Genomic DNA, 72,089 nt, shown 5'->3' with positions numbered 1-72,089 from the left:
TTAGTCTCACTGTAGTTTGCAGGATTTACCATGACTACTTATAATCACTGGTTGAAAAATTGACAGGCAAGGTATTTTTCCCAAGAAAAGTGCTTTATAGAGCTTAAGAAATAGCTATCTTGGTAATCGAATTTAGAAAGGGAATGCACATACATGTAAAGAAAGGTCATTGTTAGCTGAAGTGTGACAGATCTAGTCCGTATTAATCTATACTGACTTGATGAAAATCCATGACTTCACTGAATTTTGGACTGACTCCTAACAATCGCAGATCCCAGCCAAATACAACAAGCTCTTACTATGGCGATTTTCAGATTGACCCGTTTGGGATAATACGCTTCATAAAAACCTAGACTGTAAAACTTAGGAGTTCTTTCTAGCTTAAACAGCTCCAAGGAACTAGACCAACTGCAATTTGAACTCTGGTTTCCATAAGCCTTTATGATATCTTGAAGTATCATCATAAATCCTCAATTTTTTAATCACTGTACATTAAATACCCTAAGTCTCCCTTAGAAAGAAATGTCCAGCAAACCCAAATAATAAAGTCTATTTCAAAAGGAGATTTGTTATTTTCTTTTCATTTTGCTTTCTTTGTGTGAAAATATTGCGCCTTTCTGAACCACGAGGTTTGCTGCAGTCCAGTGACTTGGGATTTCAAATGTAAGTTACAAGTCACAGCCTAAGTCTGTATCAGCTTACTTTATGGGAGTTGGGAGGGGTTAAATAATGATAAATGCATGCTAAAATGTGAGGATTTAAACTAATTTCTGGTTTGTGAGCACCAGTACTGTGGCCGAATCCCACTCTTTTAAACAAAGATAAAATGCTTTTTACTTATTTTGATTCAATATTAAGAAAATTATGATTTTGCTTGTACAGAAATCAGAGCACAGTTCATGCCCTTCTTGTGCTTGGTTTCTGTCTCTCCCCATTTAGCTTTTGTTGTGCTCTTCTGGTTTCAGCTTCAGCAGACTTTCGACTGGACTCTAAGAAGAAGTCTCAAGCAGCTGGGCTAGGTGTTTTACCTTTCACATTCTTTGTTTTGTTTTCCACTTACCCACTATAAATGGGTGTGACTAACAGAAACAATTACAAAAAGCTAGATTTTTAAAAAATCTTTCAAAAATAACTGCATTTCAATAAATTCACAATAACTTTTGTTATTTCTAATCTTACTATAATCTATTCAACTACTTAAAATTTAGAAATATTTATACAAGTTTTCTCTAAATTTTGAAGAAAGCCAAGTTACTGAGCTAGCTGAAGTCCTGGCTAAACATCTGTAGCAGGTTGCTGAAGTCCTAAACCAGGTTTTGACAACACTATCCTTTTCTATTGTACAAGAATACTTTTTTTTCCTCAGTTTATTCCACTAGTTCTGATTAGTAATTATTTCATCCATAGCTGAAAAAAAATCAAACAGGAATCGAAAAAGGGAAGAGATATTATTGCCTTCTTTCTGTCTGTGCATAACAATACAGTGTAAGAGGAAGAGATCTATCATCTCTAAAATTATGAAGGATAAGGATGAATGTAAGTAAATTCATTCAATTTAATAATTCAATTAAATACAATATTCCTTTTGTTTAAGAATTGAATTTAGATTAATTTATATTGTTTTCTTATATATCTAGCCTACTTAGGGTAATTTATTTCAGTAGCATCAACAAGATTAATTCCTAGATTTTTGTATCCATTGGAATTATAATTTCTACACAAATGAGGATACAATCATTATCCAACCCATAATAGATGCAAATATAAAAAAAACTATACAAGTGGTTAAATAATATATACTAGATATGTTGTGCCATACATAACAGCAAACTTAATACAAAGTTATAGCAGCCTTAAAGGTGTTCTGTTTGCTTATTAATATTATTTAAGTTGCTTTTTTACTATTTTGGTTTAAATCAACTCAACTTGGCTCACAGAAACATTTTTTTTTCCCTGCGGTTTGCAGCTTTGGTCTAATCTTATGGTAGGTATTTGTTGACCTTTAGGTAAAAAAGATGAATTTCATAGAATTTTCCTTTTTTAAAAAACCAAACAAGTATTGCTTCATCCTGGATAAGTTTTCCCTTACTGCTACCACAATCAAAACAGTTGTTTGTAAAAGGTTTATCTTTCCTTGGATCTGTTCACTCCATTAAAAAAAACCCAAAACCCCAACCATGTGTTTTCGACCTTGGTACTCACTGAATAGATCCATTTACTTTTATCTATACTTCACCCCTGCCTGTATTAAACTTTAATTTGCGTTTAGAGCTGCTCACTCGTGGAGGTCTCAGTAAGCTGTCATGAGACAGGTTGTTTCTTGAAGTGGTGACCATGCATAGAAAAAGGTGCTTTCTTCTAACACTGAACTGACAGCTGTACAGAATAAGAAAAGACAGATTGTCTTTGAACTGCTTGCTTGGTCTTTATATGTTTTTTTGCAAGCCTCTAACAGCACATCACCATTCTTAGCAGAAGACTGGGCTAGAGAAACCTTGGTCCTCTCAGTGTGCTAAGCTCTTGATTTTGCTTCCACTCCAGTTGCAATAACTTCCATTTTTACCTCCTGAATCTCATTAGCTGTCATACCTTTACTATGCTGTATAGACTTTGTTATTACTTGGTACATGAAATTTGGGGTTTGGTTCATAAAAGTTCAGTAATATGATTTTGACATAAATTTTATATGACTACGATTTTTCCCAGTTTAAGGAATACATTGCTTAACTTACATAACATCCAGAGTTTACTGGATACCAGAATATGATTGTCCAACTTGGTTCCTGAATTTACTTATTCACTTATGTTCACATAGATGTTGTCTCAGTTCTGTCAACCCAGCTCATTTTACCTCCTCTGACTTTTGGGTAAATACACATTTAATGGTAACATCACAACGTTTTAAATTCTTTGGCAAGTACTTTATGGTATTCTAGATTATCATAATTTTTCTCTCTCTAATATCAGTAGATGAACCAATAGACTGAATACTCCATGTTTTATTCTACATCTGTTTATAGGTCCTAAGTGATTTTTAATTTTTTCTCCCTCATTGTCAATGTGAACTTTATTTGACATTATACTTAGCTACAGTGTTATCCTTTTTACAAGCTAGCACTTTCTAACATGACCCTTAGAGAATATGTAATCATATAGTAACGTAATGATTTTAAAAAAGCCTTGTGGTTGTTCTTATTGTTTCAGTAATATTTTGCCACTCATATAGCTTGAATAGTATTGATTTTATCAGAGTAACAACATAAATTTTAATATTACCTGTTACTATAGTCCATATTAGCTTGAATAAAAGGTTTCTCTTGGATTCCTAGTAGTAGTACTCACTTTTAATGTCAGCAGAGAGACAATACTTACCTTTCCACATCTCTGGGGAGTTTTGTAACGTCAGTCTGAATTCATTATTATCAGACCCTTCAGCTGACTAGAAGATGACCTAATCCCATACCTACTACTCACAAATGTAGTCCTGTTAAGATAAATAGGACAACATAGAGGAATAATGGATTGCAAGGGGTCTTGTTTTTGTTTTGTTTTTACATCTTAAAAGATGTTACCTAGTTCAATTCTGCATTTCGAGATACAAAGAGTTGGTTACACTCCTGTGAAGAAACTATTTAATAACCACAAATTTCCTGGAATTGTGAGTTGCCCAGAAGCTGGACTCGATGATCCAATCTGAGGCTCCTTCCAACCTGAGTTATTCTATGATAAAAATCTCCCTAGAGCACTTGGTGAAATGAGATGTCCCATCCCAGTGAGTCATTGGATATTTTTTAAAAATGACTGGGAATTCCTTTCCTGCTAGTGCTTTTGTTGGGAAGAAAAAATTCGGCCTTCTTGGTTAGACTTGCTAGCGGCCTTATCGCACAGACTGTTTCTTCTAGTTTGGACATAAAGAAGATAGATGTTTAAATTCAACTTTTTCTTCTCAGTGGTGGCTTTTCCTAATGCCTCACCAGATGGTCTCCTGACTGACTCCACACGGATACTGCCTGCCGAGCAGGTAGCAGAGGTAAGTGCTTTCAATGCGGCAGGGCGTGGAGGGGGAGGAAAAGCTACTGACGTGAGGAAGAGCTTAAAACAGGATTTCACCTGCAAGCTGTGGAAGGCAGAAGAGATGTCTTGGGGGCTAAACAACATCAAAGGACGGGAGCAGATCCCGGAGGGTGACAGAAGTAGTTAGGGTTTAGAATTTACTTCCTTTGTCAATGACTCAATGGAATTTGAGTAGTATTTACAAATACATATACTTTCCTCGCATAAGAAAACAAAAGGCTGTTTGGCTCAGTAGAAATGTTACAGATTTAATTGGACAGCAAATTCCCACGTACTTGGCTAATTACACAGAGAGACGCACAAGACTCCTTCCAGGTGCCTTAGCCCTGCCTAGTAGGAAGCGTCACTCTGTCAAAAACATTTGAACAATTATCGTAGTAAATTTGTCAGTTTAAGAAACTCAATTTCTGGGCTGCTTGAAAGAGAAATGCTTTGCAAAACCAACACATGTTTTTTTCCTCCTATTACAAGAAGATATTTACAATAACTTAACATTTGTTCAAATGGTGAAAATCCCTTTTAATTATATAAATTTTCTGAAAAGCTTCATAGCTACAATAGTTTCATGAGTCATTTATTAGAAGATTGAGGTTTGTAAGAGGATCCAGCTGTAACTTGCCCTGAGCACTGTACAAATTCTTCAGTAAGTACTGATGACTTTTTGTCTACGTGATTGAAAAAAATACCCAGTTTTGTTTATCAATGCAAAAACTTGTTTAAACATATTCAGAACTGTGTTTCTGTTTTTTCTTGAACATAATCTGTTTCTCTTATTAAGAATGCTTTCATACAAATGATCAAAATTATGAAACCATATACTTCAGATTCACACAGAAGTTGGTAAAATGTAATGGTGGTAAGTTTTGATGTTTTCTGAAGTAGGAAGACTACAGTGTTTTGGCTTGGGGATAAGTACTTTAAAAGCATAGCACATGATGTTTTCCTTTCACCCAGAGAAGTAAAATAGATTTTTTTAGCAAATTAATTATCCTAACTTCCACACCAATCATCCAAGTAAACTGAGTCTGACCTCTCCATTCCAGACTTTCTGGGAGCCACCGTTTGGCACCACTGCATGCTTGGGCTTTCCAATTATCTCAAGGGAAAGATAAACTAAGGATAAGGAAAAGTCCAGATCTTGGGAAAAAAACACTTAGACGTGACAGCATTTGGTTTAACTGTTAAGAATATAATCAGCAAAATCCGCTCTGCCTTAGTGGGTCACTTGCTGTGCCCCAACTGATTTATTTCTGGATTCAGAGGTGTTGCCTGAGCGTTCTACCTGTGCAAACCAATAAAACGCAACAAGGTGCCAAATGCCTCCGAAGTCTCGTGCTGGGTCTGCTGCCTTCACCAAAGCGATGTGCCTACTACATGTTCCTGGAATAAGAGTCTTCCTTTTGAGTTACTGATTTAAAAATGATGAGCACTGCCAGAATTGCATCATTCTCTGTCAAGATTAAGGGAGAAACGAAAGAAAAACCCTCCTGAAGTTCCTCTGATATTTTTACCCAGGCAACCTCACATATCCCAGTGGAGACTTGAGGCTGTAACTCAACACATGATTTTGCATAATTGGACGCATCTTAAATTGCAGTCTTCCAGTGTTGCTAACACTGGAGTCTGACCTTGGCTTTAATTTTTAAAAGTTTACTTTGCTGAAGCTTCTCCTTTTCAACTTCAGTGAGATTCAAAACAATGGCAGAGCAGCTAATAACTACAAAGCGGCAAACAACAGAGTGCTCATCAAACTTTTTTGTACTCGGATACCATTTTAAACACGAGTGATATTAGGAACAGAGCATGATTTAAATGTGCTTTGACATGGGAGATGATACCGGGAAGATAAATGTTTTAAATCAAACTCTATTTAAGATAAGCGCGGCATACAAAGTAGCTACTTGACTCTCAAATTTAAAAGTGCAGTTATTCAGATACATACTTAAATATACAGAACTGTATCTGGAAAATACGTTCAATGAGCAATTATATTAGTAAAGAAAATACAACGTGCTCAGGCAGTATGCCACTTTATTTATCATTATTCCTCAACTTATTTTTACAACTTGCCAAAGTGCATGCTCTATACCAATTTGAAGCCAAATTGAAATTACAGGTGCACCAACATGTGAGAAAGTATTTCAGTAGCTGAAGAAAAAGCTTATATTCAGAACTGAAGCTGTGTAAATCAACGTCTTCAACTGCTTAGCTGTGTGCCAGAGGAAGAAAAGGGTCTCAGAAAGAAACAGACTGATGCTACTGCCATCTCACAAAAATCCTGGGCTACAAACACATTATTTTTTGTGTAACTTTACCGTAAGACAAGCCAAAATATTTCCTTACTAGGGAGCAGGATTTATATTCAGCCCTAAATTGTCAGCAAAGCTAATTGCTACTTTGAAAACAGGTGGGGTAAGGGTCTGCTGCCCTGGATCTAAGATAGTCATTAAAACCAGTGCAAAGTGGGAAAAACTGTTAATATTGAAATTTAGTGGCCTTTTAAGCTCATTTTGACCTGGTATAATGCCAAAATTTGGCATTAATGTCAAAGTTTGAAAAAAAGAAAATTCCACTTATTCAGAATTCCACAACTTTCTACTTAGTAAGGGCCTAGAGACAAAAAAAGGAAAAAAAAGTTTTAAAAAGGAGCGAGCCTCCTGAGTTTTGCTGCTCACAAGAAGTGGTCTGAGAACAAAAGATTTATGGTTTTTTAGCAGGTATGCTGCCAGCTTTTCTCACAGGCAGCAACAGACGGTGCAAACTCCAGGGCCACATCTAAAATAAACACATTTTACACCTGTGGGAAGCCGGGGAGGTTCACTTTTCCAGTGGTCTAAATAATTAATACCCAGCAGTTGAGAGATACAAGCTGATATAATACACGGTGGTTCCATCGGGTACCGCAGCAAAAGGACAACAATAACCCAAATGTCAGGTTGGGATCTGCCACCGTGCAAACTGCAAGGGCTCCAACCAACTTGCTCAAAGGTTTTCAGACGCTGACTCAGGTGTGCGAGTACCAGTGCTAGGTTAGCAATGAGAAAAACGTGAAATGCTGGGAATTTTATAATCAGTGACGATCTTTTTTAAGTGCTCTAAAGGGAAAGCATTGCCTTCTAAAATACTTCAGAAAACGTATCACTTTGTATCTGGGATTGCAGTGAGTGGTTATTTCAACTGGCCAGTATTATGCCAGTAATTCTTCTTAAGCTAGAATCACGGCTACTGTGTATGGGGATTTATCGAGGGAAGGATGTTTCCCAGGACATCGCAACAAGTGCTCCTGCCAGAAGACCACCATTTCACTGAAAGATTTTTTTCCTAAAAAGAACTTTACTAGCCTAATATATCTCCTTTATAACTGCCTCACTCCTTGTTTATATGTCAGTCTTTGAACAAAGCATCGAGTCCATTAGCCTTTTGTCAGACTAAAAGCCGTAATTTTTCTTTCAAAGACGAATCAAAGGAGGAATCAAATAAAGCAGTGAAAGATTTAGTATTTTGTGTATCTGCTAATTGTCCTTTGGGTAATAAATAAATAAATACCTAAATAAAATCAGAGACTTGTAATTCAAGCAATTTACTTTGGGGGAAAATTTCTGTACTTTTTTCCAGGCACTAGGAAAATCTGAGAAATCTGTTACTATTTGTGTTCACAGCACCTAGCACACTCCTGAAGTGTGATGCTTACTGTAGCTAGCCAGTTATTGCCTCCTGTAAGGAATCAGTTATTGCTTCTCAGGCCTACCACAGGAAAACCGAACAACTCATTCGCCACCTTTTATATTCTGAGTGAGATGCTGTTCCCTTCTACAGCTACCTTATACATTAGCATTTGATCAATCTTCAGTACAGTGACTATCTAAAAGCCATCTGGCTCTCGTTCTAAAATGAACGTTTCACTTTTTACCTAAATGCACAACTCCCAATTGCTAAAGACCATCATTGCTGAATGGTTTTCTCCTACTTCTTTAATTTCTGAACACCTTAAAATATTGGGGCTTTGAGAGATACTGTGATTGTGAAAGGGGCTTTGGGTAGGTTTTTCACAGAACAACTCTCTTCTCTCCAATGCTAGCTTTTTTTAACACACATAATTCAACTGCAAAGCACAGCTATCTACTTAGTTACAGCAGCTGTCTTTTGCAACTCTACATGTTTCTTAGAGGGATACAGGGACAAATGTGGGCTCCTCTTTATTCAGATAATCTGGCTGTAACTAATGAATTGAAGCTGAATATTCCCCTATTTTTAAGTTAGATGAGAAAGACACTGAATGTATTTATCAAAAACCATCTCCAAAGTTGGCAACTTTTCAGACAAGCTAATGATGTCCCATAGGACATCATCAACAAATGCTACCTTTTATTTTGAATGCTCTTTGGCCAACACTTTTGTGTAGTAAGCCCAAACAGGAACCACAAAGCTTTGCGGGCTTGCAGATGAAAAACACCCTGACCAGTCCATCCTGACTGATATGCATTTGGAATTTGTCTGCTTATTTGCTTCCTTTCCCCTAAGACTAAAGTGACTATCTAGTCTGAGGGGGACCCCCCCCGCCCCCCCATGTTCAAGAACTCTCTTCCCACCTTGACATTGCTTTCACTATGTTTTGCTCTGTTTAGACTGTGGCTTTGAGTCATCCTTCCAAAGTTCAAGATAGTTTTCCAATGAGCCCTTCAGAAACTTGCTTTGAACCCAGTTTTGGCAGTCATCTCTCGTCACATATTTCATTTGTTACTTTACACGTAAGTCCCCATCCAAAACAGTCCAAGAGCAAAGAAGAGGAACAGCCTCCAAATATGGTGAGAGCTAAGCTGGTTTCTGGAGTAGTTTAGTACATCGGCGCGCGTAAGAATCAAGAGAACTGGAATGAGTTTTAAATAATGCTCTAAATAGACTGTGGTGAAATGTTCAGAACTTAAAACTACACGGAAAATCATGAAACAGATAAAAGAATAGCTAAGACCCCATTAGTAAATATAACTCTGTCATGATCAACTCCAGCAATAAAATGTTGCTTCAACTCTCTGAAATTATGTCTGATGAAACAAAGGTTAAGCACAAGTCCTTAATTTAATATTTGGTTTATAAAGAGCTAGTAAAGTTTACACCATCAAATATGAAGGATGAGGTTTTTTCCAAAGCAATTATACTAGGCAGTTATAATAAAAATACTTTCCAGAAAAAATACTCTTCAGTATCCACCAACTGAATCTTAATTCAGATCACACAATTCTTTTGCTTTTAATTAGGATTATTTTATTCTGCTGTTGGATGTTCCTTTCATTTACTGTCTCAACTTAAAATTCACACTATTTCACAGTATTCTATGCGTGGATTATGAGGAGGCCAATTACGAGAGGGTCTCAAATGGCAGTAACGTTAATCAAGTGAACTGTTAACATATATTGTAGCCAATATATGGCCCTTAACAATAAAGAAATAGTTATACAAGTTTTTAAATGTGAAAATGTAAGAAACAGGAAGTTTTCTATATCTGCTCCTGGAAACACATAAATGCTTCTCACAAACATAAACACTACACACAAAAAAGTCAGGACCACATCACACAAAGCATCAGCATTTTTTCCCTTGGTCCCTAAGAGCAGTACCTAGCACCTGTTGTAATCTGATTCCTATTCTCTTGTCGTCCGCTTTATAAAGAAAAGAAAGCAAATCTGATGCTAGTCTGCTGGATAAAGGAGTGCCTGCGGCTACATACCCAAATTTAGTTGCACTGCAGTTCAACACATAGGCTTGTACAATTTTTTAGGAAAACCTTAATTCTCCCAGAGCTCATTTTTAACTTCTACAGGACACAAAAGAGTGTATCAGATAAGTTGGCTCTGTATATTTTGGTAAAAAATAATGTGGGATATCACAATATTAACTTAAAATTTAAAATATGTAATTGTGGTAGCTTTTGAATTATAACTATATAATATTGGAGCACATATCTATAAAGAAATTAAAAGTATAAATTGCATGAACACTTTAAATCGTTTCTTGTTATACACGTTTAATGATTCGGTTTAAAACAGCGCGTAAAAACTCCTTAAAAATAGCATATTGAAAAATGCTTATCCAAATGCAATTGCTATGCACAAGGCAAGACTTTTCTCTTAAAAAAACCCTGACATTTTGCATCTTGTGCTTCAGTGTTCCTGAAAAATAAAGTCCTAAGTAATCTACAATTAGCAAAATATAAGCATATTTAAGCAGTGAATTACAAGTTAATGAAATAAGCTACTTCTATGGGGAAAACATTTTATTAGGAAATAGAAAACACTCATTGCTGGAGAGTCATGAGCTGCTTTTAAAGGATGCCATTAAGCTGCCATTATTTTGACAAAGGCCTGGCCTCAGAGAGGCAGACTTACTTAATGCATTGTAGAATTCCTTGGCAAATTACATAATATTCATTAAATTTAAATGGAGACCCTTGATGTCTCCTGTAAAGATGTCCCAGGGAGTCAATTTTCAAGGAATTCATAATGTAAGCAGCAAGTTATCGGAGAAGGAGACATTCACCACCTAAAGCGGCCCTGAATGAATCATTTAGAGAAGGAGGCGATAAGCCAAATTTTGCTGGTTTATTTGCTAGGCTCCACGAGACCCTGAGCCAGACCCCTACTTCAAGTACCAACAGAGGCAACCTGGCCAGCCACGTGCTGCATGCACCAAATTTCCGCAGACACTTCCTAACTTTCAGAGGAAAGTGGTTCATTTAATCCCTAAAGTTAATACTACCATGTGAGAGGGACTAAAAGAGCAGAGGCGACAGCTGGCTAAAGCCCTGTGCTTCTGCCTGACATCTGCCTCGCACCCAACACCTGGGGGACTAATCCTTCTGTTAAACTCCCACTTTTTTGGGGGGGGGTTCACCCCGACACTGACCGTGCTACTGAAGGATGCTGTGTGAACTCTTCCTGTTACAAAAAGAACCTGTCACATGCTGGGCAAATAGATCCCTTAAAATCTGAATCCTAGTCCTACTAACTTTTTGTTGGTTTTTTTGGATACCAACAGTGGAACATCCCCAATGCTGCTTTCACTCATTCCCTCTATGCCACACAGCAGATACTGTTAAGGCTGAAACAAAACACCATCCCAGGAAGTTTTCCCCCCTTTTAATATTTCGGCTTCATTTAAATGCTGCATGTCCTGAAAACCTTTTTAAACTGCTTACTCTTGAGGTACAAACATGTCAGTATTTAGCCACGGAGAGTTCCTTCCTGTCCTAAATCACCATCCATTTATCAAAGACTGATCTATGTTGCTAAATGCTGTAAAAACACATTATAAATACATTGCAATAATCTCCACATAATAGCCATTGGCTTCCAGCATTGAATATACTGATATTTATATAAACATTACACAGACAATGCCACACAGTTTTCAAATTGGGCTGTACTTAGCGTGGTAGCCTATCATCATCACTCAACAAGTAGCACAGACAAGACAAAACAGCTCAGTAAGTAGTACAGACAAGAGAAAACAGCTTCCTTTAGCAGATAGTCATATTCCTATCTCTCATAAAATGGCACTATTACAAAATAATCCAACGAAATAATCCAACATTTAATTTATTAATGCAGAATAAGAGATGGGATTTGTTTTTCATCATCATTATTTATAACTTTACTAACGTGCCCAGTGTTACACAAAAGGGCAAAGTATCCCAAGTGAGCTGCAGCCAGAGCTTGCACAACACTCCCCTAAAAACATACTAAACAACTTAAAATATGGAAATGAAATCCTGATTTTTCCTCTGTATGGTTCCATAAAGAATTAACTTCAATAAATGTAACTGGACAGAGAATTGTCCTTAATGATCCTTCTAGTTTACATCCAAATATTTCAAGAGCTCTTTAACTGCTAAGCTGTATTTAAAATATCCTTGAAAACCTTTATTAGGGGGTTGAGATGTTAAATAATGAAAACTCAAAAACCAACTCCATGCTGGGGAAACTGGAAGCTATTTAGTCAATCTGGGCTCTTACACTGTCAATAGAATTACGGTTGGTATCAGCTAACAAACATTATGCCTCTGAGGTAGGGAAACTGCGCTGGCTCCATTTTCAATGGGCATAGGAACTGAGATTAGTTACCAGATGTGAATTACAGATGAAAACTGGTATTTAATATGCAGCACGGTGCTTTCAGAAACCTGCCTTCCTCCTCTGTCCTCATTCCTCATCCACTCACCCATCGGGACAGTTGCAAAGTCAGTGAGACACAGGGTGAAACAGCTGACGGAAACCTGTGTAACAAAGCATGTGTAAGTACATGCACATCTCAAAAATTGGCTATGATTTCCCATAACCACCACACATCCACTTCATGGATACCTCGAAGAGAAGAACCCTTTCTAAACCTTGTAAGACCACAGTCGTACGATGAAGGACCTACTCATGGAGCAAGTTAACCACAAGGAAAGGAATCGCGCCCCAGCGAAATTCAAGCCTCCAAGGAACTGGGTGAACTACTCACAACATTCTTCTCCTGAGCCAGGACCACTCTTCGTATCTCCTTAGCATCCAGAAAACCTACTATTGCCAGGGGACAGACTTTGCTGTCTTGCTGCCACAAGGAAGAGGAAAAGATGACAGGCAAAAGCATTATTTTTTTTTCTAAGAAGCGTGTGTTGAAAAACTTGTGGGAGCACTGAAAAAAATACCTATGGGGCAGGAAGGTGGGGGAGAATGCTCCGGTTTTCTGTCATTCTGGCTGGGTTTTATTCTGTCAAGCAGGAAGAGAAATATGTATCATGTCTTCCACATCAACATTTGCACAGGTTTGTCCTCATGCTAAATGCAGTTCTGGCCTGCAGTGCCAGAGATCTCCTAGTAGTATTTACACAAACACAGGATCAGAGGAACGGTGCATTTAAAGGGACTGCAGCTGGCATATAAAAAAAAAGACATACATATCAGCACATTTGAGAACATGCCATTTTCTTCACTAATTATCAGTTCTGGACATCACTGAAGAGGCTTCCCTGAATGACTACCTTGCACACAGCTGGGGTATTCATTTAGAGCTGTCCTTAAGGAAACACACCTCTCTGTGGTCTGAGAATCTTAACAGAATGGCTCTTACAACCACATACTCAAGCAGAGCTTAGGAGCTACCTGCTTGGCATAACACAGATTAATATCACAATTCAAGAAATATTGTGGTAGTGCATTGTGGTGCTTTATTAGTGTTAGACATGCAATATTTATTTAATGAACAGAAATTAAAATATTAAGATAACATTTTAATCAAATTAAAGGAGCTGAAGTTGCAATAATGAAAAAAATAAAGTTTTTCATGCATTCTAACTTTATAGTTCTCACATGTGCATATAGTTATGATTCTGCACCATTATTAAATGTAGACAAACTACCATTGATTGCACGAGACGAAATCAACCCTTAAGTTATAAGTAATGTTCGTATCTTTTACAGACTTCCTATATAACCTGGATCTTCAGCTTTGTATAGTACATTGTAATACAAGACATCTGGAAGCTTCTAAGATGAATAGGAAAGGCTCTACCATTTGTAACATACAGTGGCTTCTTCAATGTACAAATTACAAAAGATAAAGCAAATGCCCACCATGCTTTAGGAGACCATGACTTTTTCAACAGAAACAAATCTCAAAACCCTTCATAAACAGATTAAAGTGCTACCTATTGCATATTAAATACTTCCAGTGACTGTATCTACATTTAGAAGTTATAAATCCCTGAAAATAGGGTTTCATACCAAAAGTGCTGACAGACCCTTAAATCTAGCATCATCAACACAGCAGCGCTATAATCCTTCACCATGTACTTCAAAGAGAGGAAGTTAGTCAACATGCTTTAAATATCACCATTTTAAAAGCCCACAGCTGACGCCTCTATCACATCTACAACAGTAATGGATACATAAAAAGCAAAAAAGCATGAGCTTACTTTACATACTTGACGTAGGACAATCATTTTTCTTTAAAGCTGGAAGTGCAACTAAACCTCCAGTGCAGCAGTAAACATATTAAGACAGCAGTTCTGTTTAAGATGCATCTAAGAAAGGGCATCCTGTACAGAAAGAAATGCAGACCAGTACCTAACGAGCCTGAGTTTCATTAGGTCCCCAAATCATGAAACCCTTCTAAATGCAAGGCAACATTTTCACAGCTGGAAAATTACAAACAGTTCTTGATACAGAGCCAACAGCAATAAATGTAGTTATGTATAATCTAGGCAGAATGCTACATTCATTAGTAGGTGGAAAACCAAGCTAAATGTAAAATACAGCAGCAAGAGGTAACGTATATAAATATTAAACATCCTTCTTGAATGGCAGAAAGCTTAAATTTGTTACTTGCAACATTAAAGTATGGCCTTAACATTTGTTCTTTAAAGTGAGTAAAGTACATGGCTATGAGCAGAGCTCTTTCAAAGGATAATTTTGAAGTATAGTGTGTGCATGGATGAATTCTTACACTAATTTTTGAGAGAAAAAATCAAAATAATGTGGAGATGTCCAAAATTTTCTTCCCTACATTTTAAAGAGCAAGAAAGACTGACCGTCAGTGGCAGGTTATTATGGTTTTAAAATGATCTGCAAGAAAGTTTACAGTTTTATCCTATGGGAGAAACACAACTTTCTTTGTTTTCAACATATAAATTATTCTGTATGAAATGTTTTCATTCAAAAGCTGCATGGTTCAAAAAATACATGTGGGGTGAAGATGCTTTCCAAAAATAATCTCAAAATACAGAATAATATTAAAATTTTCTTTCTAAGCAGAAAATGACTTGCATGTAATCTTTCCAGACTTGCTCCAAAAGTGGCCTGTATCTTTAGCTATAAGAACTTTATAAAAATATTTTCATAGTTGTACATGTCCCATTCTGCCTCTCTTCGTAACTTTACCTTTTCCTAAACTGCATTTGTCGTTCTCCCTTCTTTCTTGACAAACTGTTAGAAACAAAAGGTGCTTTTATTCACTTACACATCAGATAAAGACCAGATAGCACATTCAAAGCTTCACTAAATTTCTTCACTAATGCACAAAAATTGATCTTTTCGCTACCTTTAATCTGCTTATCGTTCTTGGTATGCAAATATGTCAAACGATCTGCTTTTAGTCAATTATGCAGTTTGATATTCTACATTTACATTCTAAAAGAAGTGATTTCAGAGGTGCTAAATATAGTAGAGTTTCATTTTAATAATTATAAGTTGGCTTGCAAGTGAAAAGTCAATGGAGCATATTCTCTGGTTAGTTTACTTGTTAAACCCCATTGGCGTGTATGATTTAATCGCTGTAGATACCACAGATGGCCTCATACCAGTTAGTCTGAAAATGACTGTGGAATTCAAAACAATTGCACAACACTTCCCCATTAACAATATGAGAAAACCACTTGCTTCGGCCAAACATTTGAAAATGTTTAAGAACTTTTATGGAAATACTGAGTAACTGAAATACATCTTGGTGTAATTAGGGAATTAAAATCTAATTGAGTGCAAAACCTAACTTCCAACAGTAAACGTACCATAACTTAGTACATAACCTTTGGCACTTCAAATATATTACAACAAATTTACAGTCATTTAGATCTTAAGTGGGTCAAAAGAACATTCACGTGGTTTATGAGGTACCAAACTTGATAAATCCTTAGGTTGTCAAAACAGAGACTACCTGGTGAAGTGGGCCCGTTTCTGTGCTACCAACGTCTCAATGCCGAGCACCACAATTAGGTAGGGCTTGAATCACTCAGGCTCCATCCAGGCACAATGATCTATGCTAACAGATCCCAACGGTGGGTTGGGAACACTCAAACTGCATCTATTTTAGGGACGTAGTGCTAGGGGGATGGGAGGTAGTTGCTAAAAAAAGAAGAACAAAATAAAGCGAAGAAAGAAAGAAGAAGAGAAGAAAAAGCCAAAAATAAGCAAATGAAATCTGAGAACAACTGTACAAATAAGTATTTTTTTCTGACAAGAATAATTCTGTGCTGTCATACAATACTAGCATCGTCAAAAGCATTCAGATAGTAGAACTTCAACTTTTCTAGATCACAATTATTCAAGATACTACTAATTTTTGCAGTTTTAAAAATGAAAACATATTCAGATCTTCTAAAACAACAAAAAAATGGAATTTAATTTCAAGCTTTTTTTCCTCCTCAGCAACAGTCATTACATGATGCTATAAGAAAAAAAACAGCTTAGGTGTAGAAAAAGAGGAGGAGGAGGAGACAGTCAGTTTTCTTAAACCCAAATCTAAAATATTCTCTACTTTTTTTTAATGTCATCTTACTGTTTCACAGCAACAGACAATCCAACCAAGATTCTTATGGAGGAAATTAAAATTAAAATCTATTTATGTTAATATTGTGAGGGTTCTTCTCCTACAGTATTTTCCCATTATATGTTCATCACTGTATTTTGCCAATTTATTGAATAACAAATACCTTCTTCATATGTCATTTTACAAACAATTATTAAATGATCAGGAAGACATTTACTACATTCTTCTTTCATCTGCCTCAATGAAAACTTACTTTTAGAAGTTCTTACAAGGAATACAGATTTTTTTTTTAATGAAAAGCCTAAATACTCTGTGTTTAAGCAACATAGCCTATTTCTAAAGGCATATACTTCATTGTCATAAGATTTAAAAACTGAAGACAGATATCTATCATGTAAAACTCAACCTTAAATTGAGTCAGTCCTATATTTTTTGAATCATCATGTCTATTTAAGTCAGTCTGTTCATTTCTCCTACATTTTCACTGTAGTAGACTTTGACTGAACAAAGTATTCGTCTCTATTCCATACTTTTCTCCAGTCCTACCTCCAACTCTATTAACACTGTTTAAAGTACTTTAACATATAAAAAGGCATGCAATAGCTTCATACAAAAAGATCCTCAAAACAACCTTATGTCATGAGCTCACTACCAAAGTTCAATCATTATACACAAAATTCAGCATTTAAGTGTAAAATAACTGATTCCAGCATGTGCCATTACTGAAATGGCATGATATTTTTTACATTGTTATAAAAAAAGCACATTGTATAGAATTCAGCATTTACTCTGCAAAGACTGTGCATCACTGTTTTCCTCTAATATGTGTAGAACAAACTACATTCCATTGCAACAAACCACATTTAGGTTTAGTAAAGCATACTAAACTGGCCTGAAAACAGTGGTCTTGATGGCATGCTGTAATATCAGAATTGATATATTTGCATAATACCAATAATCATTCAAGGAGACATTCATAACAGCACAGGCTTCCCAGTTGAAACTGCCACATGGTGAACACTTAGCTATTACATAAACTGCATGGACATACTTAATGTGTATTATTAACTCTAAGTATTCTGTACCTAAATGTGTTTTCAAAACAAAAAAAAATAGGTTTTTAGGTAATCTAACAGAACATTACTTCTGGCAGTCCCTGCTAGTGTTTGGAGTAAAAAACAAACGAAAAAAACCCCACACCACAGTCCCGTCCTCCCCTGATTCCTGGAATTTCTTAGAGGAAAAGGAACGAAGAGAAGTCAAAATGTTAAAGTGTGATTTCCTTCCACTAATGTATTCAGCAGAAAGTACCAGCAAGTATCACTATCTTAGCTTTTGGAAAATTTGCCAGCTTTTCGAGAAGGTTCATATGGCACTCTGAGAATACTAGGTGTTTCTTCCATTACTCGTACAAGAAGATTATCAATGTAATCCTCGAGTTCACGAATATGGGTGTCCTTCTTCTTAAGTTGCTCTTTATGTTTCACCAGCTCCTGCAAAACCTCTTCGTAAGTAAGGTTACGATATCCTGCAGTGGCGTCGAAAGGATTTCCATCCTACAGGTAAGTTAAAAAAAACCACCAGATTTTATTATATAGTTCAGGGTTCTGAACAAATTGATGGGTTATTGCTTTTCATATGTTTCTCATGTGCACCTCTTGACAGAAGCAACGTCTCTTAGACAACATACCTCCATTTGCTCCAGAGTTTTTCCCTCCAATACCCCCACTGGAGCAGACCACTGGAGGTAGGTTGCCAAGTTTGAAGTAAGTTGCCCACACTGTCATCTCAGAAAAAAATATTGTTCTCAGTGAGATGTATACACAGTTAATGACCATACGAGCAGCAACCACAAGAACAGTTAGCAGGTCCACTTTGGGAAACCAACTATGTGGTAACCTTAATTACAGAAGACCAAGAAAAAAAGCCCTGAGAATTCAAGTCCTACTGAAACTTTCCTGAGCTCTTGGCTTTTGAGCATATCATAGCAAAACATTTACTTAGCTCTAAATGACATCAGCGCTCATCTGTCTTTCATATGCTATTTTTAGTTAGCAGTGGTTCTCCAGGCCTTGGCCTCTGAGCCATATAATAAAGCTTTCAATTTTAACTTTCAGGTGAAGTTAAAAGGCTGCATCTTATTTGCACCAGAGCGCTCAGGACAGAAATATGTACTACTAAAAGATCTTGCTGGCCTGCTAGCTTGCTTTAAAGCAGGAGGGGCCCAGAATTAAGCAGTAGGGAAAACAGGCTTGTTTCTGTAATGACTTCTGACGACTCAGTAAGTGCAGGTATTAGCAGAGATGGACAAATTAGTCCCCTTAACAAAGGGCAACACGTGATCCAAAATACTGTAAACTTGAATGTCTTATTCTGTGCCAAAAAGAATTAGCTGTGACCTTAAGTAACCAGATTACGAAAAATTTGGAAATGTATAACAGATTAAAAATTGTGAGAGTTGGTTTTATAAAAGTATTAGCACTGTTAGACATGCTAAGCAGTAAGTGTTATCTGATTCAGAAATGGAGACATTTAAAAGATATGGAACCTCTAATTAAGTAAAATAATCTAACCTCTCAAATCCTGCACCTCTAACAGGGCAGAACACCACAAGATAGCTTTTGTTTATAGTAGAAATTTGTCATTAAAAATTATAAAGCTTGCACAGCTAGGAAGCACACCACATAATAAAGTCGTATTTATTCCTTTTCCATGCTCCATTCCTTTTCTTTCCATACAGCTCCATATTTGCACATTGGCATATGTCAAATCATTAAAATACGCAGGTGGCCAAAGTTTTCAAATAAACCTAATTAAAAGTGGTGGTGCACTGCAAATAGGCTGAAGTATGACAGATCAATCAGCCTCTCTCCATCAATTATAATCTAATAGTAGCTCTTGAAAGTATATGCTTTTAAAGGGTTTCTCACTATATTTGAGATATTCAATGTCACATTTATGTACATGTATTCAGTATTTTAAACTTACCAAGTTACAAGATTGTAAGTGATCAATAACTCCCACTTTATTAAAATGGCTAACTTGATGAAACTTATAAATTGGCTAGTAATTGTTTTCCAACAAGTACGGAAGAAAAAATAACTTCACTTTGTGATCATTATATTTTTAGCACATTTTCTTATACAAGAAGGAAGTAATATTTTCTATTTATGGTACTAAATTTTTGTACACATTGGAAGAGACACCGTTAACACTTCCACGTCTAAAGTATAGGGTTTGCCTAATACTCTGATTTGGCCAAGGAACAGGAATTAAAATGCAATGATGCCTTGAATTACTATATAAAGTTTACTGCAAAATTGTGTGTAATGCATATGCTTTAAAAACGTTTTGTCATACACGTGCTCCATACAGATCTTTGGGGGGAATAACCTATCACATTAACTACACGAAAACACAAAGAAAACACAAGAAAATTCTAGTTAAAGGACGTTAGTACTTAGAAATAAATACTGTTAAAGCTATGAAGATTTTAAATGTTCAGTTTGACCAAATAAGTGATACTTAAATGGATAAGGAACAACTGTATCTTCACAAAAACAGATACTACAATTTTAATACAAAACTTTAATCTTATAATGAATTATTAAGAAAAAAAGGATTCTAAATAACAAGCTATGCAAAGAACAATTGTCTCAGCTACTAAATACTATTGGGGTACACACTGACAGCCAGAGGAAATGCAGTTAGATAAAATGAAGAGCTGGCAATCTCTGATCATCTCTTTATTGTTCTAATGAGGAATTCTGCTCTGGGAATATCATCTAAGCTACTTTCACATCTTTTGTCCTACTTACTTCATCTTCCTTTCAATTCTTAATTAGGCCTTAAAGAGCTCACGCTGCCCCTTCAACTGGCTACTGCTCCCATTTAAACACTGCTTTCAGAGACAGGTGTTGGCACCAGAGTAGAAGACATACAAACATAATTACTAAATGTGATGCACAAGGAAGAAATATAACAACTTGGTGAGGGCTATTATTGCAGAACCTAATAATAAATTACTTCAAACACCTCAGAAAGCAATCTTGACTATTTAAAAAAAAAAATTCAAATGGTTTCATTCAAAACTACAGTTGAGATATAGTTTCTTCTGCTCCTAATTTGTATTTTGTATTAAATGAGCACCACCTCATAATCCGACAACTGACATTTAGGATAGCTGGTATTCCAAAAGAAAAATCATCAAGGATTTCTTTTATCACCTTTAAATCCTTTAAATAAAACAATTCACATCTTATGTCTTAAAAGAATTAAACCGATGCTTTTACCAGCAATAAATTACATGATTTGTGGTAGTACATTTGCAAGCACATAGAAACTGTAATTATGCTTACTTTACAGACAATAGCTGCTAAGTTATGTCAATTTTTTTGATGTCGCTTTTTGTCAGAGATTAAGTAACCGCCTGGTAGAATTCAGTTTACTATCTGATCAAGCAGCCTTCATATACTCTGACATCTCCCACCAGTTACTTACATTATAGCAACTTGGGCATTTACAGTAACATCAAATGCTATTACAAGTCATTTACATAAACCAGCAAAAAACAAACAGTACAAAGTCATATTTGCTTGTGAAAATTGTTTTCTATATATTTTAAAGATTGAAAACAAACCCACCGTTAAAGATTTCATCTATTCATAGAACAAATTCTAGTATAACCCCATTTTCCTTCAAACAAAGACAGTGCATAGGAAATCTGTGGATTTTTTTGGTCTTTTCTTAGTACACAATTTATTCTAGGCACTTTTAGCATCAAAAGAGTATTTTGAATAATAACTGCTAGTATTTCTGTTTTTAGTGTTTTATGGGAGGCTGTTCAGTTATTATTTGTGTTATTAACCCTGTCTTGTATCAGTTCATTACTTCCATTTTGACTGACCACCTGAAGACTGTCCTCAATTCTCTGACTACAGCGATAGGAACCTCCTGTTAGGTCAACTAACACATCACTGTCTAATGCAGAGTTCCTCACCTGACTATCACTTCTCTAAAGTCATCTGAAATACTCCAAAGCAACAGTTTTCTTTTTACTTTCTGTGCAAAGATCTGATAATTTTTCCCTTCTTCTCTACATCATCATACCAGAAGTACACTGCATATTGAGTGTACAACTATTCCTTATTTCTAAATTTATATTAAGCCTGTAATTTTCTAATCAGATTTTCTGGATATGTCAAAAGAAAAACACCCCCCCCCCCCCAACATTTCCTTATAAGAGGTTAAACAAGAATAATAGCTTATATAGTGTCAAGCACAGATTTAGTTGGCATTTACCGATGGCTTTCCATAACACTTCATAACTCACCGTTGTTTTCCTGAGGTCCTCAATGCCAGAAGGATTCATATTAAAACTGCGGGAAAAAAACAAACCCCCAAATATTAGCAGAGCATACTCATCTGACCAAAACATCTACTAGAAGACACTACTGAATTAAGTATATAGCTATAAAATATTTAATATGATTATTTTCTTGATTTGTTGAACTTAGGAAAAGTAGCAAAATATTCAAAGTTAATGGAAATTTTAATATATTCTTTGTTCACAAGTTTTTGTATTTTCCGTATTCTTTTTGTCATAAAATTTGAGTAAGAAAGAAATGCAAGAAAGGATATTACAGATTGGGCTTCATTAGCTCTTCTCTCATCTCTAGACTTACCTTGAGCTTCTAAGCAAAAAGAGATACTTTAAATGACATATTCTGGAAACTGGTCCCTGGGATGAGACTGTTAAAAAACAACAACAAAACCCTGAAGACTAACATGTATTCCCAGCTTCCACAGCAGCTGCTAGAGGAGAAAGGTCCTTTAGAAATTCCAGTGAGATGACCAGCTTAAGTCAGAGCTGAAAAGCAATCTTCTGTCAGCAACATTTGTTTCGTACTTAAAATTGAGTAAATAATCTATTATTTTACAAACCTAGTGATTATCCCACATATCCAGAAAGCAAAGCTATTTCGTGATGATGTTGTGTTGAGATTTTTTTCTTCCTCAACTGCCAAAGTGCAGTTGGTATCGATAAAAGCAGCCATTGGCAACGCGTCAGGCCTAAGAAATGCTCCACTGGTTTCTCGGGTTGATGTAATTATTAGCAAATATCTTCAACCATCAGTGCTGCTATGTTCTTAGATACTTGCTACAGCAGGTTTGGAGAGAAAACTAACTCTCTGAAAACGTGTTCAGAATTTGGACATGGCTCACAAATACTATTTTCTTAGTAGCATCATAGCAAACATTATTCTTTCACATCACACAATCTACTATTTAGTTAGATTGCACATACTGGCTGTCAAGGGTGACGTTTGTTGACTGAGAATAAGGCAGCAAGTTACAAAAAATTTTTTTTCATTTTAAAGGTAGCTTAAGTAAGGAAAATGTATTTTGTGACTGTTCATCACCCTGTTATCTGAATTTATAAGCCATACATTTAATGGTGTAAAAGTGGAAGGGACATAATTTACAAACGTAAATCATGTAAAACGTAAAACCTGATTTTTTTCTGTAAAAAAAATGTTTAAATTACAAATTTCTTTTACATTAAAAGTTCTTATTCTGCACATTATTTTTCACTTCCAACGTTGGCAGTCTTTTGCTCATACAGAAGTCTCACGAACCATCTGCCGGACTGAGGATATTAGATAAAGATTGGATTACACAAACAGTCACAACTAGAAATCAAGAGGTGTCTGACGAATCAAGTTCTGACTAAATCCCATTATACCTGTTTGTAACAGGGATCCGCAGCAGCCTGCCTAGTTTGCTGGAGACCAGTTTTGAATGAGGGGCCTCTTTCATGGGGTATTGTCTCAAAAGTTAAAGGCAGGAACCCTCCCTCACAGCCCGCCTTTTAGTTTCACACTGATGTGTCAAACACATGATGAACTTGCTGCTGCAATTCATGACTGCCTTTTGTGATCTGAGTACAAAAAAAATGAGTTAACTGAACTGGATCGAATTAGCTTGGTGAAAACCAAGAATGTCTCTATTTAACGAAGTGTGGCGTTAATTTGGGATATCTTTCTTTTGGGACTGTTTCCTCATGTTAGACAAGATATAGAATAATACGGCCTGACTGCTCAACTGAGTGACTTTCTGAAAGGTTAAAAAAGGCAAGATCTTTCATTGCCTTGAATGACTTCCTAGTTTCTGTGAAATAAGTTCGGGGACTCTTTTTCATAGCAGCTTAAAAGAAAAGCAGCAGTTCTGACTAGAAAAAATTGTTTTTGAAAATTAGAAATATAAATCCCTGGCAATACAGACTTTTTTTTTTTTTAAGCTAAAAAACCTGCAGTCATTTCCGTAACATTGCGGACATTGTAACTGCAATTACAAAAGAGCACATCTGTGTATTTCACATGAAGCAATTAGATTATACTTCCAAAAAACGAAAAACTATTAAACAAAATATTCACCAATAAAAACCCAAACACCATGAAAACTCTTACTCATATTTTCAAGAGATATGTGGAAAATATACTGCTTCAAGGAAGAAACAGGTGCTGAGACTGCATATAGTATTTTTTAAATCAGATTGTCTGCTAAGTAAGGTGGGAGCTCCACGGCCTCGCTGAGCCCCACAGCGTTTCCTGCCAGCGCTTCCAGCCGAGGTGAGCGTGAGCAGATGCAGGCTCTCACCCCCGTACACATAATTCACTGTCCAAGCACCAACCAATACCTCAAAAGAAAACACTGTAAAATTATGAATGCATACAGTTGGGGAAGTTGCATGTTTAATGTATTGACATTCATGACAGTGTTTATTTTTGAATTTAAATTTCGTCACAATAATACACTCCTAAAGTCACCATCTCACTTGATTACTAGTAATAGCTTACAGAAAACACCCCTCTAGGACCACAGTCCACACCTGTACAAGCATCCATGAGCCTCCCTCAAGAAGCCATCTTCTTGACTTCCTAAGAGCACTCTGAAATCATTGGTCTAAGCAATTATAAAAAATAATGTCCTTTTTTTTGCCATGTTACAGTCACAGTTCATAGTGATAATGCTTGTTATAGTCCCATCTCTGTTTTTTCCCTGCAGCTTGATAAATTGGCAGGGAACTTTTGCTATGGAAGCATGAAAAAACTATGCCCACAGCTTGGGAAAAAAAATTCTTTTAGCTTTTTTTGAGTGCAGTTTTCTATGAACAGTGATTGTAAAAAAAAAAGGGCATTGTGGGATTCTATACTTACTGTTTCTCAATTACGCCCAAACGAAATTTGCTCAGTTTACAAGTAAAAAGATGATTCTTTTCTAACAAATGGACTTTCTGCCAACTCACCCTGAGAACTAAAGTCAAACTGCGTTTCTTTGGCTCATTGTCATTAACACTGTGTGTAACTCCCAGGTGTTTTATCTGAGTCTAACATCTCCTTACTGGACATACCTTCCAACCTACACAAACTGGTTTGACTACTCCTCTTTCTGCTCACTGAAAAGAGCTCATCTACCTTCCTCCTCCTGTGTTCTTCATCATCTCAAGGAATCAAGTCATTTTCTACCTCTTCCACTTATCCAGACAGAGCAAGAAGCCCCCTGCTCCACCACTGTGGAGTCTCATGTGCCTCAAGGTGATGTCCCAGGTCCCATAACGATTTTTAACAGAAGCTCCAGAGTTTGTCTCTTGCAGCTAATAAACTTTCATTCACTCCAATCACCTTCAAGAAAGTTAGGAACTAGTAAAAGGGAAGTAAATCACACCAGCACAGATTCAAAATCAGCTGCAGTAGGATCTTGCAGGTGCCTCTGACCAAGCAAGCCACCCAACTTCTACATTGCCCCTACCCCACTATAGGTAGAACAGACTTCTTCAGCCTAGCACAGAAATTAGTTGTGTCCCCCATTTCACTCATCTGGGAATTCAACTAGCTGCCTTAACAGTTGCTTTGTATCAGTATTTTCTACCAGATTAAATCATACCCATTATTTTATTGCAACTTTCTCTGTACATGGCCATTTTTACTGAAGAGTAAAGTTTGTTTGAATTTCTGGGGTTTTATTAGATTGGATTTAAATCTTAGCTTATCTGAGATGAGAATTCTTCCTTATTTCCATGTTGCTGGGGGGAGAAAAATGATGAGAAATAAAAATAGAATAAACTAATAATGGAGACAGACATACTATAATGCTGATTCTGTGGAGTGTTTTGGATGATTATTTCATAATCCTAACAAGCATATTATTTTATACTTTCTTGTTATTTTCCCTATTTAAATACATTTCATTAGAACTACATGAAACTTTTTTTTTGTAACACCTACTTTTTATGAGGTAGTTAAATACTTAGATTGTGTGCTGATTATTTGTAGAAACTTCAACACAGTGGAGGTGAGTTTAGGATGTATCACAGGCTCTAGTTTATGACTGGAGCTTGTAATTTTGTCTTTTGAAGTTTAATGGTAGTTAAAAATTCAAACATTAGGTCTAGTGGCTGCTTAAATATTTAGCTTCTAAATGCCTAGAGATTAAAACAATGTTTAAAAAATCTTTCCTATAACTGATTTAAACATTTTAGTGCCTGAACCATTTACTCTGACAACATAATGAATGGGAATCAGACTCCTAAATTATGCTGCATGGAAAGCATATTTTCTTAAGGAGCAAAAGCCTTTTACTTATCTTTAGCTATTCGTATTAGTTACATGATCATTGTACTGTATACTATTAGAAATTAAAACTACAACATTTACATTAATCTTTACTACTCAAAGTATCAAAATCTTCTTTGTTAACTTGACATCTTGTAAAATAACCATAAAACCTATGTGCTCAGTGCGAGCTTTAAGTTTTTTTCCTTTAATATGGAACAACCATGTACAAGTTTTTTAGCAAAGCTCCACCATATTCATTTTCCATTAGAGTTGAAAAATTATTCCTATTCCTACTTCTCAGTCTTTGGACTGATTCTTATTACATTGCTTATGCATTTTTCTTTGGATTCTCACAACACGTATCAAAACCTTGAAATATTAGGATGCAGTTTAAGTTATTACCAGTGTACTAGAAAAACAAAAGAAATGAATAAAATCAGATACAGTTAATGAAATTCAGAAACTTTGCTTTCCATAGAATATTATTAGCCTGCTGTGCCTGGCAATGCAGACATCACTTTATACTCTGAGAAGGAATGACTGTCATGTCTGGCAGCTAAACAAGTATGGAGTAAGCATATTACCATTTATTTCCCAATCAGATTCTGGGGAACATCACTTAAGACACTTCACTATATAAATCGTCCTGCTGTCAAGCCATGCTCCAAGGCCTTCTGGAGTTTGTGTAACCCCAGGAGGACACAAAAAGAATATCAGGTTTTGTTGCTTTTACTCCATTTTCTTAATATTGCTATAAAGTCTCATGCCAAGAGCTAAGAAACTGGACGAAAAACCCTCAACTTTGAATGTAAGACAAACTTTTCTTGCAAACTTTTGTTCTCAAGCTACATATTCTTTACATAGACTGCTTTGGAAACGGTCTGTTCATGAGTATACTGCTGTACTCTACGGAGCCCTTTAAAGATGGCAGAAGGTTCCATGAGAGTTACAGTCTCACAATGCAGTGCTTGATAATGGTCCTGAACAATATGCACTTCAAGGAAGGAGCCTTTTCTCTTGCGGCTCACACGTGTTTCAAATTTAGTGCAGTAGAAACATGACAATGCAACTATATAAAAGTTTTCAGTTAAAAAAACTTGAAGAACTTAACAAAATTTTGCCTTTATGTATAAACTCCTTCATTTCAAAAACAGACACGAATTTGGATCCACAGTACGCTGGTGGCTGATACTGATGTGGCTGATACTGCTGGAGACAGACCAAGGGAACTGGAGGCATACAGGGCTGCATTCATGAGCTCTATAAGAACGCCAGCCTTCTCCTTCCAAAAATATAAGTATCTCTAAACAATGGCACTTGTACTTGCACACTGCTGGACACATTACTCGTGCAAATTCACTTATTCAGGGCTTACGAGACATTCTAAACTCCAAAGCCATCTTACACAGTGCACTCAACCGAACGTTAAGTTTCTGGAAACAAACAGCAACAGTTTTACATAAAAAGTTAGTATTTTTAAGCATTTAAATATTTCTCCTTTTACTAGGCAGTTGTGCCATGGCTAAAAAACTAATGAAGTTTTATCCTCAAGAGACCATTAAAGTTCTTTTAGTACAAAAGTTGTGCCAGCACCTCCACTAAAAGATCCTACCATTAGAGATCTATAAGTCAACCAAAATACCCAACAACCCCAAAGTAAAATTTGGCATTGAAACTTCCAGAACCATTTTTGAATGCTTAAAAAATAACACTAATTCTGAGTTCTTATAATGAAACACACAAAAAAAGGTTCATCAATTTTACATAGCTTCTGCATTTATTAATACAGAAACTAGATACAACTATTTAATTTTTTTTTTTTAAAGAAGACAGAATAGGCAGTGCATTCCCCCTTGGGACAGATAATATGCCTCATGCATCCACTCAAAAACGTTTTCACATGCCCTAATGTGCACCTACGGACAATGAAAGCTTGAAAAACTCTTGTCATGCAGCCAGCAGGATGAACTTTCCACAGTGTTCCTAAAACAGACAACTAATTAGAAGTGATTGCTGGTGAAGAGTCTGTAAAAGTCAAGATTAATACAAAGTATTTCTACAATCTCTCTCTAGGAACTGCTTGCTCCAAACCACCCTAGTAATATCCCAAATACTGTGACCATTGCTTTATCGTAGCTTTGGGCAAGATTTCGTTGTTCTCTCATCACACGCAGTGATCTTTCTAAATCGGATGGTAACAGTCTTGGCAGGACAGACCAGGAGACTAAGAATCCCTGCACAACTTCTGCTTGTTCTGTCATTTCCTGTTACCTCTCACGTACCTGTAATGTATTTGTTTTGTTGAAATGTCCTACCGACAGCTTTACCACACCAAATTAACAAATATTAACAGTCTACAGTATAATTAATGCACTGTTGTAGTCTATCAATATACTACCTAGACTATAATCACAGCTGACTAGTGAAAAGTCTAGTCAACTTCCAATAGAGAACTGAAAAAAATCTTTTCATTTCAAGAAAAGCAATGCAGAAGTACGCTGTTCTTAAAATAACACACGCTAACGCTGACAGAGGAAACAAAATTCTGAAAACAGCATAGTTCACCTGATGCCATTTTGTAACAGAGAAATATATGTTAAAATGTCAGAACAGACTTTATTACTCTAGCAAGCACAGTAATAAACTTGTTGGAGATCAACATTTCTGAACAAGGTGTACGAAAATTTAAAGCAGTGAGTCATATTGTACACTGGAAAAGGATGACCTACCTGGCAAAGAAATACACAGCCACTACAACCCTTTGCTCTGATCAGGCAGCTTCTGGGGTTCACTCCAATGGAGCTGTGGCCAGTAACTATGCCTCTGGCACGTCATATGTAACAGGTGAGACTGAAACCATTTAACAGTCATTTATCTTTGATGATGTTGAGGTTATTGCACTAATAACTTATCTTCACTGTGGTTTAAGCTAACAGGTTTTACTTTACAACTGCAGTTGACTAGAGCCAGGCACCTGGTCTACTATCATAGCTCAACTGACAAGCAGTAACACAGAAATTCAGAGTAACACCACGGTTTCGCAAAAGCTTCTCTAACTAGTTGACCATCACACATACAAAATTTTAGTATCTGCTGAAAGGTAACAGACATCAGCTGTTCTTTAGACTTAACAATTTAATATGATCTGAACACATTACAGTTATCAAGAGCCTCATGTTTTCATGGCACCTCACTTTTTTTTTTACCCCCCAAATATAGTAATGGATGTATCAAATGTTTGGAATCACTTATTTCAAACATTGCATCCGTTGGGAAAAATGAAACTGCAGATACTGATTTGTTTGGAACAGGCATCACTGGAGAGGCAGGCAGCTCTAACACCTATGTGTGATGACAGTATGGGGGAGAGATGCTGAAGAAAAGAACCGCATTTGGAAATGACAGAGAAAACAGAAAGATGCAAAAGAGGTGAGTTGGGGTTGGGTTTTTTTTGAGTTGCAATTTTTAAAAAAGGCTGAAGCAGGAAAAGAACACAGGAAATAATCAAATAATATTTTTGTATTTTATGCTCCAATTGACCAATAACTAATGTTATAAATATGAGCATTATTCATAATTGTCATAGTGAATCCTAGTAAGATACACATTTTTTTCTCCTCCACTAATCCATCTTCCACAGTGCTTAGAATGGAACATATTTACTGCAAGAACTTGAGACAAAGTGTAACCAGTATGTAGGCACAAGCTTTGTCTTCTCTAAGTTTAACAATACTTAGGTCGTGAAAGTGCTACCTCAAAAGGTTATTTTAATCTACCTCTCTCTATATGTCCATATATATGTATATACAGACACACACTTAACATTGTGTGTATATATGTAATATATATAATGTGTCTTAGAAAGCTCCCAAACACCTATGAGTTCAGTTTCCCAGATCTGGAATTTGATCAGACTAGTAACAACCTGTCAGCTTTAAATATTGGACTATTTGTTTCCCTGTGTCCAGTGCCTAAGATCCTGTTAATTACCCAAACTCTCTTTCTGTAGGTCTTGTTAATTACCCGTCTCCTGTCTCAGAGGACCTTGTTAATAACTTGTACAATCTCTCTAAAAAGGTCCTAATAACACATTAAAATTAAAGATGCTTTTCTTTTAGCACTTGTCAACTGGTGTAAATTGAGAAATTTTCACATCAGTTTATTAGCCTGCTGTAGTGTATTTTCCTAAACACAAACAATTTCAGAGAAATGATGCGCAAGGTTTGGTCATGGCGCAAAACAATCTTTGTTTTCCGGGAGTACCCTCAATTTGTTTAACTGTGTTCAATACAAAATCCACGTGGCTCCTGACTGCAAATTAACCTCTTGAGAGCCATGACAATAGCAGCGATTGTAAGAATGAATGCAATTTAAGATAGTAGTAGGTAAAAGTTTCAAAGCAGTGGATTAAGAAGTACAAAGATAAAACTATCATTGGTAAATGAAATGCTGACTAAAAATACTTGACACATTGTGTGCTTAAAAATTCTTCACTGGCTGTATGATACAAATCCTCTGGAACGAACCGATTTTGTAATATTTGCAAAAACAGCACTTCTTGTTTCACTGTCAGACTCCAAGATTTTTAAATTGTCGAGAAATCAGCTCATAAATATCTATATTACACCTACACCAGACAATAAACCCCCCCCAATCTTAACACTTATGTAATTCAGTAATACTTCATCTATAAAACCCTTAAAAAATACTAATTTATCCACTTGGCATTTGTAAGAGGTAACAAAATATCATCGCCATTTTACAGATCAGGAGCAGGGAGACGAAGTGATTTAGCCAAAGCCACAGAACAAGCCTTTGCCAGAGCAGAGATTAATAGAAATTAGGGGTCCGTACTTGGTGATTTTCTGACAACTAGTATTACACACAAACCAGGAAGGTTTTGTTTTGCTTTTCCCAAATACTTCTTAAACCTTCTTGAAATAATACTAACAAATAATAGTGATAAAGATAAATAATAATTTTCCAATAATCCTGGGATACTTCTTGCTTTTAGGGAAAAAAAAAAATCCTGTAACTGTTGCCGAACCACTTTTAGATTTTCCGCATCAGCAGCTGAGAAAGACATTGAAGATGTATTTATCTTCATTCTTTTAATTATTAAACAAGAGTAGTTAGTGACAGAGTATGGGTGCAGCCGGTTAGCACGGTGGAGTGAAGGGCTATTCAGCAACTCCATTCTGCAACTCGCCCAGCCACCAGTTAGCGACGTTGTTATGAGCTGCTGCCCTGCACGGCATTACTGCTTAGTCAACATTACCAAACACAATTAATTAGGATAGACTTGAGCCTGACCCGAAGCTCACCAAAAGACTCGCACTAACTTTACAGACATCGGTTCGCTGGGGCCAAGAACCTGACCTTCACACTCTGCACATGAAGGAGTTGGGTTTGGTCATTTTTTTTGAAGGTGGGGGAAGAGGGTTGCTGTGGGGTTTTTTTCTTCCACTTTGCACTATCTCCAGCCTGGTCCCACGGACTGAACACCCTTTTGTGCCTACAGAGTGCTGCTGGAATACATCTCCCAGCTGAGTTTCATCAGACAGGATCCAGTTCACATGCCCCAGGACCGTTCCATCACTCAAACAAAGGCTTAGCTAAGTGGGGTTAACAGGGAGATCCACCTGCAAAGCAAACTCCTCATCCACACCGGAAGGCTGATTTTGGACACACCTTAATAAAAAGATACTGCCTGGTTTACTTGCGGAAATGGTATCCATCCAAAAGAGCTTAATAGCATGTAGAGTAAATAAAAAACAACTCAAACAACTCAAAAGTCCAAATTCCCTGTGCATGCTTTCTGCATACTGAATTTGTTACTCAACCTCATTTATTTTGTGCCCACAGATTTATACAATTCTTTCTTCACAGTATTACTAGTTTCAAAAATTAAAAATGGATTCTATTCAACAAATCCTTCACAGATAAAAGGTAAACTTAAACTGTAAACTTATTAAATATGCACATTTTGTATTAGTTTCTACTTCAAAAGAAAATCATTGTACAAGATACATTTGCAAGAAAGTAAACTTATTCTAAAAGATTCTCACAGAACATAATACTGGAGCATGTAAAAATCGAGAGCTTCTAACTTAAATTATTGCGTGCTAGACACTATTGCATAATACCTGTCTTATAGAAAAGGTCAAAAAGTTTACTACTTTTGGCTTTTTGAAAATAACAGAGTATCTATTTGTCTTATCAAAAGTTTATATTTACATAAAAGTCAAGAACTAGTAAGAGACTCATACAAAGAGGGGGAACAAATGATGAGAGTCCTTCTGAATGGGCACTGTGATGAGCTTTTTAATTACAAAAATAAAGAAAAAAAAGCCCATCATGGTTACCGTTAAAGATTTATATTTATCAAGATCTGCTGCATTCAAGAACTTCAAAAGATTTCACTACTTGTATCTAGCATCTGCCTGAATACATTTTTCATTTTAAAAAATTAAATGCTATGTAATTTTAATTGTTATTTAAATTACTTCTCTTTAAAGGAGCTTATTTAAATGGCAGTTTAACTTCTGACAAACCAAGCTACATCCTAACCTTACTCTAATCTAGAGAAATCCTTTATTAAATAAATAATATTCTAAGACTCTGCCTGTAAACATGTTATTTGAGACACTAGGAACTGACTTGACTTGTAGAAGACACTAAGAAGATAATTCATTGAAGTCTGTATGAGCTTCTAGCAATCGAATCTTTTCTATAGCAGTTCCATTTCAGTTTATTTATCTAATTCATATCCATGATTAGTTTTGTTGAGAAAATGATTGTAAGTTTGAATCAGGAATGCATGTAGTCTAACCTATGAATAAAACTGAGTTGGGATACAATAAGATCAATCTGTTCTAAAATCTTAAAGAACGAGATAACAAGAAACAAATTACTTGTTTTTTTTTAAAAAAGAAAATACTACTGTGTCATTAATTAATGAATTAATAGACAGGGAAAAGGCATTTGTTAGAACCATGTTTTCAATTTAAAATGGTGATTTATTTTACAACCTTAAAATTCCAGTTTGGAGCATTATAATTTTAAATCCAATTTCTACCAAATGAATCATTACCTTGAAAAAAAAGGACTGTTAATTTCTGGCATTAATATACAGGAAAAAAAATGAGAATGCAAATCGAGTTAAATAATTAACTGCTTCAGTATTTATCCATCGGGAACAGTATATGTGGGGTGTATGTGTGAGTGTGTGTGTGTGCGTGTGTGTATATATAGAGTGTATTTTTCTCACTAGCAAACAAAAGCCAGAAAGGAAACAAACTGTGGGAAACACTTTTTTTTTTTTTTTTTAAGGAAAACAAGTTAACTGTTGATAGACAAACAGAGATTAAAATGGATTATTTAAATCAAAGTTTCTTATCAGCCCCTGTAACTTAATTCACTCTGCTTAGCACATAAACTGCTGCCTTGTGCAACCACTTGAATACATAGGAACACAGCAAAGCTACAGCGAGGCAAATGAATTCAAGCGTGGTAAGTGCCCATGTGGGTGCTCCCATTTAGAAAACAGAATGGTCTTCAATTCCTCTGCTTTAACACATAGAATCTAAATCCATTTTTTACCCAAGTGGTGACATCCACAGGATTTGTTTTCATTACTCACATTTTCTTCATCCTTTTTATTTATTCTGTTTCACCTTTCCCTTAGACTTGAAACCTTTCCCTCTAAAACCTTGACTTTGGGCAGTGTAATAACTAGCAGTGAGTGTTCAGTGAAAGCAGAAGACTTTCAGGAAGGACCCGTTCTGAAGCACGAACAAGGTCTTCCACAAACACAAGTAACCAAGAACATTCACAGTACATATTAGTAACATAAATGTAACTTCAAAATGAAGTAAGAAAAGATCAAACTATATAAAAAGTTCATAACTTTTACTTAGAAACAGATAAGCAATGATATAAATGTATATAAAGCACAAAGATTGTGTTCAACACTTCACATTTTCATTTATATAACATGTTCAAGATATCAGATCAAAATACAGCAAAAACCTACCTTGAAGATGGCAACATGCTTGTAGGCTTGAAGTTTGTCATAAACGGATTAGTCGAATCATAATCAAAACTCTCCTGATGAGTTTCACCAAACGCACTAGGTGATTTCAAGTCAGTAGAACTGTCTGATCCCCCATTGCTAAGTTTATCTGACCTCTTGCTATCTTTTTTTCCAGTCACTCTTTCAAAAAGACTAACTTTCTCTTTTTTCTCTTTTTTAATTTCTTTTCTGATTTCGACAGGTTTGGAAAACAGACTTATGTGTTGATCCCATGTTGCTGGGCTTTCTTCAAACGGATTCTTCTGTCTTGGCAGTGTAGCAAATTTTTGGGGTAACGAAGCACTCACATTGGTAAATGGGTCGTTTTGTGCTTCAAGTGCAGTTTCATCAGCTGTGCTGTCAAGCTGGTTCATTTTAGAAGTATCAACACTTAATGTCCTTCTATGTGGAGATTTTAGACTCCCTGCAAACAATCTGTCATTAGTATACTATCAGTGAGACACGGTATCATAGTTATGACATGCAAAGAACCCATTTAGCTTAGGTCTAGAAATTTTGCCATTGAGTCTCAGTTCAAAACACTGCTGAGTAACTAAGCTATTTAAAAGAAAAAATGAAGAGCTGTGGCCTTGACTTCATGGTTCAGAAATGTTTATGGATAGACACTACAGCAAATTTTTGTTTCCTGTGTGAAAACTAAGTTCTACAAAGAAGACAGCTATGACTACTGTGCCATTCCAGAAAGCAACAGTTGCTGCATAGTAACTTTGAACAATGCAAAGTATTTTCAGTTCTTTGTATAAATAAGGTTTAAAACTTTGGTGATAGTTTTCAATTTTTTAAAGACTCTTCTTTTTCACAAGATGCTATCTTGCCTAGAGTTCCCTCTAGAATGCGATGCTTCACCACAACACACTCTCAAATGAGGACATAAGAAAAATGCTAAATTATTATATATTATGACCAATATAAGTTATTTCTTATGCTCAGAAACAGCAATTATGAGTTACCACCAACTAATGGAAGTAAAAAAAAAAAAATAGGCCAGCAATAATTCTTAACTTTTTGGCCTTGTAATTGCTTCATAAAGAAACAGACTTTTGAATGCTCTAATAGCAGTGAACTGTAATTATAACGGTCATGAGTTTTACTTACCACCTTCATCAACCGAACCAAAAGATTCTAGCTGACGCCTGAAAAGATGAGAGTAGCCAACTGTGCTGGATTTCATTTTTTCTGAGGAGACATGCGATCCTGTTAAATCTGACATCGAATGAGCTGAGGATAGCCGCTGAGGTCCCAAAAGGAACGGTTTTTTGGGTTTTGATTTCATTTGTACTTCACCACTACATACCTCTACATTTGCATCAGGTATGTGAGTACTTGGGATGATTGCAGAGGATGTATCCGAAAACGTCCCGTCGCTTTTTCGACCCTTCATCTTGTCTTTTAGTTTAGCAAAAGGGGATTTGGTTTTGTCCTTCATTGACAAATCAAACATACTTGCTGTCATGTTATTCCTCATAAACTGAATATTGACCTTTATTTCTCCTCTGTCTTTAGTTCTCTTCCCTTGTCTGGACTCTAGGTGAAACCACCTTAAAGGAGAAAAAAAGCAAGTTAAGTTGTGTTTTCTGGAGGCTAGTCATTAAACTCTGGTCAGTTGGTTAATGTATCTGGCTAGTATAATTTAAAATATGAAAACCAAATTCCATACCAAAAATTAAAAACATCCCTGTACTGAAAAACTTTTTTGTCTATATTTGCTTTTGAAGAGGAAACTTAGTAACTAAGCAAGCACAAAGCTCTTTGCAGTGTTCAGCTACTTCAAGAACCAAAATCAACTCTGTGGAAGATACTAAACTTCATCAAAGCTAATGGGCTCACATCTGTTTACGAAGGAGAATTTGTATCTAATGTTAATTATAAATACAAATATATTTTATTTTGCTATTTAAAAGAACACTTGGTATTTTTCAAGTGGCCTTCATTTAGCAGTGATGTATATTACATGAATGTATACTGTGTGGCAAATATTTCATCTAGTAATCTTTTCTCCTTTTATTGTGCTCAGGTTTATATGCTAGCAAACATTTTTCCCCTCCGTCCCTTCCTTCTAACCACTGGTTAAGATTTATGTCAACTGCACTAGCACTAGCAAAGAAATATCTGAGACCCCTGAACAGTCAACCATCATTTCAGTTCTGCAACTGCAACCGCTGCCAACGTTGACGGTAACTCCACGAGCACTGGTGGCAGAACAGCGAGTGCGTAGGTGTATCTAACAGCCGTCCCTTCTTTTGCAGGTCACCAGTAGGATTAACTGCAGAAATATTTCCACAGGCTTTGGAACCATGACATAAACCCCCACTCCTTGAAAAGAGATCAAAGGTGTGATCACCTGTTTCAAAAATCCAAGTGTGCGTCTTTGCCGGATCCAAGAAGGGCTTTATCATTATCCAAGCACCTTATTCATTCCCTATGGTGCCCCCACTGTCCCATGGAAGCACCTGCAGAATTATGGCTCAATCTTCCTTCACCTAAATGGATGACTGACAGACAATCCCTTCTCCACACCCATCATCAATAGCCTTTTCCTATTTCAAAAAGGGCACAAGGACATATTTCAGATCCGCCAGCTCTAAAGAAGTGCTCCAAACCCACTACCAGCAGAAATGCATGCACACACCCTAACACAACAGTGCATTATCACGATAAAGTAACTTTTGAACTGGAGACTAAGAAATGAAATTGCCTATCTGCACAGATGCCAAATTGATCATGCAGTTATACATACATTATTCAATACTGTCAAATATAGAAAACAAGGTCAGGAAAGGAGAAAAATAACCCTCAACTTCCTTTCAGATTTCATAAATATTTTTAGAGGTGACAGCTGATATCAAACTTTCAGGCAGAGATACTATTTTGAGTTGAGAAAATACTTCTAAAAGTGACCCACCAAAGAAATAATGAAAGGATAAAGAGGAGTATGACTTTTTTTGTTGCTTTGTGATGTCTGAAAGGTTTTATATCCCATACTAAATCAGAACAATTAAGAAATATCAGACCTTCTCTGTCCTGGCACTGGACAACATGAATCCAGACCTGTAGATCCAGAACTTCAAACTGGTAGGAGGACAATTAAACCTTTAGGAAGAAAGTTTTTCTTCTGTTGTGAGGTAACTTCGTTTATGTATTTTAAATTAAATGCAAAACCTGAAATATGTTATGGGTCTGAAGAAGATGGATTGTTTTTCCTTTTAGTTAATAATGTTTCACGTCTTGGTAACTGATTCCAGAAACAATTTAAGTCATCTATAGAGTCATTACAGAAAACACACACAACAGAACCAAGAGTAAATCTTTTTTGTGATATATAATATCGCAAAAACTGGAAGACAAGATAGCCTACTTTCTTTAAAACTCTTCTTTAAAAGAAAATATGTTCATATATTCTCTTAAAAAAAATAAAAACGATACACAGCCATAATGAGCAAGCCCTTGCTCAGACAGATCTTGCCTGTGCAGAAAAATCCCCCAAACCAAAAACCACCCTGAAACTGAGAAAGTCCTCCCCATGATTCCTTAGACGGACACTAAACATAAACATACATATGAATATAAATAAGGCTTATGAGTGTTTTAAGAGGCTTAATAAGCAGACAGGACCTCACTTTTTGACATTCAAATTTAACGGCTCAGCCTACACTGCAGGAAAACATGTTCCCCTTCTCCCTCTTTCCCTCTCCTCGCAGGTCTCAAACATTAACTCCGTATCTCTGATACGACTGCTGAATTTTCGTATGTTTCTACTTAGGAATTACAAACACTGATGTATGACACTTGTTAACTTGCTTTAGAACAATATCAAGACATGAATTCTTAAGCTTTTGCTGTGTGGAAGAAAGCCTTTTCTTTTAAAACTTAATTTAACTCAATTATTGACATTCTTATCATGAATCAACAACCACTCTGTGTCACTACCAGTACTCACCTGCTAACAGCAGACCTCCACATACTATTTTGACATTCACCAGGTCTGAAGGAGAGAATTCCAGCACATAACTAATACATTGCCTTTGCAGCTCATAGATTTGATTTCAAAGTAGACTTTGAAGAACTTGACGCTAAAAATAAGTTCAGCTGGGAAAACAAAGAAACTCTGCTTACCCTAGGAAGATAACAGGACGGCGTAAGGGACTGGACCTCATACCTGCTGGGAGCAGGTTCAACACTACTACTGATTCCAACAGAATTTAATCATAAACTCTTTACTCCAGCAAAATTCCTCTGGACTTCAGTGGAATTTCTATTTGAATAATGATCGCTGGATGAAATCTTTGTATAAAAGACAGATATTTAATTTTCATAGGCATTTCAAGGAGGTTTCTTTGTTACCTTGGAGAGTTTATCTTGGTTTAGTTATAATGAAGGTTCCATATGCTTCAGCTCATAACAAGACAATATGAGAAGCAGACTTGAATCACGATTTTCTTCAAATTGAAAGGTGAATAATTACATTTTTAAACAGATTAGAACAAATGCAGGCAATGCATTTGTGTGGAGCTGCACGTGAATGAGCAACTGAGTCTGTAAATGTTTCTTATTAGAATCTGTTTCTACAACACATGGGCGTGAGCAACAAATAGAAAAAACAGTGCTGTATATAATAGAAAAAAGAACTGGAAAATGAAGTCCACTGCTTTCAGATAACAACATTTGGGTCCTAAAATACTAAATTCCACTATACCACTGCCAATTTAAAAAATTGTAATGTATTATAAAAGCCCATAAAACTTGCTATTTTGGTTTTGTTTACAGTACTTTTAGCCACAATAAATGCTCCATTTGTCAGGCTGCCATGAGCTTATTCTATAGAAAGCCTGTACAAAGTAGGAAAATAGCCAATAACATACACGAACAAAACAGGGTGGCTTTTATGAGAGCAGATGCCCTTTTATTTAATAACCAAATATTACATCCAGTCTTGCAGACAGTCTTTATTTAAACAGACCTTGTACAAAGTCTGGCAAATTTTCCCAACTTCAAAGGAAGCTCTATTGCCTTCTGAATCACATTCATACTTCTTGCTCTCACCTTCAAATGTTCTGTAGGACAACGTCCTCCATACACCCTCTAATTTTGACTTTTCCCCTATGCTTTCCATCAGAATAACCCTTGCTTCTTTTTCTCATCTGTTTTTGACTGCGCTAATGGGCTTCGCCTGTCTTGCACAGGTTTCTGGACATTTTTATTTTGTAAGTATTATATAAATTGCCACTCTGTATGCTGACAATTTTTTTGAACAAGTAGAGAAGATCAACATTCAAGGCTGAATAGGAAAAGTCCTGCTGACCAGTCAGCTCTGAAAAACTAAACCCTGATCTGAAGAAACATGGCTATTTTCTAACCATGACAAAATTACTCAATTTTGGCCATACCTACAATTAGGGGTGGAAAAGCAAAACTCCCTTATTTCTAAGACAGACAATAACCATCTTCTCCACACTATTAAAGTAAATTGTGTATTGTTAGTAGTACTGAACCCTTCACATTAGTAAAGATAGACAGGAAGAGTGAAGGAGAAAACTGAAATAAGTTACTATTAATAAGCACGTTACAAAATTCTGATCTGCCTATGCCATCTAAATAGCTAGTGATCTACAAACATACTTACATTTTCAACACAATTCTTCAACTGTTCTTCTCCTCCCCTTTTTCTGATTTCATTTTTTTCCCATTAACTTGGTTTTCCAACTCACTTTTACTTATCTATACTGTTCTCATCGCACCCTTTATCCTGCATTCAACAAGTATTTTGAAACCAGTATCTCATTTCTCTTCTCCTAATTCGAGTCTTAACCCTCTCTCTTCTTTGAAGAAGCATCACATAACCTATTCTGCTCACCATGTAACAGTGAGCAGGACGGGTTGACAGTAATGGGTAAGAAAAATAGTAACAGTATGGGTAAGAAAAACCACTATGTCATTTTAATTACATTGTAATTACATTGTAATTATATACTTAAAAGTTTAACAGCCTCCAAAACCACTGGGATACTTGTCTATCAATTTCAACAGGAATTAGAAGTCTTCCAGCCAGCACATTCAACCTATGCATGACAGATGATGTCCTGACTCCACCTTCTTGCCGGTGCTGAAGATTGAAAGTACTAAAGGAATTTTCCCACTCATTTTGCCTCTTCTCAAATACGCCACTCTGCCTTCATTCTGCCAGGAAATGTCTACTGAGCTGCTCTAATTTTACTTTGCTGAAATCACTAGATTGCACCCAAAGATTTTTGCAAAATCTTGATTTTAATTCACAAATTACCGAAGGAATTCTGCAAAAAGCCACAAAACCACCACAGCATCCACAAGGCTTCTAACCTTGATTTTACAGGTAAAAATCAGCATCCTGATCTGCTAAGCAACTTTAATCTGCTACACAGTGATGAGGAGAATTTTCTACACCAGCAGGTACTTCTAAAACTACCCCTATAAAAGACCATTAAAATCCCAATGATAGAACACGTCCATCAGCTGTCACAGGAAAGAAGTACTTCATCTTAGATTACTATGTCCAAGCTAGATACACTGAAGAAACTTGCTTCACAAAATCCCACTAACATAAACGTCCACAGCTAATGGGTAAAACCCAGTGTCCAAAGCCCAGAAACGTCTAACATTTTCACTAGCAGCAAATGCACTTTGAAAAATGCAGAAGTATGTTTTGTGATAAATCACTTGGATACCATACCGAAAAGACTGCCCCAAAAGTCAGTAAATAGGAAAATTAAGGCAAGGGGCTGAGCACAGACTACACCGTGTATGAGGGGAAATGAAGAAGAAAAGAGATTATTTATTAAAATAGGTGATGACACCCACAAGGATGAATACTATTACTTTCTGGAAGCCAACTGAAATGAGATATACAAAGTCGAGTTTAAAAATAAGTATTAGAGAGTGACATCGTAACACCACAAAACATATGGGAACTGACACATATCCCTACACCCTTACTAAGCTAACATCAACTATAATCAAAAGAATTAAGTGGTCTTAGTTTACTTATTATTTTGGCTAAAGACTATGTATGACAACTTTTATTTTAGAGACAAAATAACTGAAGGATTGAGAACTAAGGCCAGTTATTTCAGTTGAGCGTGTGTTCAAGCATGTGTGTGTGTGCACAGAAAATGGCGAAGTATTTCAATCCAGATGGCACTCAGACTCTGACTGAGAATTACGACTTATTCAGAGGATGTGCTTGCATTTGTTGTCAAAGTGTAAATGCTGGGAATATTACTAGATAATTTGAAAATATTGGTATAATCCCATGAAGCTACAACTGGGCGCAACTTTCTGTTTTCCCCCATAACCATCTTTTGCTTCTGTTCCTCGCTACTAACTCTCCTTTTTTTTTTTTTTACATTTACTGAGTGGTACCACAAAAGCAACAGCACAAATCCGTATGGATCCCCCAGGATGCTCATTATTACTGCACCTTTAACAAATTTTGGTGTTACTACTCTTCCCACTTTTGACCAGAGTGGAATGAGTTTTTTCTCTTACTTTAGCCACATTTTGAAAATTTCTGCTACAGCCTGCCGTTTCCACTACTATTTAGTTTTATCACCTAAAACGCATTTTTCTGGTTTAAACTAAATGTAAGACTCAAAAATAGTAAATAATGTTCATAATGTGTTATGTTTTGTAGAATAATTTTTTAAAAAGGCATTATTCATTAGCAAGCCCCGAGTCCTTGACAATCATACTATCTGTTTACTAGTAGTTGTTTGCTTGTTCATAATTCAAGTTGCATTTGAAGCCACCTACTCAAGCACCTGCCTCTTGCTTATGCTGCTACAGATGAGAGAGAGGACAGGGCAGAGGCAGGCAAAGGGGGGAACCCGTCCCTATCCAAAAGGAAGGCTGCCAAGAAGGCATTCACATCAATTTGGAGAAAGTCACACAATTTTCGTACCTTTCAGGAAGCTCAGCAGCACTAAAACATAAGTGCTTACAATGCAGGGGTATTGATCGTGGTCAATCGTTAATTCTTTTTATCTATTTGTTTGCCGAGAAGCTGGTTTTGACTATTTTATATGATCGATGTAAGCAGAGGAGAAGCATCTTAGGTGAGGCCAAGATTCCTTCACTGTATTATGCTCAAATAAGCAATTTTACAACACTGCTGCAATCTAGGGGGGGAGGGAGGGGAGGGGTATTGGTGTTGGTGTTGTTGAGGTATTATAGAAACCAAGGACAAGGGGAATTAAGTTACAAATAAAAAATGTCTCCTCCAACAAAATTTCCCTAAGAAATAATAACTCTACCATCGCCTGCTCCCCTCAAATTTATAACATTCCAGGCAAGTGTTGCATCTTAAATCAGCTGAAGGTATAATAACATTAGCCCTCCAGGAAAGCTAATAAAGGAATGGACAATAAATAATGTGGAATTTGAGAACAACAAGGATGAAGCAAATGCCAATGAAATAAGTAACATCATGGTGAAAGCTAACGGAAATCTGTTCTTCTATTGCTGTGTTCATTTAGCACACAGGAGAAAAAAACCTAAGCACAGTCATTAAGAAAAACTACTGAAAAATACTTCAGTAAATTAAGACATGTTAGTAAATGATTACTTTTTATTCCACCATAGTTCAAAAATTTGTTTTGATGTTACACATTGTCAGATCTTCAGCAGTATTAAGGCATCTATGAATTATAACTGAATTGAAATTATTACAAAAAAGTATATATGCTTTAAAACAACACATTCATTGATCATCCTTTACATTTAAACTGCGAGAGCAAGAGAGGTATATTTTTTCTCCAACAGCAGACCAAAAAAAATTGTCATCTATTTCTCAGGATGAGTTAAAAAAACCCACAGGATTTTACTGCAGAAAATAAAACCATGTCAGAAATCTAAGATCTGAAAACTTATGCTAAATATACTTCCAATAAAGCAGTATCTCCCGAGCTTTTTGAACTGTTAAAAAAACCTCAGTAAAATCTCTCAGCATCTGGAGCCTAGTTTGCAATTCTGGAGAAAAGAGCAGAAGTAAAAAGAGCCTGTCCGTTTCCAACTACAGCAGAGATGCCAGAGACACTTACTCACAAAGTTAGCACAGTGTGATGGGCACTTTTGCACCAATACAGAAAGAAAATGAACTAGGATCCTGCAGATGCTTTGGCTGAGGTCTCAGGAAGAGACCTAGTAAGGGACCATCTGAGCCACATCTGGATCTAACCGTTCCAGGAATTTTCACTTTTAAGAATTTGAAAAATCATCAATTTCAGAAAGAAAGAAAAAGGCCATTGCGTGATGGTGCGTACAAAATTTTCACTATCAAATTATAGTAAATATACTGCTTTATTTCATTAAATATTGTGTGAAATCAAGTTTATTAGAACACAAGACGCGCAAATCCTATCATGAGCCTCTGCCTGGCCTGAAAACTTTACTACAGAGAGTGTTTTTCTTAAGGTATGACAAGTGACAAAAAAGCTATACAGAAAAAAGGATTATTTGCCCCTAACATAATGTTTCTGAAGCTGCAGTGAATTTTTAAATTTATTTCTTCCAAATTATAAAATATTGAATAAAAAAAATGTATACAAAAAACTGAAAGTCACACACCCCACGGTCTTCCTAGGAATCAAAAATCAGCTGGTAGCCTTCACTTCTCATACCTCCTTACTAAAAAAGCACTAGGGAATTGCTGACAGGGTTCAGCATTGTGCAGAATATTAAATATCTTTTTTGCAATACCCTGGTGACTCTTGAGTCTGTCTCTTACAGCACCATATGTACAGCTGTGTTGGAAAGAGGAAGCTATTAAATATATTAAAAAGTAGAAATATTACCAATAGACACTTCATCAAATAACTGGATCTCATTCATCCCCAAACAAAGCAAGAAATGTTAAGGTTACATCAACATGAGAAAATAACTCTGGATTTAATAACACCACAAGCCTGTTGAACATATTTGAAAGTAAAAACATTGCTTAATAAAACAGATTAGTGTTTCTGAAACAATGAATATAGCTTTCAACCATCAGAATGCTTTGGTAATAAAGACATTGGACTTGGTCTTGAAAGGCACTGGGTATCTCAGTTCCCACACCACAGTCACGGCTAGAAGGTCTTCGGGTCCTAATATATTACCCTTAGTTTACTGCCAACACAGGGCTAGGAATATTTTGTATCAAAAAGGATTTAATAAAAGGAAGAAAAGAAAGAGTGTTTTGTTTCAGATCACATTTGCAAATATATTCTTGAAAGTGTGCCCTCCTCCCACATACACATCCAAATACTGCATCCACATCTCGAACTCATGCTGAAAGGAGTCAGCAACAACACACACACATTCCACAAAGGCATCCGAGTAGGCAACCCTGATAACTTTTCAAAAACATCTAAATGCTTAAGGACTCTGAATTATTTTTTCAAAAGTGAGTTTCAAAAAGGACATTTTCTAGGTTTCTAAGCACCTAAAGACACCAACAGGAAAACTGGACTTTCAGTGGCTCCTATCTCCTAAGAATTTAAATCGACATTAAGTGAGTATGTGCTGCCAAAAATCCCACTAACCGCCTATCCGCACTTTTACACGTATGTAAGACTTTTACAAGTACGGCTGTTCAGCTCTGGAAGCCTAACACCCATCAACTTTTAATAAGATTTGCAACCTTAAATGCTCGAGTAACTTCTGAAAATAGGACTTGGGCTGTTTGTAAAGGTTTCCCCATAGGCCCCCATCTGCAGTACAGCTCGCAGGCAGAGCACAGCTTGTCTGGTAATTTCAGTGGTGGTCTAGGGAAGCACCGCTGCACGGTTACGTAGCCGGAGTTCCTTTCTCACACTTCAGAGAAAGAAACGAAAAAGTAAAGAACACCTATGAAGCCCTGCTAAGCACAACTTCATATAAAAATACTGAAGAGATCTGAATGTTTATTTAACTATGACAAGGACTATGTTGATTATCCCACTTAGACATTTTTGCAATAATTTTTTAAGACTCCAATACTACTTTTGCTAAAATTGCTGCAAAAGCGATGGTCCCCCAAAGGGAAAAGAGGTTTTGGTACTCACAGTAATACCTGAATAATTTACATATTTTCCCCCAGTTTCTGAATGCGTATTTCTACCTAGACTTAGAAAGTTTTTACAGTTAGTGTTTCTACTTCATTCACTCACCTTTTTCTCTGTAGAGCAGCTGGGTGTTTAATCTAAAGTAGTTGCCTATGACTTGCAAGATAATTACAACTGATGATTAAAGAATATTTAAGATGCATGTCTAAAGAGCACTGAAACTTCCTGAATCAAGTGTAAATAGGATTTAAGACCCTAAGGCTACAGGCATTACCATGTATTGCATCAAGGTAACTGGTTTGTCCTTAAAAAGATAAGCAATTAAAAAGTATAATACTTCAGACCACGAACCCACAAGAGATTCTGCAGAGACACGTTGTTCCCTATTATACGGTTAGTGAACATACTGTTTTGCTAAAAATCTAGTTTACAAAAAAACCCCGAACAAACACCAGGGCAAAGGCAGCTTTGACTTGTCTTGGGTGCTCCTATACCCTCAGCCACTGCACAGAAGCAGGACCAGGTTTTGAGACGGTTTCTGCAGAAACAGTTGTCTGATCAACGAGACCTGGCTGGTGTCGCTGCACCCATTTCCGCCTCCAGCTGCCCGCTCGGACTCTGCTGGAGGTTAACACCTCCCCAGCACAGTCAGCGAGAGACGATCGATGCCAGCCTTAGTCGCTTTGACGCAAAGTCCAGCACCTTACCATAGACCCACCATCACCATCAGAAGAAATACCAGACTTCAATTTTAACAGTTTAGATTTGGGCACAGGAGCCTTTCTACTCTACTGAAGGCTCTACTAGACAAGGAAAGGCACCTGGGGCAGGAACTTTTTAACCGCTGCAGAAAGATTTGTCAGTGCTCATACGTCACTGCCCACATACAGCTAGCTTGCAGGCCTCCATGCTGCTCTCGGACTACTTCTGTGGGAAAAGCGTAGCTAAAACAAACACGAATCATGTAGTCACAGGCATGCCTGCAGTGCGCTTATAAATTACGCTGGTACCAGACATCTTTGTGTCATCATGTCCTAACTAGAAATTATAAACAATTTTAAGTTAGTTGAAAAACTGAGTTAGATACGTTTACAGTTCAGCCTAATAAACTGCTATGATGCTTTTTTTTTCCTTTTTTTTTTTTTTTTTTCATTCCAGTGCCAGAACTTGCTGGCAAACAGCAATTTTCTTCGACAAAGGCTTATGTAGGTAATGATGGCGGCTACTACAACAGCAGAAATTTCTCTTCAATCTTCTCTGTTGAGGCCTGCTGTACAGAGCAGCCTGCAGGATCACGGCCTAAGACTAATCAGGATCAGAAAAGCACTGTGCTGCTGTGGTAAGCCTTCACTAAGTCACAGTTCATTGACCACTAAAACATAAATATAAAATATTCAAAGATGCTTGCAGTCTTTTTGACTTGCAGCAATTGAAGGAAAACATTTTTAAAGAGAACTCTACCAGGCTTCGAGGGAGTCTGAGTCTCATACATGGTTCAAATTGAGGTAGGAGTTGAATGGGGACATGGCCCTGAGCAGAACGAAGAAAAATCTTTAGCAAAATGAGCTGTAACGACTTCACGTTGCACACAAGAATTTGTAAAAAAATGTTAAAGTTACTGACAGTCCTTCCCTGTGCAGGGCAACCACTGTGATTACAGTAAACTTCTCCCTGGAAGAGGTTAGGCCGCAATGACATAACTCTGTTAGGGGCTTTGAACACACGGCAGAAGAGAGAAACGTCCTAATTTAATTTCAAAGTACGTTGATAATAAGGCTACTATTCTCCCCCCCCAAGCACAAGCGTACCAGGAATACAAATCATAAAGGAAAAAACCAACTTACTCCGTTTTCCTTCTTTGCTTGTCCTCAAATATATCATTCAGGCTTATCGCCACCTGTCCCAAAAACTTGTCCAGCCCCACCAGCGACCTGTGCATGACAATCAGGTACAGGATGTACTTCTCTGGATTCTCCTGCATGAGTAATCCAGGGAGCTCGAAGGAGGCCTCTTCCTTCCAGACGGGATCCAGGGTCTTCTCGGCCACCGAGGTGGAGTACTTCTCCTTGCCCAGCTGTATGATGGTGTAGGCATCGTTGCTGCCATTTTTACCTTTCGGCTTCAGACCTTTGGCTTGAAGGACCGTAACTTGCACGTGAGTTGGGAACCACTTCTGGGCTTGCTCTGCTAGCAGCATCTTTGCGGATCGCGGCAGCAACAGCAAACGCACCGTCTCTAAGTCTCCGAGCCGCCGCGTAAGGGCGCTTACGGCGAGGCACCTGCCAGGGCTCGGCGCGCTCCTTCCTCCAGCGCTGCCCGCCGCGGGTGGCCCTCGCCGGTCCTCACGTTCCCCCCTCCCCACCCAGCCCTACCTGCGGCTCCATGCCGGGGGCTGCCGGCTCCCCCCCGCAACACCGACGCTACTCCCCCCCGCCCCCCGCCCCGGCCTCCCCGCGCCCGCCGGCCCCGCTCCCCTCCCGCCGCTGCCGCCGGCCCGGCTCCCCGCCGCCCGCAGGGCATCCCCCGGGCAGGGCCCCTCCGCCGCCCGGCCCGGCCCGGCCCTGCCCGGAGCGCCGCGGCCCCCTCAGCGCGGCCCGGCCCGGCCCGCCGCGGGCCCCGCCGGCGGCCTCCCCCTGCCCCTCACGGCCCGGCGCCCGAGGGCGGCGCGGGGGGGGGCCTCGCCGCCGCCCCGCTCCCGGCGGGGGTGTCGGGCCGGGCTGCCGCGGCCGCCGCGGCCGTCACGGCGCTGCCCTCCTTCCTCCCGCCCTCCCTTCCTCCCGCCCGCCGGCCTCAGCCTCTCGCCGCGCTCCCCCCCCGCCGCCGCCCGGCCTGACGGGCCGGCTCCGCCGCTTCCGCCTTCCCCATGCTGCCGGCGGCGGCGGCGGCCTCCGCGGCGGTCAGAGGGCAGAGGGCAGGGTTCGCCCGCTCCCCGCCGCCGGGGCCGGGGCCGGCGGCCGCCTCCCCTCCCCTCGCTGCCCTCCCCGGTCCCGCCGTGCCGTGGCCGGCACCCGGGGCTGCCGCCGCTGAGGGCCCCCCGGCCGCGGTGCTGCCCGAGGACAGGGCGGGGAGAGGCCGGGGCAGCGCCGGGGGCAGCGGGGAGCAGGGCCCGGGGGCAGCGGGGAGCAGGGCCCGGGGCAGCGGGGAGCAGGGCCCGGGGGCAGCGGGGAGCAGGGCCCGGGGGCAGCGGGGAGCAGGGCCCGGGGCAGCGGGGAGCTGGGCCCGGGGGCAGCGGGGAGCAGGGCCCGGGGCAGCGGGGAGCAGGGCCCGGGGGCAGCGGGGAGCAGGGCCCGGGGGCCCCCTCCCGCCTGAGACCCCGGTCTCGTTAATTTAGCGCTATTTTTATTTCTGGAGGGGAGAGAGAGCTGTACTGGAGCTGTGGGCAGGAGGGAACCTCTGTAGGCATTAGCTACTGTTGCATGAATAATAATACTGTATTTATATTAAGCATTAACCTAACAATACTGGTAATATAAAATATTATTAATTATATTTAGGAAGGGGAAGAAGCCCCCTTAGGCTCTGCGGCCGAGGAGGGGGTGCGCAGGGTTGGTGGCGGCAGTGGCCGGCCCTGTGTGCCCGGGCCCCCGTGCTGATCCGGAGGAATCATAGGATCGTTGAGGTTGGAAAAGGCCTTTAAGATCATCCTGTCCAACCATTAACCTAACGCTACCAAGTCCACCACTAAACCAGTTAAGGGGAGAGTAATAATTTCGTGTTTCCTGGCTTGGTGGCTGGGAAGCTCTCAAGTCAGCCCGTCCTGCTGCCTGCCACTTTGGGAACTTCTGTATTTCCCACCCCATCCACCCGCCCTGGCAATTTGGTTGGCTTTAAATGAGAAATCATAAATAATTGTCAGCTGTTTCAAGGACACGTAATTTTGTTGATGGCACAGCTGGAGGCTACGTGTGTATGTGCGCGTGTAAGTGTGCACCTGTAAGCGGATTAACTTTGTTTCTACAAAAAAAGAAGAGAAGCCCATGTGCAACTAGGGTTGCAAGGCTCCATATCCCACCCCCAAAACCCGTAACAAGCAGGGGACTCAGCAGCCAAGTCAGATAATACTTCATCCACCACCCCTCACTCAGTGAGTCCCCAGTCCACGGCTCACAGGTTAGTGAGCAACAGAAAGCTTGGGAGACCTTCTCATACTGCTGAGACCTACAGGAAATTAAAAAGTTAAAGCTGAAGGCCATTAGGGAGAGTAAAGTATGATGCTGCCCACAACACTTAATGCTGAGCGAGTTATTGTCCGGGGTCAGAAAAGGTTGGGGATCACTGGTCTACACACAGTCATTAGTCTGAGTCGCAGCTCATGTTATCTTTGTACACAATTTAAATAACTACTTAAATGACCCCTAAGTTTTGACTGAAAACGATATGTGTCTGCATGCTGTGGTAATTAACGCAGTGCTGGCACTTCTTTCCTCTTCCACATCGTATCTGATTTTTGTTGATGTTGGGAAATAGATGGTCCAGTTGGAAACGATAACTTCAGAACATGTCTTGGGATTGTATTTAGACAAAAGCGCGTAAATAGATTATCTAGGGTAGTAATTTCTTAAAGAGTTATAAATGCTATGATTATCTGCCTTGGTTTGTATTCGTGAGATACTAATGGTCAAATTAAGGCTGCACATCAACTCTTTGGGACAAGTTACCACCCCCCCTCACCTGAAAATCACTTCCCCTCCTCTCCAGCTGCCAGTGACCCACATCCTCAGGTATCTTTCCCGAATGTTTCGCAATGAGTTGTCAACAAAGCTCCCAGGGTGAACTGCTGTGCTTAGGGAAAGAGTAGTGGCATTCCAGGCTGGAAGAGCCAGGAAGGATTATGGTGACAGTGTTCTGCAGGAAACCCAGGCCATGGGGGAAAGCCACGGGGTTCTTGTTGGAAACCAGGGAGGCATATGTACATCATATTACTTCTTAAATGAATTTTACCACATACAAGTTCTGTTTTAATAGAATATTCTTCATTGCACTAAATCGAAACCAAGCATGATGCACTCGTCAAATCAAAACAAGAAATGAATTTTAGGTAGGCAGAATGTATTTATTTAATCAGAAATTTAAGTCAAACATCATGTCTTGCATGCTGTGTCTTAGGAAAAGTTTCATGGGTCCTTATAACAGGCAGGATTCATGCTTTTTCCTTGTCTTTTATTGGTATTCTGTAATTTCTTATGATTGTCTCTTTCTAAATGGGGTCTGACTGGAATACATATGCATGCAGCTTCACAGGGGAAGGTGGAAGAACTTTTGTACCTCCGCATGCAATACATCAATACAAAACCCAATCTGCCTTTCCTGCTTTCAAAAATAAGCAGATTATTAGTCCTCTACTCCTTAGGCGCAATCTGGCCTGTGAGAAGAGGAGAGTGGAGCCTTTCTCCCTTTCTCATGTCCCTCCTCTCCACTCAGCTGGTGGAGCAGGCATTGAGGAGATGTCCTCTCAACTCCCCCACCCCTTTGATTTCGTTCTCTTTGGAATAGGGACGTTGTCGTCTTCTTGAATGTAACGTGTGATATAAATGGCAAAACATCTCAGAGAAATAATGATATCTCCAGCAACACAGTATCCCCTGGCACTGTGTTAGAGCATTAATCCAGAAACGACTCAGATTCCTGCTTACTAAACCACCGCCACCATGCAGTGGCTGCATGCACTGTAGGTTTTGTTCATCACTCTCCATGATTTAGTGAATATTATATTAGAAAATCCTTTCTGTTTTCTATGCACCATTTTGGTTACGAGACCGAACTGTTCCTTTGCTTTTGCTTTTCCTCCCCACGTTGAGACCAAGCACTGTGGATGCAGGACAAACAGTGCGGGAATATCAGTGGTCATTAATATTAAATACTTCGCCTTAGCAGTACAGTGGGAATGCTAATGAGGATGACTAATCTTTGAGAAACCATTTTTTCTGCCTGAATTTGAAGTGGGCACTAACCAAACAACAGTTCATGTGGGGAAGGATGCCGTGAAGCTGACAGAAGTGATGGACAAATTCTGTTTTCACTGTCTCTTCACTGATTAGACTAAGCAGACAAAAATAGATACAAGAGAAGGAAAGTCTAGGGACTCTGAAAGAGATAATTAAAACTCAAATGTCTCCTGGGTAAAGGGCGGAATTTTTCTTAGATTGGGTTTTGGCAAGATCTGTAATTCATGCTTTCTCTGTGAAAAGGACTTACGGCTTTTTATGTATCAAGGTCACCATATTCCTTCTTCTAGCTAGCTCATGTCATCAAAATGCTCCTTAATCCCAGAAGTTTATTTATTTTGAGTGGTTTATTTAGGAAGGCATAGCTAAGTAGGAGAAGAGAGGGACATTACCTACAGGGAGAAGGGGCATTGGAGCAGCGACCAGAAGCATAGTACAGATAACGCAAATCAGAAATGTCGAAACACTTTTCCGAGGCCAGGTGTTCCAGCTTTGATGGCTTTGTCTTCAGCAGCAAGAATTCTGGGCTTGCTTTTCTCAGCTGTCTTCCTCCAACCCTACACAGGTGGTGGGAGGACAGGGAAAAGGGACAAGGCAGAGTGACAGAGGAGCTACCATCCTCAGAGAGAAATCCTTTTTACCACAATATGGCGCTCAAGGGAGCTACTTTTGAGCACAGGCTCCAAATGTAACATTTTGAGCTCAAAATCCTCTAAAAGAAACAAAACCAAGGACTGGAAAATTTGTGATGAAACATCCTCAGAGTGAGTGGACTTGGACAGCAAACACAATACAGTGATGAGAGTGAGTTTAAAAAAATGATTGTTTATCACAGAACAACAGTGGATATCTATGGTGTATTTAATACGGAACCTTAATCCTCATGTGTGCCATCTATCTCTGTTATGCATTCTTCCAGGCATTTCTGGCCCAGGAGATCTATATTGTTCTTTAAAGAGGGAATTCCAAGAATTGTGGTGGATTTTTTTCAATTTCAGTAATTTGAAATACCCTCTCAATTCTCCCTCCTGAGCCAACGGTACATCTGATTAAACATCAGGCTTGATATTCTGGCTGCCCTTGCAAAACAAAATGCAAGAAAATCTTTTCGCCTGTGCTGCTGAGACAGTTCCATCTTCTGCTTCTCGTTTCCAGCTGCGTACTTGCTAAAGAGGATCAGAGCAGTTCTGCTTACAGCGGGAAACTGTAGCAGATCATTTGGTGATTTAATTTCTCCCTGATTTCTGTTTATGAAGTAGAAAGCATTTTGTTATTTTTTATGAAAAAGCTATCTCTTCTTTGAAATTATTTGCTGAATAATTCTTTATTGGCAGATCTCTGGCGATGTGTTTGTTTTGAACATGAAGTAGTTGTGAGGCGCAGGCTGTTTTTGTCTAGACATGTAACGAGCTTCTCCTTTTTGCCTAGCTGACTCTAACTTCCAGTAGCTGTTGCAACTGCCCAGATTGCACATTTTCTGGAGAGACTATGCAAATTTTGAGACTGAACATTGTTGTCTGTTAACTTTATCTTAGCTGTCGTTATTTTTTCAATTAGTGACTTCTTCAGGAATTCGCTGGAATTAATTGACTGCAGGAATCAAATAGCTGGGCTCAAACCCACCACTGTGGCTTGGAAAGTTTTTCTCAAGCTACTGTTTTTGTCTGCTCTCTTGGTTTGAGAAGAATTCATTAAGTGGAAGTATTTTGATGTAAATATTAAAAGCTAGATCAATATTCATCACGTTTTGGTCCTGAACCCAAATTTTGCCTCCCCAAGTGTTCATGGTTTTCTGAGGCTGGGTGAGTTAAGGCACTGTCCTGCTCTGCATGCGCTCTTTTACCTTTCCCATTCACTCTTATGGAACGTCTCCTCAGAAGTACAGTCCCATCCTCCAGCTGCCTTTGGCCTCAACACTAGGGCTGAATCCTCTCTGATAGCTCTTGACAGGCCAACACGCACCTCACTGGTACCGAGCCCTCGGGTGCTGCCACTGTCATCGCTTCTGTGCCGTTGTTCTCCCTAGCCGGGTGTGGGTTTATCCTCCTCTCTGCTTAGGATGCAATTTGTGTCTCCCCTGCCTCATTCTTCACTGGCTTTCTTGCATTATGGCAATAAACAGGATCATACAGCAAATAGCAAAGGAAATGTGTCTCTAAAGAGGGGAGTGGGAGCTTGAAATCAGGCAAATGCCCATGGAGTCATCCATTGTTTTGACAGAAATCCCATACTTTTCAACCAGAAACCTGGAGTCACAGATACACTAGAATTTTGTGCAATATCCGGTTCCGCTAAGAGTGTTGGAAGCATCATCTTTTTTGTTCATTTTTAGCTGAACTTGTTTCACAGCCTTTCAACACTGTCATCCACTGTGAAGTTCAAAGAGGCTTAAATGCTGTAAAACAGTCATCAAATGCTATAATTAAACTTGCCAGTCATCCAGATTTGACCCAAACTGCCTGTGTCTCAAGATGTTAGTCAGGTGTCTGGGTTAGATTTCAATTCAGTATTTTAAAGACACAAAGACATCTAGCTCTCAGAAGCTTTTGCACAACTTGTAAGCAGGCAAATAATTTTGCTCTTCTGTCAGCATCCCCATCGTGCAAACTCCTTGAGCACTTCTAACCTGAAATAGCCATGGGATACCTCAGGCACACTGAAAGGCCATAGCCCTGCCTTAGACCTTGTAGGATTCAGCCTGTCTTTAGCAATATCTCCACGGGGGACGGGACCAGTCACATGCAACTCTTCTGAAACTAACCGCTTAGGGCTAGATTCAGATTTGCCGTTGGCTGTCCTAAAACTGACCCCTAGAGAAGTATCCGTTCAAAAATCCTAGAAACACAAACTGGGGCTCAAACTGAAGAGGTACATCAGAAATGGAAATTGGCTATATGATGTCTATTTTCAGACTTAAATATGCACATTCTTTTCTTTTTTTTTGGTGCATGTCTGATGCTTAAAGGTCACAAACAACTTCTATGCATTTGTAATGGACATAATAATATAAGGAGAGTCAAGGATAATTTTGCCATCTCTGCAGAGAATAATCTTTTTTGTGCTTGACAGAGCCTAAGAAACATTAGCAATAGAAACAAACGACTTGAAAATTATGACCTTCTTTCTGGTTTCCTAATGAACCAGCTGGAAAAAAAGAGATTTTTATCATTGTCTGAGTATGAGGTTTCTTCAGAGGTATTTTTCCTGGGTTTAAATATGTCATGCATTTACTCTCTCTTTATAGGTCTCCAAGGATCTCAGAGACCATTACCTCAGAAATTATCCAAAGTTATCACTCTCTTAAGGAGAATCTCAGCAAATACGAGAAAATACCAGAAAATTGTGTCCTAAAAAAAGTTCTGATAGTGGAAGTTCTGAACTTTTCTACTTCTTTTTCCTCCCTAGGACTTCAAAATGCTTTACAGACCTACACATTCAACATCAGTAAGCTGCCATATGAGGGCAGACAAAAGAGAATTATTTGCAAGAAGATTAAATTGTTATACTTCCATCATTGCTTTGTGAACTAAGTTAGCAGTTGCAGCAAGCTGGTAAAGTACCTAACCACCTTAAAGCATAGCATGCTCCTTGAAAAGAGTGAAAAGTCCTTGAAGTTTGGTCTTCTTAACTAAAACAACACATTTAAACTTCCTGCTCATTCCCAAGACTTTTTCCCAGGCTTAGCTGCTCCCAAAATTTCTTCCCAGGGATTTTCTCCTACCAGAGGACTACCCCATGTCTCTTCTGTTGTTGAAGGGTCTAATGGAATCCACCTGCAGCACTGAGTCAGCCGTGATTAATCTGCAGTTAGCTGCAGGGTCTCAACACCTCCTGTGTGTTGGTAACAGGAGAACCCCTCTTCCCTGATGATACCCCCCCCCCCCAAAAAAAAAGGTAAAATAAAATAACATAAAATATTTTATGAAGGAAGGAAGGAGGGTAGATGTATTTGTTAGACTTAGACTTAACATGTCCCCTTTCAAGTCCTGGTAAACCAAGACATGGATTTTCTAACTCTTCACCCCACATTGCAGAGCTGGTATAAAGCCCAGAACAATATTTGATATTTTGGGAGATTTTTTTTCTCTCGCTGGGTTGATGAATAATTCAGATTTTATATCATCTTTGCCTCCTAGCAATATAAATTTCAATTTGGCTTCAGCAAGGTCTTAATATAAATATATGATTAGAGAAGGAATCTAAATTAAATTGCTGTAGTTAAGTTTTATATGCATTAAACGTATGTACTCCAAGCACTCTTCTCCAATGTTACTTACAACCCTCCTTTCTTTGAAGCATGGTTTATTCTTAGAAAACTCAAGCTGCTCCTAGAATTCTGCTCCCAGTAAGAGACAAATTAGATAAAAACAACTTATTGAGAGGAGAGAGCTTGCAGAGCTCATGCAAGTAGACGTGGAGTGCTGCTTGACAGCCTTCTATGCCTTTTTTGTAAGAATTATCCAATACCTAGTCATATAACAGATAAAATTTCACTTTTCCAAAATATCTGTAGTGCATCTTCTTCCCGACACCAAAAGTTGGAAGGATTGTGAGGGCTATGGGAATACTGCAAATTTATTTTGGCACTGCCTAGTGCTTCAAGCATCCTGGAAATCAGCACTGGATATGTTCTCATAGTCTGGATGTAAATTAGCCATATGTGCATTAGTGGCATTATTTACAGATTGAATTGTGCAACTATACTTAGGGCCTTAGATAAATTATTTCTATATTGGGTCCAATTTTTGCTGTCATTTACAGTAATATAAATCTAGGATCACTCCGCCGAAGTCAGTGGGGTAATTACTTTGAATTTTCTCCAGTGTGACGGAGAGCAGAATTTAGCCTCAGATTATTATTTGCAGCTCTGAAGCCCTTTCCTCAACACTAGAAATCTACTGAGTTTCTTCTGACAGCTTGTCCACTATCGCTTTAGAATTGTGCTCAGAAAATGTACCTGTGCATGAAAGCAAAGCGATGCAGTCAGATTTAGTTCTTTTTGGAGTCTGAGTAAATAAAAATGAAAACAGTTACCTGGTGTTACAATCTCTTGTTGGATATATAGCTTTGCTCTTCATGCTCCTTTGTCTTTGCTTCTGAAAGAGGAATTGCTGTGGAAGTTTGCCACTGGAGCCGTCTCTTGTTGAGCCTGACTAAAAAAGTCAATACTAACAGCATTAGGGTATAGATGTCACCCTCTGAGCTTCTTCACCCACCACTTTGAATGGACCTACTGTTAGCAGAAGTGATTTGTTTTCTTACTTTGGTCACTACCTTAGGGTTTTCATTGTATCTTCATGGCTTAAGCCAATGGTGCTCCCTCTTTTTCGGTTGATGTTTGATAGCATTGTCTATCTAACTGTGAAAAAGCAGTGAATAACAGTAAGAACTCTCTATAGCAGCTCTTTTGAAACTCCCATCTGCTAGAAAAATATGAAATCAAAGATGGAGCATACCAGTCTCAGTAGAAAAATAGAAACCATGCTAACACATCAGCAATTGTTCTCTAGAAACACTCTCACTGATGCTGGAGTAAATATGATTGTCCATGTAAGAACACAGATGTCTCATCATCCAGCAACATATGATGTTAAAGCATACCAATGTTGGATGCAACTTCGTAGCCGTGGTTCAAAAGCTCATGTAAGAGGAACACACTGGGATACTGGTTATATCTTTTTCAACTCAGTTTTTCTAATGAGAAGAAGATGTCTGAATGTATTTTATGTAAGTCATAATCATTTGAAAAAATGCATTAGCAGGCACAGGTCTCATAAGTGATTTTAAATCATCTCCATATTTTGTTTTCCTTCAGCTTCTCCTTTGTTTCTTTGCTGCTGCTCAATCTCATTTTCTTCTCTCCCCCGTACTACTGCAACAGCATGTCCACCTTCATTTACAGTGATAGAAAAGGCTATATAATTAAATGCTCCACTTTGGCAATCAGATATTCTAGCTGATTAATTTATCTCAGGATCTTTTGTACAGTGTCCTGCCACTACCTGGGTCCTTCATCCCTAGTGACAATATCAAGAGGTCACGGAAATTTTTAGGTAAGGCATTAATAATTGCACCATTGCTGGGTTTGAGTGGCATGATAATGCCTAGAGAGTGCTGACTAAAGTGGCACAAGACTAACATTACTATGCAAATAACCTTTATTCAGCAAAAGTCACAGGCAGTTGTAAGTACTAACTTAAATATCATCCCGGCCAAGATACCACTTTTTGGGCTCATCCCTGAAATTACTTAAATCACAGAAACAGATATTCACTTCAGCATTTAAGTATCCAGCATACATTCCCAAGGAAGACATTTTTCCAGACTTTTCTGTCCAGTGGCAAGCCTGAGATTTAGGAGTCGGTGAGAGAAAAGAGGTAGAGAGGTAGAAGAAAGATCAGAGCAGTTGGGTTGTGCATGGCACCAGTGGCATTGGGCAAAACAGATTACCTGGCTCCAGTTTTGTATTTTCTACAGAAAAGTCTGGGCATGGAGGGTAAGAGGGAGCTGTGCACCAGGCCAAGCACAGGTGAGAGGGCTTCCTAGAGCATCAGCAACCCTGTAAAGAGGGGAACGTTCAGGATGTAGGTTTTACTGTGGTTCATATACCGACACTGATTTTGCCACCTATTTCAACTGAATAAGACTGACCTGTCCCAGCACATCCTTGGTCATAGGGATCATCGCGATTAACAAATTTGCTCTGGCCAGAATGCCTCACCTGGGAATGCTGCACCCAGCCCAGTTCACAGGTCTCCTTATGTCAAAGAGCCATCCAGTCTTGACTGAAAAGCTCCTGGGGTGAAGAACCCATGATACTTTTGTAGAAATTTTCCTGATGACTAATTAATGCCACTGTTAATCCTGTCTGCTTTATCCGTAATCAGAATTTGACCATTTTCAACTTCTAGGTCTTGACTCATTTTTATATGTTAAATTACACAGCCTTTACAAATCTTCTCCACATGTAGGTATTAATATACCATGATCAAGTCTCTTAACTTGACTCTTAACTATCTACTTTCTTTAGATAAAGTAAACAGATTAGGCTGCATACATCTATCCCTACAAGGCAGATATTCCAGATCTTGAAATCATTCTTTTCTGATCTATTTTCAATTTTCCATGGCTTCTTTGAAGTGTGAACACCAAGACTAGTCATGATATTCCAGTAGTTTTCCCACCAGCTCACACACAGCTGTACTTCTTGTGCCAGAATGCCTGGCCCAGTAATTCTGCTGTTAGCTTAGGTTTAGGAAATTCAATCTAGGGTATTAAAACACTTGCTATATATTTTCCCTGCATAATTGGAAAGCAGTGAGAGATCAAGCAAAGGATCAGATCCGGGGGAAAAAAACAGTTTCCAATTCTCAAGTTAATTGTCCTGAAAAGTTTGGAGAAATTTACTACAGAGATACTCTCCCATGGAGCAACCAAGTGCTGACTGTAAGTCTGTTTATGCTTTGGACACATCTGCATGGCAGCAGCATAAAGAGTGTGGCATGCTGTTTAATATCTGTCAGGCTTCTTTTTTAAACCACTTAATAAGCATGTATGTAAATTCTACGCAATAAAAAAGTTCTAACAACTAAAACAAGAATAACCTTTTATGTGGTGGCTCCCACCCTTAATCCCAGCTTCTACATGCCAGTTCCTCCCCCCACTTTCACAGCCCCATTTCTTGACAGGTGCCAGAAGGTTTCAGAATTTTTTTGCGGCTTCACCATGGGAACTGCCATTTCACCAGGAATGAATTTGACCCGCTGAGCAATAAAGCTGAGGCAAAACACTTACGCTCTAGCCAGAATGGGGGAATTGCTTGTCTTTCTGTTGACATGGTCTCCTCTGGCAATTTTTTTTAGCCAAGGAGAGCTCCATGTTCATTCAACCTCCCTCTAACTTCACCTTGAGAAAAAAACAGGGCTTTGAAAGTGTCGTTTTCCCAGCAACAGCTGCTGCTTTTAGCATCCAACAGTCTTTAAATCCATGGAAGGCTAGTTTATATGGACAGGGAAGCATTAAATGCTAGGAAATGAGGGTCTTTAGGTAACTATTCCAGATCTGCTATATCTGCAGTTACAGCAATTGGTGGTGTAGGTGGTGTTCTTTTACTGGCTTTTAATGAGACACATTTATTACTGCCTTGCGATAAACCAAAGTAAAGCCATAAAAGTGACTTTCATTGAACATTTGTTTGAGTCCTGCCTGGGTCTTATAAAGCTTCATTTGTTCAAGACTTTAGCTTTTGTTTTACATGCCTGCCACCTTTTTTGGTAACAGCTGTTATCTCCTTCGATAGTTACATAAAATAGGCTTACCTTCCACGATGCAACAGAAACTTGTTTCATGACTTGTGTGAGATAGAGCTGGGAGTTGATCTTTTGCAATCTGCTAAATCACTTGAGTAACCGAACTACTCCGTATGACTGGGCAGAACTTGAGTCTGAAACTGTTCGTGTTTATTTGTTATAATTTCACAACAGTTGAAAACTGTAACCGTGCAGGTTGATAACAGAACTGAAATTTTAAGAACAGCATCTAATCCAGCAGTCTTTGTTTAGAGGAGTGAAGTCCCAATGATTTGAGAGAGAGATCCTTGATAGACCCAAACCTTCAGCCATAGCTTGGTGATAAAAATAAATATGCTTTTTTTAGGTCCAGCAGTGAATCCACTATTTAAGGCTTATGCATTTTCTTCATCTACTGGACTTGTTCTCATTTCACTAAATGCGAGTTCCAATATTGCAGCTAAACTCTCTGGAAATATTCTTCAAGAAATGTTCTTAACAATTCACCTCTGTAAGTTAATACCTATTAAAACCTAAAAATGAATTAGATTTGGAATTTCCTGGATTCTTGTGTTTGTCATGCAAATTTTCAGTGCTGTTCTTTTTATGATAATATGAAATAAAGTAGTTTCTTATAGTAACATTGTAAATCATTTGCTTTCTATTACACGCAGCTGGTTTTGTTACTGTAATGATTTTGTATGGGTGCACACTGCAGTGCATATTAAAGGCAATGAGACATTCTTTTTCAGGGCTCACATGCAATTGATGTTTGTGCAAATATAACCAGATAATGACAAAACAGTAATTTATTATAATATATTAGCGAGGTTGGTTTTTCTCTCTTCTCCCAAAATGCACCTTCTCATAAGCTGCCCTTCCTCCCCCAGCAAATCCTTATTTTTCTTGTTTACAGAAATGACTCCCCACCCTTGCAGATGCAGATTACAGTTTTTCAGCTCACTAGAGATCCAGAGTCAAAATCTAAACCAGCTGGTGTTTTTAGGCGGGTGTCTTACTTTAGCTTACTCAAAAGAACACAAGATGAACGGTAAGAATTAAATAAACCACAAATTATTTTGGGGACTGTCTGGTTTATATTAGAAGTAAACTTTTCACTGCTGGCTGTTGTTTCAAAACTATTGCCTCTATTTTTGATATTCATCCTTGGGATCTAACACAAACTATGTCTTACTAGTTTAATCCATTGTTAGGCCATGTTTAAATATCTTTTATTATAGTCATGTGCTATAAAATAGTTCTCACTGGAGTTTACTGGCTCAGAGCCAAAGGGTAATACTGCTTCAAGTGGCACAGCGCAGTATTAAAAGAATTTTTTCCTTTGGTGTTGGTACTTACCAATTTCACACCTTGAAAAAAGCCTAGCTACATCAAAATATGATGTATCTGCTTTGAGTGCAGGGACTAGAAAAATATTATAGTGCAAAATGAGAGCAAAGAAAACATTTCAACTGTATCAACAGTTTATTCGGTTTTGTGCATGATTAGCAATTTGTGTAATTCCTTGCTGTAGAGCCTGTGAATTATATACAAATATTTTTCAAGCTTCTGTTTTCAAAAGTAATTTTGTTTTTAACTTGCTGCAGCAGGTCCACTTGCAGGACTACAATGACCATGATTTAGGTCATAATTAACATTAAATTAGATCATTTGTATTTAGAAAGATTTTTTTCCTCCTCTGAAATGATGGTTGAATGAAGGTTGTAACATCTCCAGTTCTGACAGCACTTTTTTTCTCATGCATAGCCACAACCACGCAAACGCTACCAATAAAGTGAATAAAGAATGATAATAATGCTTAATAATATGGACCTTCAATTCTGCAAGCATTTTGGCAGGAGCGGATTCCTTCCCTGATACATTTCAAAATATTTCCAGGTATGGACTAGGTTCCATTGGGACGATCAGGGATTAAGACAAAAAAATTGCTACCATTACTTCATCGCTGTGGTTTGTGCCGGCACCTTCATTCTAGGGTATTATGACATTCAGCTCTGTTGTTTCTATTATTCATGGTGAAAACGTGCCCAGAGAGGAAGGAAAGAGACTGTTAGGAGCAGTTAACCTCTGCAACTTCCAAGGAGAGCGCTAACATTCAATATATGCCAAATGCAGGCCCATTAGGTTGAATAATGAGTAAGTATATCTGAGACTTTGTACAAGACAAGATGAAAACAGATTGGGCAGGCTATTGTACCACACTTTATTACCTAGTGAAATGTAATGTGATCCATTTGCAGGAGGAAGAACCAGAGATGCTTGTTTCAGAATTCAATTGTTCCAGAAAGATGTAAGTACCCTAGTGTTGTTATTTTTATATATCGATTTTTATGAAACACGTGTAGTTACATTTTTACAAGGCAGTAGGTTCTCTTAACGATGGCAGCAAGACAGGCGGTGCAATTGTTAGGGGCCCGAGTACATTCTTCTGTCAAATGACAGAGGGCAAGAATATATAGTTTAACTTCAGCCTTGTAGAAGTGAAACCAGAACCAGACAACCAACTCCAGACCAGTTGCAGTCAGTTTGGTTCCTGGAGAGGTGACTGCTATTGCTTCATTCTCCCAGTCCCAGGGAGGGGATGTTTGATAAAGTGCATCTACAGACAAAAGCTTGGGCTAGATTCATCACACAGCATCTTTAGTGCTGGAATTTCAGCTTTATATTTGAATTTGGCTATTGATTTCAAGGTGTGGTATTCTCTGCCGTGATTTAAATTTGTGTTCTAGAGATTTTTACATATTCGTTTTATTTTTGAGAGTGAGAATAATTTTGAATTTTGATCCTGCATGCTTGAATTTGCACTAAGCATGTTACCGAAAGATTATGCTTGTATCTTTAAAAGGGAAATGCAGAATTTCATTAGCATAACTTCTACTTTTTTTTTTCCCTGAACCCCTCTTCAGTTGAAATAAAGAAGAAAAAAAAGGACAAGGAGATATTGTCAGAGAAAGCAAAAAAAGAGAAATGGCCCTGAACTTGGCTGTTATATAAATCACAGTAGAAATGCTGTTGAGGCTGGACACTATTGTTTTGGGGACACATATATTTGGACACAAAACTCAGCTTGCTGCATACCTTTAAGAGAGGAGAAGAAAAAAAAGCATCACGCTCCATTATCACCAACTTGGAAATATTTAACATGAAACAATAGACTATAAATAACTTAACCCAGGAAGTCAGACAGTAACCCAGGCATTTTAGGCTGTTGCTTTGTATTGAAGCTGTATGTACAAGTGTACCTTTAAATTTTGTGGAGATACAGTTGTAGCTACTGGTGCTTTTCTTATGTGTTCCTCTTTCAGTATTAGAAGATACTCTATTTTTTAGGAAGCCCCTGCTGAGCATGTGGAAAGTATCACCAACGTCACATATCATGAGGCTGATTCATCCACTTTTCTGTCGTCTTTTTTTTGTTAAACATCATTGGCCTTTTGTTTTCCTGTGCAGACTCTACAGTAACCCCTGAAATGTCTAAAATCATATGAATTTACACACCCTTTTTTTCTTTTATTTCTTTTTCATCAGTATGTTACGTGTACCTTCTCTTACAGCAACTCTTTCAAACACTGATCTCAGCATCTTCCTTCTCATCTTGCAAACAGCAACCCTGTCCTTCTAGTAGTCTTAACCTCTTTTCACTATTTCTGATTTTGTGTAGTCCTGTCTTGTTCCTAGAAGAAAAATCTCCATCTTAATTTCTTTGCCTTTACTTTGACATGGCTCCGTCTTGTGCTCCTTCAATCACCTTCTCCCTTTCTTCTGACAGAAGACCTCCTGCTTGCATCCAGCTCACTTTACCTCTGTGTCTAGAAGCAGACTTTGCTCCCCTTTCCCTCCAGTCCCAGTTACTCACAGTGGCTCCAGCAACCTGGGCATGAAAGCCACACACCCCCTGTATCTCTACTCACCTCAGCGTGTACTGGTTTTTAGCTCAGTACACCCTGCTCAGGCAGAAGAGCAATCACATTTTGCAGGATGGGACAAGCGATACTGCAGTTTTCACCGGTAGTCACTGGAAGCATCATCTGTCCTTGCTGTCCAGTCTCCAAGCGGCAGTCTGGAGGCTGCAGCTGAAGGTTAGCATCCCTCCCTTCCCAGCTGTAGCCCTCAGAGGTCACTGATACAATTTTAGTATTCGAAATGGCACCTTACACCAAGTGTTACAAGAACTGGCAATCCTGGGCATAACATGGAGGAGCCTCAGCTGCAAAATTCATGTTGTGGTGCAGAGCCACAGACTGGAACAGGAGTGTCTAGAGAAGGTCTTTGGTTCACAGCCATTCTCAATGCACAGTGTCTATATGAAGAAAGAACCTTTAAAGCTCTTTGAAATATGTCTCAATGCAAGAAGAGATTCCAATGGTTTAAACATGTTTGAAAATCCCAAATGCAAAGCAATTGTGGTTCATTATACCTCATCACTTCCTCACTTTGGTATTTTTCAGTCTGCTTTTAAACTCAGAAGCATCTGAAATCCATAAATTTTCTTTATACTCATTTAAATACTACTGTAGATGCCATTAAAATATCCATACATTGGAAATCTCAAGAAACATAGCTATATAATATGCTTAAAGATTTATCATGGTGGAGTAGTAGATAGAGGCAGAATAGCCTGAAAATCATATTTTAGAAGCCTTTAGTTTTAATGAAGAAGCTTATCTGTGGTAAAGTAGTAGTGCACAAGTATGCTAGCTAAATATGTAAGTTAAATAAATGTTGGTTTGAACCAGCAAATCTGTCTTATTTTTCTGTAACTTTTTATTTAGAAGAAGACATCAACTGTCTTTGCACAAGAGTTGCTTTACTTGCCCTGTCCCCAGAAGCTGAGTGTTCTTGTGAACTGACCTTTCCAGAGTATTTCTGTATGCAGTCTCTTTTTCATAGCTACTGCAGTCAGTCATAAAAACACTATTAACCTAAGAGGGATCACAATTGGATCTAAGTCTGCTAACTTCTGTTGCCTAAGGAGAAAAAAGAAAAATGTATCTGAGGGTGTCTTTTCCCCCATATTTCCTGAGTGGAAGTACTTCAGAGACAACAGAAAGGTGATATTACCCTAGAGCCAGATCTGGGGACACTGGCTCAAGCTAAACTAATCCTTTGCTCACACGATCGTCTCAGTTTGTTCTGTCCTGAGGGAGAAAGAATTCAAAGAAATAATCATGGGATCTTTATTCGATAATCTAACTTTTACAGTGGTACAGAATTTGTAGGGCAAGTGATGAATAACAAATAAAAGCACAAGGAAACATAGCAATTATTTAGAGTTTCTGTAATATTTGACTCTGCTGTAGCCAGTAAGTCTCCCTGGGGGCAAAGGAGAGTTCCCTGGGGAGCAGTAGCTGGTGGCCCTCTGGACAGAGAACAGCAGAAGGCTCTTGGGGAAGGTGGTACCTGTAGGATAGCATCTGACTTTTATCTGAACAGCAGATAGCTTTATAACTCACCTGCAGCAGTCATTGCTAAGGGTCAGATAAGCTCATAGTTCATAGTGAAAAAATCCCCATCCTGCCCAACCCAGCGCAACACGAACACATCTGATAGACATATGGACGGGAGGGTGATCTGGAAGTTAGCTCTTCACAGCATGAGGATAAAAACAACTTCCAGATGAAATCACAGGTGGTCATCAAATTCTTTTTAAAAACACCCCAAAATCTAAAAAAAAAAACCCAACCAAAAAAAACCCCAAAGAGAGATTCTTAGCCCTGTCAAAATAAGGAAAAACATCTAGTGGTGTCACAACAGTAGAGCACAGAAACGAAAGGAACGGTGAAGTGAGCAAGACTAATGGGTTAATTAACGATTGATTATCCTGGCTATCTGGAATGGAGAGATTCTCTCTTTATTTAAGCCATGCTGGAGATTAATTGAATGACAAGAGGGCTTAAACTGATGTCTTCTGAGATAGCACTGGACGCTGGCTAAAACATTGCCCTCCAGGCTCTGCTAGGAAACTGTTATTTGGTGACTGTTCTGGTTATGGATAGATTTTCCCCTGACCACAAACTCTGCCGCGTTATACCGGTAGTAGCTCCTCTGTGGGTTTAGTTTTACTGGTAGAAGATGTCAAGGTGCTTTAGCCCAGAAGGGTTGTCCAGCCAGGACAAATCGGACTGACGTAACCATTTGGTGGAGCAGACCTGTGTTAACACTGGGAGGAGAGCATGTAGCATGGGACAGACAAGTTGGGTTTTCTGTTTTAACTGTTATGGCACAGTTAACATGGTAAAGCTTGAAGTTTAGCCAACCCATTTTACACATTCACATGTGGGAGCGCAAATGTCTTGAGCAAATCTCAAGATTTCCAGCCTAGCAGTAGGTTTTGCTCTGCCATCTCTGATGAGCAGAACAGGGCAGCCTGAGGGCAATGATACCTTTCCCTGTGCCCTCTTCCTGCTTCTTGTTTGATCCAACGAGGTTCCCCATGCAATTGCCTCACCTAGGCTTTATTTCTGAGGAGCTGCTGGTAGTTTTCGAGGTTATTTACCAATGGTAGCCAAGTGACATGAGAGCAGATGGTCATGTGATCAAGTAATGGTTACCAGACAATGCTTTTTCCAACCACTGTTAATCGATAACTGTATGTAATGACTGTATCTGTTTTACAGTTCACTGTCCTGTCAGTGCGCTCGTCCCTCTACAAATGGCAGAGATCCTGCTCGCTGACCCTTGCTGCAGATCTTTGCAGTAGATCAAAAAGATTAATGGTGCGAGTTGGTAGTTTCAAGACCCAGCTCTCCAAATAAAAGATATTTTTTAATTACTGTCCAACCCTATTAGGCGTAGGGTTGGATAACATGTGTTTCCTTTTAGAGATGAACTGCCCCAATGGCAGTCGCAGAGCACTTTTGCATAACTCTTTCCCCCTCCCCCTTGCCCTATCTTTGTGCTGATGTGTTAATGTGCAGACATCGTGCTAATGGCTTGGATATGCCTAATCTTAAAAAGTAATTTTGACCCAGTCTTTTCTTGAGTGCTGGGTTGGGTCTGTGTTACATCTCTGGGGGGGCTGTTTCCCATGAGCGACAGGCGCTGCCAAGTGGCTTTGGGATCTTAACTCCTTACTGCCAGGTCTGATTTCCATTCAAAGATAAATCTATCTCCCTTTACCCCACCAAATACCATTCCTGTTTTGAGCCAAAGGTTTGGTTCCTCTTCTGGTCAGATTCTCTTCAGCTTTATCCATATTTTTGTCTTTTGGTGGGGTTTAACCACTCAAGAGATGTTAGCAGAAGGTCGCAGGCATCTGCTGTGGGTGCATCGTCTAGTGTTGGCATTTGTCCCAATGTGTTTTAGGGTCACAGTATTACCTGAGGCCACAGTGAAATCTGTTTCTTTCTCACAGTGTGTTATCTCCTGGATTCAAGCAATAGTTTTCACGTGGACAGAAACATCTATGATTTGAAAAGGTCTCAGCCAAGCAAAGTGGGGCACGGTGCTTCGCTCACCGGCTTTTAGCCATCAATTAAACTGGGATGAATCCTTCAGCCTTTAACTGTATAGGTAATTCAGAGCCCTACGAGTAGACTTAGATTACCTGGATAATTACAGATTTTTCAAATGTGAGATGGTTAATGATCAAGCTCACCATTTTCAGTATGACTGGAGCAGAGGTGACATGCTTGAGTAGGGTTTGCAGGGTGAAGTCTTCATTGGTACTTCTGAAATGATCTCGTTTTCTGTTACTTTCTTTGCTGTCTGCCCCTGCTGCTGGTCAAGCCAAAATGTTCCACTGTTCAAATACCTGGCAACAACTATTTAATTTGACAATTTGTAGATAGTATTCCTGTATTACCCTTTAGGACCTTAATAATAGGTTTTTCTTTAGTGAAGCATTAAAACATTAAAGGCCATAAATTCCACAGTCACCTGTATCCATTTATTGCTAATTTATTATGGAACGTATCATAAAACTTTGCTTGACATATAGGCCTCTTCATAACTATAAATCTTTTTTCAACTGTTTAGATAACTTATGCTTAAGTTCAAGGAAAGACCTCTGCGAACAAATATTTAAAACATCTATTTATTATGCAATAGTAATACATACAAACTACATGGCAAATACTGAGAAATATTACTCTATATTCAGATTACTTATCACTTCAAACTTTTTGAGGATACATCTACTATAAAAATAAAATAAAAACTATGTGCCAAGTATCTACTTTATTAAAAGGTTTAAGAGGTCTAACTGAATAAAGCTGTTATCACAGTTAACATCAAATTTATAAATGTTTCTCTTCAGATTAGGTTTGTTGTTTGTAACCTGGAACCACTGAAAGGATTGTACGTGTGCTTCATACAGGAGAGCTCACCAGAGGGAAAAGAAAAGTTTTCAGACTTTGTGATTCCAAATCAAAATATAGTCTGTAATACCACTAATGATACAGAGCTTGATCTTGCTCACATGAAGTCAGTTTTAAAATCCCAGTGGTGCTGGATCAGAAACATATACAGAAATAATTTGGGCATTTAATTTATTTTATCTCAAAAGAATTGTTTGGGGGTTGATATGGTTTATATTTGTTGGTTTTAAATTACCTGCTGTTGTTTCATATGAGAAAAAGTGTTCTTTTTCTTTCTCGCAGTGTATAAATTCAAAAGTTTCTTGGATATATCAAACCAGCCTTCTACAGAATACTCCTTTTTTTTTTCTTAAATATTTTTGCCCTGGCTGAATTATTAGCATATGTATTTGCTAATAATACATACATATTATTAGCGTATGTAGTAAACCAATTGGTTTTATCAGCAATGAATGTGCATAGGCCTAGCCAGCTTCTTTAGCAAGAAGTTGGTTTGTAAAAAAAAAATTGTTTGGATGTCTTATTAAAATACTCTGTTTTATTAGTTCATTTTCTGCAAATCTGTTTGCTTGCACATGGAAGGTCATTTTCAATTTTGAAAAAAATTTCCCTCTTAGTGCTCTCTCCATCAGTTCGGCTTGATATGTGTTTGCATATGCCCTGTGGCCTCAGGATTTTCTTATAAATTGTTAAACTATATGACTAAAGCCATGGTGAAAGGACAGAATAGTACAGTAAGCACAGCTCTCACATTGCTACATTAAAGTCAGAAAAAAGGGGTGGAAATCTTCTAGACATCTACATGAAATGTTACTCTTTAAAGTGAGCTTATTCATAGTAAAATAATTAAGATTGTACTTGAGAAAACCAAAAACCAGCTTACCCCAGCAATCACAACGTCGTTAGCATCCAAATGAAAGCAAAGCAACCGATTCTTCCAAAACATACACAAGTTATTCACCAGCTTTCTATTGACTTCATCACTGGTTTGTTAATTAGGGCTTGTTTCTTGGGACAGGACAGGGAGGATTCATATTATAGACTGGTATATCCACTCAACAGCCACGCAGGGAAGAGGGTTGGTTGTCCATTGATGCTTTGGCCCCATCTCTACCTCCCAATCTCATTTGCTTGTTTCTGCTTTTCAGAATGTCTCTCTCTTTCCCCCTTCCTAACTTGCTTTCTGCTTTGTCTCTTTTCCTTATCCTTTTTGCCAATCCTTTCCCTAACATCCTTCCACCCTCCCCCTGTGCCCCTGCTCCACATACAACATACGGAGAGAGCTCCAACAGCCAGATTTGTGCTATATATTTAGTGCAGTATCACATGAAAAGCGGCAGTGACCACTTTTGATGGGACTGTTTATGCCCCAGACTCTTTTTCTGGGATTTATGTGTTCATAAAAGCATTCATGATTTGGGACTCAGTGAATCAATATATACCTGACCAAGAGAAGAATGCCAGCAATTTGTAAGCTTAAACAAACCAATTATCTTTTGATTAAATTCTCTATAGCAGATGTCATTTTAACATTACTTATGGACTCTGTGTGTCTTTGCAGCAGGCTCCCAGCACGTCTCTAAATTCTGCCGTACCACAATAAATAACTTTTTATATTACTTCCCAAAAGTTGACCCTGATGGATTGTTTAATTAATTATATTGCTGATATCTGACAGAATAAGCAACTTTCCCAGTTATTTATGGTCTTAGATTTCACTAAACTACATAATACAATGTCTCTTTAAATGTTGTCAGGTGCTGTGAAAATTATCAGCCTCAAGCAGCAAAGCCTGGGGAACAAGACAAGGTTTAAAGCTAATACCGTGAGTTTCAGTTACTGATACAATCTTACAAAAATAAAAGCATTATCTTTAATAAATATATTCCAGGACAGTCTGTGATGGGACTCAACAAGCCAATTAAGTGTTGCATTCAAATGCTTTGTTTTTCTCGGCAGAGAAACTCCTGGGCCAGGCTCCCTTCTGGCACAAGTCTGCTTAAGTCAACAAATGGAGTTACACCCGAGATGAATTTGCCATGCTATGTTTTTCTAAATAGATTAGAGGTCATTTGAAAAGCTGTAAATAAACCTTTCAAATTCTTTAAGGCAAAAAGAAACAAATCTCCAAGAGGAAGAGAAAGAAAAAAAAAAAAAAAGATTTATTCTGCTTTCCCAGAACTGCAAGTTTCCAGGTGTTCACCTTTTGATCTGGCTACAGGCAATGATTTTCTGAAGTGGTTTCTGATGGTGCCTGACATCATTTATGGCACTCTTGAACAATCTTGTAATGTGCTAAACTACACAAAATTAAGTGAGTTAGTGGCTAGCTAAGAGCAGCAAAAGGGCCATGGGTATCTTTGCTACTTGCAACAGCATGCGTAACTTTGAAACAGTGTTATTTCTTTGATTTGATAATGAGAATAAAATAATGAGTGTTCTTAATTATTAATAGTACAGTAGGGTGAGAGGCCCTTGGAGTCTCACTGTGCTTGATGCTGTACAAACACAGAGAAAAAAAAAAGTCTTTTCTAATAACTTACAGTCCAACTGAAGGCAAAACACAGCAATGGAGGCAGCAAACCATAGGAAGGAAAAGGACAAGCAGTGTGAACCTACATTAAGCCAGCACGGCTGTGTGCATGGTTGGACAGCCCATGTTACTCATGTTTGATTAAGTTTTTTAATATATCTTATTAGTAGCTTGTAATTAAAAGATAGAAGGATCCTTGCCATGAGCTAAAGGCACAGCAGAACTGGACTTAGCTGGTGGGTGCTGCACTGCTGAGCCAGTGGGAACTTTGCTGTTTATTTACATGGGTGAAAGCACAAGTCACGATGTTGGGTTTCAGGCAAGGAGAACAGAAGTTACCTCTGCAGTACTTATGAATGGGATCAAACTCAAAATGGCTCAGGAGTGAAAATGGGCCCAGTCAGTCACCTATGGCAAGTCAACAGCATTCACTGAGCTTCACTTTTTTCCACGTGAGCTGCAGTTCATTAGATTTTTCTCAAACAAACCGCTGTCAGAGAAGAAATTTTCTGTTGTGCCCAAGGAGAGAAACTGTTGGTGGTAGTCTGCATCTCAAGATTTCATTAATTGTTTTAGCTCTGCTGGGCTCAACTGAGTGAGCTCTTCCAAGAAGGGAACTGAACACCTGGGTGGTGGTGTGTGGTGGGAGCAGAGGGCAGCTCTGATATGGAAGACCTGAGGATATGAGCTATAACTTCTGTTAGCTGGAATCTCCTCAGAGCTAAAGGCTTCTTGTGCAGATTTGTTGTTGTCCAGGCAAAGAGTGATAAAGAAATGTGATTATCTCGTCGTCTCCCAGTGTGGTTGCCAACACATGGGAGGTGTTTCTTGTGAATGCTTGTGTGAGATGCAGAAATCTGTGCAATGCTTCAGTACCCAGCACAGAAATGAGAGTGAAATGCTGCAGTTTTGTCTTTTACAAAATATTTAATCTATAGATAACTAATTAGGAGCCTTGCAAAATTTGTTGTTACAAAAATTGATTCTGAAGGTTGAATTTGTTAATGACATTTTAAATTCTCATTTTATACCAACAAAGACTATGAATGCTTAGCCATATTAATAGAATTTGCATTGTCAATGAAATCTCTTCTCCCACTGAAAAAAAATCTAAGAAAAGAAATATATCTTTGAGATTCTAACGTGATTTTGGTAAGTCTTTTCCAAGTGCTTATTCTGCAAATCATTAGATTAATACCATTTAGAAAGATCAGGCAAATGAAGCTGCAATTAAGAGAATTAGTTAAATCCATTATAGGCTGCTGGCCTTACTCCCCAACTCAGAAGGATTAAGCACCACGCCCAAAGTCTGTTTGATCCTATCTTCAGGGCACTATTTCTTAATTGCACTTAATTATTCATGGCAAACCCCAAAATGAAGCAGTTGAACATTAATCCAGCTGTTACCTTTCCCTCAATTCAGGGGCTTCTTTGGGATGCTTTGCTCATCTTGTCTTTTCCACCTTTAGTTTTATAGAGCGTTTGCCCGAGAGTCCCCTGCTGCAGAAGCAGGCTCATTTCTATAAGATGACAGGTCGCTGTCACTCATCAGTGCGAAATCCAGAAAGCAACTTAGAGCCAAAGTCAATCATTATAGAAAGAGAATATTTATGCTGACTACAGGGCTCTGTGACCTGTGCTACTTCTGGTATTTGTGGAGAGGTAGCATCTTAACAAGAGCATTCAAAGCAGCCAAGCTAGCTACAACAGCTGTTCAGAAACACAACTGGTAGGAAGGTCGGTTCTGTAGGATTCACTTCTAATCAAAATTTGTATTTCAAAGAGCAAGTCTTCCCCTAGCCCCTCTCTCCCACAGTCCAATGGTTAGTGTATGTAGCTGGAATGTG

At 38.4% G+C, this 72,089-nt stretch overlaps 1 protein-coding gene across 1 annotated transcript; it reads right to left on the bottom strand.

The window, feature by feature from the left end:
* Positions 1 to 17,580: 17,580 nt before the first annotated feature.
* RAB11FIP2 (RAB11 family interacting protein 2) lies at positions 17,581 to 47,334 on the bottom strand. The gene is made up of 5 exons (XM_009480345.2): positions 46,982 to 47,334; positions 35,182 to 35,624; positions 34,027 to 34,489; positions 21,707 to 21,752; positions 17,581 to 17,930 (listed from the first exon to the last, which is right to left on the bottom strand). Exons 1-5 carry the CDS (start codon positions 47,332 to 47,334, stop codon positions 17,703 to 17,705), a joined length of 1,533 nt encoding a protein of 510 aa, XP_009478620.1. The 3' UTR covers positions 17,581 to 17,702.
* Positions 47,335 to 72,089: the final 24,755 nt, after the last annotated feature.

Source organism: Pelecanus crispus, chromosome 10 (genome assembly GCF_030463565.1).
Source record: "Pelecanus crispus isolate bPelCri1 chromosome 10, bPelCri1.pri, whole genome shotgun sequence".
Taxonomy (NCBI): Eukaryota; Metazoa; Chordata; class Aves; order Pelecaniformes; family Pelecanidae; genus Pelecanus; species Pelecanus crispus.
This window is presented reverse-complemented; position numbering and strand designations above follow the sequence as displayed.

Bases quoted from the DNA above. Each gene is read 5' to 3' on its own strand.
- RAB11FIP2 (XM_009480345.2), bottom strand. From the start codon at position 47,334: ATGCTGCTAGCAGAGCAAGCCCAGAAGTGGTTCCCAACTCACGTGCAA. The intron at 35,625-46,981 runs GTAAGTTGGTTT...TTCTCCTTTAAG, and splicing joins AAGCAAAGAAGGAAAACGGA to GTGGTTTCACCTAGAGTCCA. The intron at 21,753-34,026 runs GTAGGTTTTTGC...TTTTTCCCGCAG, and splicing joins AGCATGTTGCCATCTTCAAG to TTTTAATATGAATCCTTCTG.